Genomic DNA, 72,089 nt, shown 5'->3' with positions numbered 1-72,089 from the left:
CGACGACGCGGCACGCTGCGTCGTCGCCTGCTCCGGCTCGTTCTTGTCTTAGCCTCACAGGGGAAGGGGGGGTCCCGACCCCCCTCCCCCCTGCTCGGCCTCGCGCCACCGCATTTGTCAATAGGCACAATGCCAATTTCAATGTCTACAAATATTTAAATCCAAAAATAACAAACAAAATTATAAATAAGAAGTTCAAATAGTGAAGATATAGAAGTTTTTGGTTTTGTAAAACCTCAAATTAACATGTTAAAAACGATTATCATACAGAAGTTCAGGATAGTTATTTAGTGAAGACCAACAACTATTATAAGTACAAATACATACTAGAAAAAAAGTAAAAAAAATACGCATATCCGTCGGCCAATTCCATGGCTGCTCATGGGACTAAGTCAAAAAAAATCCAAACCAATGCAAAGAATGAAAAATAACATAAAAAACAAAGAAATACAGAGGACTTGCTGCATTACTTTGCAAAGAAGGAAAAAGCAGAAGTTCACGTATGAACAACATAGAAGTCCAGCTTCTACAATGACCCTTAGATGATCTGGAAAAAGTGCATGCATACTTGGGATAATCCCATGATTGCTCACGAGACAAAAGTATAAAAAGAACATCTGAAGAATTAAAATTACAAAGAAAACCAAACAAAGAAAATATAGAGCACCATGCACCTTTGCCTTGCAAATGTGGAATGCAATCTGGAAAACCAGAAGTTCAACCATTAATAAAAACAATGCAAGAATGAAAAATGACAGAAAAAGGAAAGAAATACAAAGGACTTGTTGCATTACCTTGCAACGAAAGAAAATAAGAAGTTCAGGTATGACAACGCAGAAGTCTAGCACAGAAACCCGGCCAGACCCACAGGATCGACCTGATCCTCCCCCGATCCCGATCCCGAGCCGCCCCAGCCCCGACAAGATCCAACGAAGGAAAAGCAGAAGTTCAGGTATGACAAAGCAGAAGTCCAGCTTGTACAACGACCATTAGATGATATGAAAATAATGAACAAATGAATTCGTCCGAAGCATAAAATCATCTGCACAAGATTACAACACGTCCGCCCCCCTTTGGAAATGATCTGGCAACTCCCTTTCGACAACTAAAATGACCCGAGGGAAAATTTCAAAACCGCAAAAATAACCTGTGCAAAAACCCGCGGGAGTGCCAACATCAAATCGCTAGAAATCAAACCGTAAGGACCCTCCTGATTAAAATTGACGGCTTAGTAAGCCTTGAATTTCACTAAAGTATGCAAATCAGCCAGCAAACTTTAAGGAAAAACGAGAAATCAACAGAGGCGCAGGCTGCATCTCGGGCGGATGAAGAACACGGGCGATTTCAGTTTGTTTGAAATAACAAGAATTTGTGCTCCAATCTCGTACCAAAACCTAATCCCCATCGTGCCAGAGCTTCGACAACATCCACAACATGCATTAAACTTGAAACAGACACAAGTTCATCACGACCCCGAGAGCAAATCCGCCAACGTGCTAGATTCCGAATCAAAACAAGCATTTAGATTCTGAAAAACGTGTCCACTTTACACTTACATCACAGACAACATGAATGATCAGAAAAACTCGCGGTAGAAGGCACGATTGCGAAGATAGCATGAAGGTCGGGTTTGTACAGAGGGAAGTTCAGGAGCGTTACTCAGGCAGTTCAGGTTGTGATCAGAATATTATTCTGATCCAGTGATCAGAATAGTGTTTGGATTAGAATAGGCAGTTCAGGACAACACTATTCTAATCCCAGGATTATAATAGTTATTTGGATCACAGCAGCCCCTCCTGAACTTCCCGGCCCGACCTGAGACGCCCCGACAAGATCCCACCCGAACCCAAGACGCCTCGACAGGATCCACCTGATCCCCTCGATCCCGGGCCGCCCCAGCCCCCTCCTCGCCGCTCCTCCCCTCCTCGCCGCCGATCTTCGTCGGATCCGCCACCTCCCCCACGTCTACAGCTCCTGGCCGACCGGATCCGCCGCCTCCCCTCCGTCTCCAGCTCTTCGCCGACCACCGGCGCGGGCGAGCGAGTGACGGCGGACGCCGGCGCGAGGGAGCCCGCGCCACCTGGACGCAGAGAAGTCGCCATGGACTTCCGGAAGCCTCATCCTTGTTCCATCCTCACCGCCTGACGCCTCGGCAGACTAGATGATGGCCCCAACGCAAGCTATGAAGAACGGCGCGTCCAATGGAGCAACTCCTCGGCGGAGGCGGCATCGGCGGCGCCTTCAAATTCAGTAACAGTACATGAACTTCCTCCCAATTGTTGCCTTCTTCTTCAATCTTGCCTTGTCTGACCTTCTTGCTTCGTGCAGATGAACTTCGCGCCCTCTGCAAGACATGGATTGCCATGGAATTCCTCTCCTACCTCCACGACAAATTGTTCTCAAGGTGGCCTATAAGCTGCTGGAAAAAGGTTGGCCGAACTTCTAGCCAGGGTATGGTTGAACTTCTTCCTTCTGTTTGTTATTTGCTTAAAGCCATGTGAAGTTCTGGTAAGGTGTGAGCCTCAGTCCAGGCTACAAAACAGCATTGCAAAATGTTCCTGCTTATAGCCATGTGAAGTTCAGGTAGTTTGTGAGCCTCAGTCCAGGCCGCAAAGCATTTGTAAAATCTGCCTGCCTACAACCATGTGCAGTTCAGGTAGTTTGTGAGCCTCAGTCCAGGCTGCAAACAGTAGAAAAAATGCCTTTGAAATCTGCCTGCCTTTTCACATTCGCATGTGAAAAGCCATGTGAAGTTCAATTATTAAGTGTATAAGAGTTCATGTTGGTATGTATCTGGTTCTGTGCAAAAAAAATAAAAGGAAAATAGAACATACATGTGATCTCAAATGAAGGCCAGGTTCATATGCACTAGTGGTTCAACCATTCAAACTTATGAAGGTTCGGGTTTTTTTAACTATAGACAGTATTTTCCCTTTGCAAAACAAGAAGTTCAGGTTGTGGAGAGTGCTTAGTTCAGGTACATATAAGTAATCAAATAGTGTACAATTAATAGAATGTGAGGTTCATTCTGTGAAGGGTGCTCAGTTCAGGTACAAAAGTATTGGCAGATGGTCAGCTCAGTGCATAGTGCGATGCCTGTCCTAGGGGGAAAATCTGTACATGAACACCACTTTATATATGAGAAGTTCATGCTATGAATAATTCTAAGTTCAGTTACAAAGGTATAGGCATATGTAACTTCTGTGCTAATAAACATTTTTTCTTTTATGTCAGCAAGACGAGAGACGCATGAAGAAGCTTAGAAGTTTCCAGCAGCAAGTACACAATCCCTAGCATGTATGCGTTGCACCATCCGCTCAATGGGTCACACCTCAAACGCTCCAACATCATTGCCAACCTGCTCCAGACCAAAATTGAATGACACCCGAAATGCATGGATACTTCCAAGATGCTGGGTCACAGCCCTATCCGCACAACTTTGCGCCTCCACCTAATTGGGTGACGTCGGAAATCCCCGGCGGATTCTTTGTATCCACCAGCAGACTCCCAAGCATGCCGATGGAGGAGGGGGTTAGCTCAAGTCATGCATGTAACTCTAGAGGTTATCCTGGTGTGCCTCATCAATGCCAAAGCGAAGCAACTAAACCGGATCCCGGGACAAATCCAACAGGAATACACACATGGAGGAGAGTGCTCTGCACACTACCACTATTGGATCATGCTGCTGCTGCTGCTACAAGTCAGAATTGTGACGGGACATAAGGTACATGGATTGCTTCACAAAACAAGAGAGCAAACCAAGACCAGGATCGCAATGCCTCCGGAACCACCTCAAGCAAAAAGGACGCAAACAAGAGAGAGACCATCTTCAGCCCTCCTTCCTCCTCATGATCCACTCCTGCATCCTGCTATGATTACTCCGCCGTGCCCCATCCCAGAGGGACAACAACAGACTCTGGTGGAGTTGCGATCATACACGCATGTAAGTGAAACAAAAATATTTATATACGCATGTTGTATTACCTGCAAATTTTCTACTCCCTCTAGGATAACAAGTTCATAAACTGCATTTTAACGTGCCGTTTGGATTATTTTCTCTTTTTTTGCAGATGCCGGATCTCCTAGATTATCTAATACCAAGACTAAAGATGCGACTCCAAGATGTAGAGAAAGCAAGGGAATTTTAACGCTGGTTTTGGAATCTGGAAGACGGGGGGGGGGGGGGGAGGGGGATGACAACCACAAGTATTTTGTTTGCGCATTCCAAGGGATACACACATCTTCTGTTTCAGAGGCTAACAGGAAGCGAAACAAAACATCACAGAGGACAGGCTGCAATGCAAGAATGAGGGTGAAGGTGCAGGAGGATAACACATGTGTGGTAGTGGACATTGAGTATAATCATAATCACCAACTCATGCAAACTGATGACATGCTGGTATTCTTGCACTCACACAAGAATTATGACCCCACTATTTTAGAGTATGTAAAGCTCCTGCAGTACCATGATGTCAAGCACACAACAATCATGTCCATGCTATCTGAAAATGAAGATGGAAGCTACTTCCTAAGCATGACTGGACGAGACCTACTAAACTAGTAAGTATTCAAACATCCACATACTGCAATGTAAATAGCATCCTAGGTCACAACCCTTTGCTAGCAAAAATAACAAATGCATGTTTGCATGAAATTTGCAGGAAAGCCATGAATGCAAGGAAAGATGATTTGGATGATGTATTTAAACTTGTTTCATTCTTCAAAGACATGAATGCAATCAATGATGAGTTTTTCTATGACATACAAGTAGACAAGGACAAGTCAGTTAAAAACATTTTTTGGTTCAATGCAAGCTGCCGAGGAGCCTATCAAGCCTTTGGCTATTGCGTAACATTTGACACAACATCCAAGACCAACATATTTCATATGCCTCTGGGAGTGTTTGTTGGAACAAACCATCACTTGCAGTCAATGATATTTGTTGTTGCCCTTATCAGAGATGAAGATGCAAACTCATTCAAGTGGTTGTTCGATACATTTGTACGGTGCATGAACAACAAGTACCCAACTTGCATTCTAACAGGTGAGTTTAAAAAAAACTCCACAAGTTTCATCATCTTTTTAGTCTATGGGTCTATATTGGGTACATTGGTTTTGTCTGAAAATAATGTAAAGCAAGCAGTTCAACCACTATTAGCACAGAAGTCCAACTAAACAGTACAAGCAAGGAAAATTATCTGTCACATGTTTAGGAAAAATTTAGTTATGAATGTGAAGTTCAAATCGAGGACCATAGAAGTTCAAGGACACTAGTGTAAGAAAAAACATATGAAACATGTTGAGGAAAAATATAGTTATGTATGTGAAGTTCAAGCACTGGTACCACAGAAGTTCAACAACACTGCTGTAAGGAAAAATACATGTGTTATTATTAGATAGTCATACTGCTACCTGTGAAGTTCAAGTACTTGTACAACATAAGTTCACCATCAGTGCAAAAAAGAAGCAAGTTTCATTTTTTTTAATTCATGCAGACCAGTGCCCGTCGATGGCGAAAGCTATATCACAATCATTCCCAAACACCATCCACAAGCTATGCCGTTGGCACATCTTGAAGAAGTACAAGGAATACCTCGCGTTGTTGTACAAAAGTATAAAACATTCAAAGAGGAGTTCACGGCTATATTAAACTGGTCGCTGATGCCAATAGAGTTTGAAACTGCCTGGGCTGAACTCGTGCACAAGTACAAACTGGGGAACAACCAGATGATGATCCAGCTGTGGAATGATAGGAAAATGTCAATTTTAGCATACTACACGAACATTTTCGGTGCTAGAATGACTTCCACACAACGAAGCGAGAGCATGAACCACGTGCTCAAGAGAGGGTTTGTCAAGGGGACCCAGAACCTACACAAGTTTGCTAGGCGGGTAAATGCTTGCATACAAACTCGAATGCAAAAGGAGAACGAGCAAACAATGATCAACATGGTATGAAAACAAAAAAACACCCCCATCATATTGTGTTTTCCTTCAACATGTGCACTCTAAATTTTTAAAAAATGAAACCCATGACTCTGCTTTGACTAATATCTTACTTTTTGACATGTGCAAACCAATCCTGTGACAAAAACAACTTACGGCTACGAGGAAGACATGTCTATCAAGTACACGAGAGCCGTGTACACCGAGATGAGGACTAGGATGAGAAAAGCCACGCTATTTCGCGCAAAGCGTACAGCAGAGCCCACTAAGTACCTTGTGTACTACCACAACAAGCCTGGCCATGATGATGAAGAAAGATTTTCCTGGTCAAAGCATGAATTCTAGGTTGTAGCTGACCTAGAGAATGAAATATACGAGTATGAATGCAAGCCTTGGACACACACAGGTGAGCGGAAGAACAAACTCATTAAATAGCTAAACTAGTAGTATCTTATCAAAATATATGAAACTCACTGCTGGCTCACAAACTATATATTCTGCATTCATCACAAAATGCATGCCTGTTCTGCCTTCACATTATGAACATACTGGACTACATGAAGCCTGGCAAATTTCCACACAACTATATCCTCAAACGATACACAAAGAGTGCAAAATCACAACCAACCTTTGATACAAGGGACTACAACACAACTGCATCGGATGGCAGCTCAAGACTATCGAATCAAGACATCTTGCTGCAGCTAAATTTGATGGTTAACAAGAAAGCGATGAGATGTGACCAGCAATATGACAGAGCCTACTATGTTCTCAAGAGGCTCGTGGAAGAGCTTGATGCAATACATTCAGCAAATCAAGCGGATGCTGACGAAAGGATGGCTGAAGAGGACGCTGAAATTGAAGATGACCTTCATTATTATGCAGCTGAAATGCTCAACGCCGCCGCTCAAGCCAACCAATGCAAGTAGGGTGTTGACCAATCAATGGAGCAGCGACAACAAGAGACGATGAAACTGCCGCTCTACTCTGAAACAAAGGGTAGGAATAAAATTTCTACAGTAAAGAAAATTGACAAGAGAGCTAAAATAAAGGCACCACCTACAGGAAGAGTCGTTGTGCTCGATGACAACGGAGTGCCACTTGGACACATGCAATGTAGTGTGTGCAAAAAGGTTACAGGACACAACAAGCTAACCTGTCCAACACTCTTGGAAAGAAATGATGCCAAGGAGGTCAAGCAACCCAAAGTTCAAAAACAGCAGCCCAAAGTTATAGAACAAAAGAAGGGACCACACCCATAGAAAGCAAGCAACAAACTTTGTAGCATATGCAAGGAGTATGAACCACATAATGCAAGAACATGCCCGAAGCACGCAGATGCTGAAAAGACAAGCAAAAAGCCAGAGAAGAAACAGGAAGCAAAACCTAGAGCCAGCAACAAGAAAGTGGTGGAAGATGAAGAGGAAGACAAAGATGAAGACACCGTCAAAGAAGAGGAGGACGAAGAGGAAGAGGACGATGAAGACGAAGAGGAAGAGGATGATGAAGAGGAAGAGGACAATGAAGAGGAATAGAAAGAGGAAGATGAAGAGGAAGAGAAAGAGGAAGATGAAGAGGTACATGTCAAGCAAAAACTAATACAACCAAGGCCTAGGAGGAGCGCAAGGCTGATGAACAGTTAGAATAGGTCAATTAACACAAAGCAAACTTATGCCATGTCAATGTGCAAAATATTATTCCACTATAGAAAATAGTATTTTAGGAGAAATCTTACTTGAACTTTTATTGTTGAAGTTTCAAAGAAATTATACAGTAGAAGTTCAAGTAAGCTTACTGCAGAAGTACTAGTATAGTACAAGAGGAGGTGCTGGTGATGTATTGCATGAAAGAGCAAGCAGTAATAAAAAATGGAAAATATACATTGTGAAGTTCATGTAATATTACTGCAGAAGTCCTGCTATATTATGAGAGGAAATGCTGTGCTGGTGATGTATTCCATGCAAAGTGCAAGCAAGAATAAAAATGAAAAATATAGACTATGAAGTTCAAGTAAGATTACAGTGGAAGTTCTGGTATATTATGGTAAGAGGTGCTGGTGTTGTATTCCATAAAAGAGCAACCAACAAATAATCATACAACTTTGAAGTTCAGGTCATCTTACAGAAGAAGTTCTGGTATATAAAATGGATGTAGGAAAAAATATGCTTAAAAAATAAAGTTTTGCCATATGAACTAAGGTTAGCAAGCCTAAGACAACGCGTTCAAATGTGAAGTTCTGTTTGGATACGTGCAGAAGTTCATGTACAATGCCGACAAAAAGATAAAGAAACGTCAAGGAGTGTATTAGAATATTTTTGCACAAAGTTATAGTTGAAATCCATTCGCACTTGAAAAAACACAAAAAAATAGATAGATTCTATGCAAAAGGCTACATATTGGTTGGGTTAAAAAATACCAATACATTACACAAGACAGAAAATCCTCTGCATATGAAACCACCAGCCCAGCCACATCTCAAAGCAGAAGTTCAAGTCTACGATCATATGTTGGGACCAAAAATTAAACAACAGAAAAAACAAGCAGTTCAACCATAGCCGAGGAGAGAAGTTCAGGTACATTTGTTGGGGCAAAAACATACAACACATGGACACTGAAAACGATGCAGTAAATTGAAATTCACAAGCCAAATAATTCTTCGCACCAAATACATTTGTCCACAATATCATAAGAAATAGTGCTCCAGCTATAGATAAAGAAATCACTAAAACATTCTTACAACCAAATCTTTACGGAATCGTTCCAATCATTATCAAACCTAAAAATCTGTACGAAATCAAATCTACAATGAAACTAATGCTTCGAATTCACGGGCCAAAGGATTGGATCTCTTTAGGGAGCTCTGCATGCATGACTTCATTCTTCTCGCTAAACATTAGAGTGTGCATGAACTCAGCCTTCCAGTCATCTGCAGCAGCCTGCAAACAAAGAAAATGAAATGATGGTTTAGTAACGGATAACTAAAACCACAGCAGGAGCGTCTCAGCAAAAACACACAAGAAAAATGAAAGGATGATGAGACAAGAACAAGGACAAAACATACTTCCACATCACCTAAATCTTCAACAAGCTCATCACCATCATATGAAGGGCAGAACTTCATGGCAAAGAAACCACAATCATTATTCTTCTGCTTTGGAACATCGATAAAAGTCGGCCTCTTTGCAATAGTCACCCAGTTAGGCTGCTTGCTCGCTGTGTACGCAGCCTTGTTGTACACCTCCTCGAGCAACCCAACAAATCTCTTGATCTTCCAGAAATAACAAAATATGATGAAGTCAAAAACATATTAACCAAAATAGTTAAGTTCAGGTACATAAAAAGAAACACTTGCATAAGATCTAGCTAAACAAACAGCAGAAGTTCAACTGTCAAATGATAGTCAGTTCAAGCAGTATTACCACAATAGAGGCAGAAACATATTTTGTCAACAGAAGGCATAATAAACTTCATGTCAAACAAGAGAATATGAAAGGAGGTTCAGGCTAAGAAACACTCATGATATTTTGGCAGTCTCCGTGGTAACTTGTTCGTGACGTTTCCATATTAGCGTAAGGAAGTGAATCAAGGATGTCAATGCTCTCACGATATCTATTCACCACATACACACTATAGTGCACCATTGTGCCAATTGGCTTGAATAGTATCAAAAAAACCTTCCAAGAATGAAAGAAACGATGAACACAAACTATAAAGCATATGTATTGAAGAAATGGGATGAACAAAAACTTCTTGACAAACTCAGCAAAAGGATGTACATAAAATTAAAAAAGCAAGAGTTATGAAAACCTAACCAGCTTTGCATTAAGAAGGTCTTCTTCCTTGCGAACAAACATTGGGAGGAGACCAGCAGATTTTTTTTCATCGAACTTTGGAACTGTTGCACCAAAAAAATCATACTCCAGGCAATATTGTGCATTCCCAAAAACACAATTAAAACACCTCCCAAACGCCACTACACCAAAACTAGAGAAAAAAAGGGAGATATGGGTGCAAAAGAACTAAAACCTGTATGAAGTAGGGACTAAGTACAACCCTGTCAGCAGAAGAGAATATCTCAGAGGTCTCCGGCTTATACTTCCACAAATTTATGAGATAATACATTACATCTCCTTCCATCTGCTGCCCTTCACCGAAAAGGGTATAAAGGACATGTCATGTGAGGTCAATCACATTCCCAAGGATGGTAAACATGAAGTAGCTTGTGCTGTAGATTTAAAAGGATGGGAAAAAATATTAGAAGTTCAGATACAACAACAAATAGAAGTTTAGACACTATAGCTCAAAGGCAAGGAGGGATGAACAGAAGTTTAGATACTATAACAACAGAAGTTCAGACAATATAACAAAAAAAGTTCAGACAATATAACTCCAAGGCAAGGGAGAAATGAACAGAAGTCCACATACTACAACAACAGAAGTTCAGACACAAACTAGCATCTTTGGCAGCAACAAAGTTAAGAAGAAGAAAACTCACTCTGAATACTTATCCAGACCGTCTTCACTAAGCACATACTGTTTCAACTTCCGGGCCTCGGATAGATGAGGGTAACTGATTTTTTTAGGGGAGCGACAACAGAACACCACTTCAAAGGCAATCTTGATGCTCTCTTGGAGGAAGTTATGTTGCCAGATTCAGCATTCTTCCCACCTCTCCCAGCAACAGTACCACCAACAGATTTACCGTTATTTGGGTAAGCAATCTTCTCAAAATCATCATCGAACGAAACCACTTCTGCTTCTGCTGCTTCGACTGCACCAACCTTCCTGGAGCAAGGGGTTTTTGGAGTACCACGAATACCACCAGCCTGCTTCCCCAACTTGGAAGGAATAAGGGTTCGAGGTCTATCATCTTCTATCGGAGCTGTACTAATCGATTCCTCCCTAGGCTCGTATTCCCGTGACCCGAGGAATGAGTAGTGGTAATCGGTCAAGTCCAATGGCTCCACTACAAAAAAAGCAAGAGAAAAAAGACGATTAAATATAACTGAAGTTCAGGTACAGCACAATGTGCAGCCCAACTAATATAGATGACATGGTTACTACCGAAGCTGATCTAAAAAATTTAGTTGCATTTAAATACTAAACGAAGTTCAGGCGCAACCAAAAGGCATAGTTCAAGATAAAACTGATGAACTGGAAAACATTCAACTACAGCTAACAAAAGCTTAGAAAGGCATCATCTCTGAAGTTCTAGTTCTAGTAGAAGAAATGCTCGTGTCAAAGTAGGCAATGGAAGGAAAAAAATACTGAAACAAAACACACAAGCAAAAAAAGATAAAAAAATGAAGTTCATGTACAAGAAATGCTCCTCTCCATCTGAAACCAGCAGCCCAGCCAGATCTCAAAGGAGAAGTTCAAGTTCAAGAAAGAATGAAGTTCATGTAGAATAAAAGATGCAGTATAGGTAAGTAGTCCAAGTTCCAAGACTTACATGTGTAGTAGCCAAAAAAAGCTTGGAAGTCTGTCTCAAACAGGTTGGAAGAAGCGATTGAGTACAGCCACGTCTTCCTGATATCTGTGATATTTTCATGGGAATAATTTGCAAGAACCCCATCATGATACGAATTAACATTCGTAAGCATGAAGAATCCGTAGTCGATACTGCCATCAAACACCAAAAAGAATAGTGTTAGAACAAAAAAGAAAGCCAACGAATAAAAGACGTCGCAGCTTAAGTACAACTACAGTTAAACAGAAGTGATAAAAAGAAAAGTGGAACTCATACTTGTTAGTCTGCTCGGGCACATCAATCCAATCCAAAGGGAAATTATCAATAGAAAGAGGACTGGAGGGTGTCTCCCTATCGTTGTTGGCATCGTTCCAAAGCTTCTTGATGTTATCACTCATCCACCGAAACAGACGTACCGCACAGTCATCGTCTGGTCCATAGTAGGAGTCGAGAAGCTGGAACCTTGAATTCTTCAAGTCAAGAAATATCGAAACCCAATTACCAACTCCACCCATGGAAGCAGGAATTCCAGGCGGGTCAAAAGTAGGGAAAACAACCTGAAGCAACATAAACACACGGATCATTAAAAACTGAGAATTAATATCAAACGATACAAATAAAAATAAAACAATATTAACACAATGGATCACAGTGCAAAACTAATACAAAGGTAAAGAACAAAGATATTGCGTACACAATCATGTGCACCCATGCTATCTGGACCAGTCGCCAAGAAGTACTTCCTCACACGGGAATCCAATTGACCTCTGAAAATCTTATCCTAAAATAATGCAGACAAAACCAACATACGAAAAATAAAAAATGAGACAAACAAGTTTTAACTAAAATGATAAGGAACAATACAGAAAAGAAAGCACTATATGGTTGACTTACACAAACCCAATATGGCAGGATGAGTTTATCCGATCCCTGGTACTTCGCACGTAGACAGTAGAGTGCAACCTCAACCACATTAGATCGAAGCATTCCACGAGGAGCAAAAGATATTGCGACATCCTCAACAGAAGCTTCACACTCATTGTTTTGGAACATAATCGTTGATCTAAAACAAAAGAAATAGAAAGTAAAAGAAGTTCAGCATCAGGAACTCAGGAAGTTCAACTACATCACAACAGGAAGTTCAAAAGGCCAGAAGTTCAGCACCAAATAAGTAAAAAATTAGAAGTTTAACAACACAGAGTAAAGAAGTTCAGGTATGAAACCACAGGCAGTTCACAAGGGGTAGATGGATGTAAAATATTGACCACCTGCACTCACCTCCTGGAACGATCATTCTTAAGTCTAGTTACACTGAAATAAAAGTCATCAACCTTCTTTCGGACGACAACAAGGTCATTATCTGCTCGGCAAAAGAAATAGAAATTAAGAGCAACATTCAAGCACATAGATTCATGACAATTTCAATTAATAGAAACATTCAAACACAAGCACATCTCAGCTGCTGCACCAGAAAACATCACAACACATGCATTAGAAACCTTCCCCCGCATAGAAACATGTTCACTTAACTTTATTTACAACCCACACGACAAAGCATTAAACCAGAAATTCAACTTGCACCACACAGGCAGTTCACAGGGATATCATGGACAAAAACAAACAATAAAAGGTACGGGGATCGGGAAAGAAGAGAGAAGCATGCTCCTCTCTTTATGGATTCTTGCCTAGACCAGTGGCAGCACTGGAATGATCAACCTCCTCTCCATAGTTATCGCTTTCAGTCTCTTCATCGTCATCTCCAGTAGACATTGCAACGTCGTCGGGAAGGTCACCGGAAGCATCTGGGGCAGCTAGAGAATCTGAAACAACAAAAATGGTTGGATGTGTTTGAACAGCATCAACATCAACTGATGGCTTGCTGCAGGAGACTTCTCCGGGCTTGCAGCAGCACTACCACCAGTCTCAATAGCAGCCTCGACGGGATCTTTCTCCAAAATGATATCTCCAGCTGTCTTACCCTTCTCAGCATCATTAACCTCAGCTGTCTTGCCCTACTCAGCACCAGAAACCTCAGCGCGAATGGACGACTGAGGTTCAATCGGGTCAACCCCGTCGGAGCAGCCGATGCCTGACACGGACTTGTCTGCAACATTTTCTGGAGGACACTAGCATCATCATTCTGCGGCAAGAACAGGAAGTCATTACAAAGGGCCACATAGTGATAAAATGCACAAACAAGTAAAATAAAAAATGAGACAAATGGACAAGAAAAATGGTACCTTATTTTCACTGCCATGAACCTCATCAACTAATACATCACTAGCGGGAGCAGGTGGATGCATAGTGGCAGCTTCATGCACAGGTAAAATATCCTCCTCCACCCTAGCACCATCATCAACAGCCTACAAAAAAATCATGTAGAAAACAAATACCTAATCAGCAGAAGTTCACATTACATAATCAGAGAAGGTCAGCTATGACAACTGACACATAATGGAAGTCCAAGTACAGTAAACATAGCAGGTTAGATATCAAACTACTCTAAATACAAAAGGGAACAAAAAGGGCCTGTCATTTAAGTCATAGAAGTTCAGGTGCTGTAGCCCATGAAGTTCAGGTGCTATAAATAGAGAAGGTCAACTAGGAAACACTAGTACTAAAAATTAAAAGTTTACGACACATGAAATCAATAAGGGTCACCTATGACCAAAAATAGTAATAACTGAAAGCTAACAATGAACAGAATCAGTTTACCTCTTTGGTATGCTCCACGTGGCCTCCTTCACGACCCAAACAAACAGAATCCTGCCTCTGAATCTGTCTCACAACAACACTTGCATCATCTTCAAAAGGCTTGCAATGAGCATCCTGCATTTCCTTGAACAGCACAAAGCTAGTCCGTAGGTGGGAAGTGCTCTGACGAAGCTCTTCAAGAAATTTAGCTTCAATTGACAAGACCTCCTTCAAAGAGTCAGCATCAAATCCATGTCCGGGAGGAAGAATCCCATCAACGCGACTAAGACACTCAACAATTGAACGAACATGGGCCAACTCCCCACAAACGGTTTCAAGAAGACCGTCAATCCTAACCAGGGAAACATTGGCAGCTTCAAACAAATTCTTGGAAAAAACACCACCTGCAGCACTTACACGGGCAGAAGAACCTCCTGGATCTACAGGGGGCACCAGTATTGACATCCCGGGAGAATTCAAATCTCGGAGAAGTTCCACTACCTAGGCCGGCGGCACGAGGCATAGTAAGAACAGGACGTTCGATACAACTAAAGAACACAACCTTAGCCTGTGTCTTCCACTGCATACAAAAACAAAAGTCAACGCGTTAGAAAACAAATGAAGGAACATGGGATCAAAATATAGAAGACAGTACCAGAAGTTAAAGTTAAACTACACAGGAAAGAATGATGCATATAAACACTCACAGGCAGTCTCCCAAACACCCAGTTAGCTGATTCATCATCACCCTTCTTGACCAAGTCGGCCGCAGCAAGCTCAAGAAGCTTGACCTGATCCATGAAATTGATGCGAGGGGTCCTCAAGTCAATATTAGGTGTCTTGCCGATGATAAGGAAGTCTAGATACATAAGAAGTGGCGCGATGGCACAACCTGTGATAGTTTTTCCTCTGCTAGTACCTTGCTGATACCTAACAACAACACTTCGAATATCATCAACAACCAACTGGAAGTAGTCCATATCTGCCATATCCTCAAACACAAGATTCTCAGCCATTGCTGCCTCCCTAGACACTCATGTAGACGTTCCAGGGATAACCACCTTCATGAAAACAATCAGGTAAAACACCTGCAGAGCAAGATCATCCTTCGTCTCATCCTTCACAAGTTTTGCGAGGATATTCCGCAGATCCTTTGTCTTGATGTCGCCACTCCTAGCGTACCCAAGCTTGCCCTTCAACCTCATAACAGCATCATCATACCCATCATTCAAGGGCCGAGGAGGTATACGACTACCTTGAGGGAATCCAAACAGAAGGTGAATAGCATCACTTGTAATACGCAGAACCTTGTTCGCCTCACCCATGTCCAGAATCATGGTTGTAGGGTCAATCCTTGTGTAGATGTTGCCCATCAAAGGACGAGAAATGTTGGAATCAACCTTCAAGTCAAACACACAACCAAAACCAGCCTTGATAACCCTCGTCTTGTGCCTAGCCTGTAGCATTTTCGCACACGTCTTGACCTCCCCTAGTGAGCAGTGAACCGTCTTGTTAAAATGCTTCGCCTCACCTCCTCCTTGGCCACCTTCTTTGGGAGCTTTACCTCCTCTCTTCCTCCTCTCAAGTCGCTCCACAAGCTGATACTGAAAAAATGCAATGACAAGGAAGAAAGGTAGAACAATGAGATACACAAGCTTCACCAAAATTCCACTAATGCCTACATACGCAGTACATTTCAGAAGTCCAACTTTGTCTACATAGGCAGTATAACCATGTATGACCAGAAGTAAAGATGCTTTCAAAATGTTGGAAATTTACAAAGCAGATGTTCAACCATGTACACCAAGGCAGTAATCAAACATGTATACCAACAAGTTAAGCTAATTTCTTCATGTATATATCCAGAAGTCCAACTATGTACACAAAGGCAGTAATATCATAAAAGCAAAGCAGAACGGCTAATTTATTCGTCTATATGAAGCAGAAGGTGAGCTATGTACGCAAATGCAGTGCTAAAAACAAAAAAACTACAACAATAGCGACAAATCCTCTAAAAAGAGGTAAACATTATACATTCATACCTGATTAGCGGCAGCAGCATCATCGTCATCGTCCTCATCATCAGCGTTGAAATCAGCATCATCCTTGTCCTCTGGATTAACACGAGAACGCTTCTTGTCACCCTTGTTGACCTTTGCAGGTGCAACCTTGCGCTTGACGCCACATTTCTTCCCCTTACCAGATGCACCAGCACCAAGCGGAGAAGGGGTAGGCGCGGCAGTGGCAAGCACACGAGGACTACAGCGTGGCGTACCACCGAGGCCTAGCCCTTCATCTTCAGCAAGTTCTGCAGGCCTTGAAATACGTGGGCTCCTCCGAGGAGTAACTCCACCAACTACATGCTTCCTCGCAGCGGTCTTCTTGATTTTCTTCTTAACAGGGACAACCGTGCCATCATTGCCACACGACACGTCTTCCCCAACCATGAGCTCAACCGCATGAATAGATCCAGGAACATCAGAACCTTTCTGAAGGCAGGGCGCCCTCTGCTTGTCAAATATTCTTACTTCTTCCTCTTACGTTGGTCCTCCACAAGAATCTGAAGAGGCACATCCTCAGGTTGCGTGATAGGTTCAGTGCCATCAACAGACTGTGCGTGCGTCTCTGACATCTGAAGAGAGCACAAAGGATGTGGAACGGAATCACATCCTTTGACTGACGGAGCCCCCTGCTTAGCAGCAGCGGGGTTTTCTGACAAATCCAACTCAGATAGAACATCGTTGATGGTGTTCACAGCTTCCTCCTCTGTGGACACATCTGCCAAGAACACAAAAAAAGAAAGCAAAAAATAAAAAAGTCAGGAACAAAAACAAAAAACAACCGACGGGAACAAGTTAAAAAACATGGCTCGAGAATTTAAAATGAAAAGAAAAGGGGTTTCACATACTAGGTGAAGCTAGAGCTGCAGAAGCAAGATCCTCGAGGCTTGAAAAATCCTCAAGGCTCGAAGCAACCTCAGCAACCACAGTCAAAGGAATAATGGGTGATTTAGTCGCATCAGATATTGGAGCATCAGTATTAACTTCTGAAGCTCCATCTTGATCGCAGGCATTTTTTTCCAGAACTATTCAACTCATCACCAACTACAAAAATGCAAGTAAAAAGGCAGCTGAGTTCTAATCCGCAATCCTACACCAAAGGGACTTCTACTTTTACATCAATGTCCAATACCCAGAAGTTCAACAATACCTAACAAAGCAGTAAACACAACAAACAATCTAAAATTTACATAATAAATATAAAAACAATCTAGACCAGAGGGGCTACTACATATAAGATGAATGTCCAGAAGTTCAACAATATATAACAAAGCAGTAAAACAAAATGTGCATAACAGAAGTTCAACCAAATTTCATTATAAACAAACATTAATTAAAACCAGAAGTTCAACCATGTGGCCCAAGCAAGTAGCACATAAAAAAGATGTATCATGACCACAAATAGTATTTCACAGGCAAACTAAATATCAACACCATGAACATGATAACAAAAAAAACAAAGATATACACTATGAATATGGAACATTTGGGAAGTACAACAAACACTTGGTGACATAGTTTCACCTGCAAATCATCAACTAAAAAGTAAGAAGCACTCTACTAATGCAAACTATGGGTAAAATGCATACACATAACCTTTGTTAGAAGTTCACACTATTAAGAATGGCAGTCCAACAAGAAAACTAAGTGAAGATATGGGCAGACATATATAAGAATACTGCTATTTAAAATACAAGATCCAACTACATTAAGATACATGGAGAAGGTTTTGAAGCCATGACAACACAACCGCCTTGATGAATGCAACTCCAAACACTAGAACAACTTACTAAATACAAGGGATTGATTGCATGTAGTTAGCAAGTAGAAAATCATACAACAAAATACAAAAAGAAACTGAATCAAACCCTAGGATGAAACAACTAGAACATACCAACAAGTATGAAAAGATGAACAGTTGTACATATAGGCAAGCACAACAAAAAATGTATCCATAAACTAACTAGAATGTCACAGACATAATCTAGACTTCGAAATCCACATCACTAATGCAATTAGATACATCAGATACAGCATCAACCATCACACCACACCTTGTCTTACATGCATCTGACTGCTAAAATCAACAAAGGGGAAATGAAATCCACACAAGTCTGAAGGGAGAAAATAGCACACACAAGCATCTCACCATAGGGGAATGCAATCCAACCACCACACGCACAAGAACCCTTCCTAATCTCCCACCAAACCATCAGAAGAAGCGGGTAGGAGGCAGACGCGAGAGCACATAGAAGAAACATGCAGGCCTCGATAGATGTAGTGAAACTAAAAGCAAGCATTAGGGGAGGGCAGCATTTGTACCTCTCCAAACGACCCCCGCACGCACGAATCCATGGCGGTTCTTCCACTCCCCACGATGCCACGCACACCTTGGAACCACGCAGGCAGTTGCCGCGCTCGCTTCAGAGCAGAACAGAGCGGGTTGGGCGAGGGAGAGTGGGGCGTGGGGGAGAAATAGGAGCAGGGGCGTGCGCCGGTTAGTCCACTCACGAGGGCAGGGGACAGTGGCGGAGAAATCGGGGTGAGTTGGAGGGGACGAAGGCAGCGGAGCAACGGAGAGGGGGGAGAGAGCGATCTACAGGGGAGAGGGGTTTTTTGATAGGTGGTGGCGAGGGAGATGGGCACTTAATGCCTCTCTGTCGTGGGTGTTGCGGCACCGGTAAAATTACAGTTTTACCCCCACAATAGCTAAAAAAGTAAATACATGTATAGATAAATGAATGCACCATTTGAATGCATCTATTATAATGAGATAAGATCACACAACAACACTGCTGATATCCTTAAAACCAAAAATTGATGGCAAATACACTACCAAGGGAAGAAAAAAATACATACACAAATATGCACCTAAAAAAACAAGAGAAAGAACAGAAGTCCAAGTACTCTAATCAAAGAAGTAAAGGCATATGAATAAATAAACACTAAGAAACAAAAAGAAGAAGTTCAAGTACCAAAACAAATGAAGTTCATATCTAAGTAAAATACACAACATAAAAACAATATAGATAGTGGGGTCACGGATGTGACGGACTTGCCTCCGCATGCGACGACGCAGCATGCCGTGTCGTCGCCTGCTCCGGCTCGTTCCTGTCTCAGCCTCACGAGGGGAGGGGAGGGGGGTCCCTCCCCCTCCCCCCTGCTCGGCCTCGCGCTACCGCATTGCTGCGCGCTAGGTTTTGATAGGACGCAATGCGGTTATTCCATTCCCACCCCCACCGCACGCACCCCAGAGCCACACCCTAAGATAAATAGTGGGGTCATGGATGTGAGGACTCGCCTCCGCATGCGACGATGCGGCACGCCACGTCGTCGCCTGCTCTGGCTCGTTCCTGTCTCAGCCTCGCAGGGGGAGGGGAGGGGGTCCCGACCCTCCACCCCCCTGCTCGGCCTCGTGGTACCGCATTGCTGCGCGCTAGGTTTTGACAGGACGCAATGCGGTTATTCTGTTTCCACCCCCACCGCACGCACCCCAGAGCCACACCCATAATATAGATAGTGGGGTCACGGATGTGACAGGCTCGCCTCCGCATGCGATGACGCGGCACGCCGTGTCGTCGCCTGCTCCGGCTCATTCTTGTCTCAGCCTCGCAAGGGGAGGGGAAGGGGGTCGGGACCCCCCTGCTCGGCCTCGTGCTACCGCATTGCTGCGCGCTAGGTTTTGATAGGACGCAATGCGGTTATTCTGTTTCCACCCCCACCGCACGCACCCCTGAGCCACACCCCTAAGATAGATAGTGGGGTCACGGATGTGACGGACTCACCTCCGCATGCGATGACGTGGCATGCCGCGTTGTCGCCTGCTCCGGCTCGTTCCTGTCTCGGCCTCACAGGGGGAGAGGAGGGGGGGGGGGTCCCGACCCCCTCCCCCCTGCTCGGCCTCGCACTACCGCATTTGTCTATAGGTGCAATGCTGATTTCAATGTCTACAATATTTAAATCCAAAAATAACAAACAAAATTATAAATAAGAAGTTCAAATTGTGAAGATATAGAAGTTCATGGTTTTGTAAAACCTCAAATTAACATGTTAAAAACGATTATCATACAGAAGTTTAGGATAGTTATTCAGTGAAGACCAACAACTATTATAAGTACAAAAACATACTAGGAAAAATAAAAAATATACGCATATCCATCGGCCAATTCCATGGTTGCTCATGGGACTAAGTCAAAAAAAATCCAAACCAATGCGAAGAATAAAAAAACATAAAAAAGAAAGAAATACAGAGGACTTGCTGCATTACCTTGCAAAGAAGGAAAAGCAGAAGTTCACGTATGAACAACATAGAAGTCCAGCTTGTACAACGGCCCTTAGATGATCTAGAAAAAGTGCACGCATACTTGGGCTAATTCCATGATTGCTCACGAGACAAAAGTCTAAAAAGAACGTTTGAAGAATTAAAATTAAAAAAAAACCAAGCAAAGAAAATATAGAGCACCATGCACCCTCACCTTGTAAATGTGGAATGCAATGTGGAAAACCAGAAGTTCAACCATTAATAAAAAAGAAGTCCAGCTTCTATTGAAGATAGTGGATGATCAAAAAAGTATCCCAAAAACATAGATTAAAGGAAAAAAAGAGGATGCATGTGCTTGTGGTCCAGCTCCATAGTTACACACATGACGACAGTCAACAACATAAAAACATACTTGATTTTTATACAACAATAGCAACAGACTAGATCGTATTGCCTCATCTCCTAAAAGCATGCGTAAAGAGCACAGAAGTTCAACTACAAATGTTATAGCAGCCCAGCTTGTACAACAGAACGTAAAATGTTTGAAAAAACAACCCCAATCAAATTTGGTTCCCAGATATAATCGTTTGGGTCAATTCCAACACGTCAACAACCCATTTCGAACGTCTTCATACTCCAGATAAAACATCAAAAAATGATCCGCCATCAAGCTATCGGCTCGAACAACGAACCATGGCGGGAGGCAAAAGGTCCAATCCATTTTTTTGGAATGAATGAGCCAGCCAAATCAAATCAACAACGCGGGAAGGATTCAACCGCCAGTTCAAACGTCATCATGCTCCAGATAAACAAGAAAATGATACTCATCATATTGTCCCATGAACAGAAAACCACGATAGGAGGCAGAAGATCCAATCGCCGGATTTCGATTTGTATGAGCCCGATTAATCGAATTAACAACATGGGCAGGATTCAGTCTCATTAATGCACGCAAATCCGCCGCCAATTTCAACAAAAAACTACAAATCTACAACAACGGCCTAAACCACTCTCATGGACGAAGAACAGAGGCGGTGGAACACCAAATCGAATTCGTTCAAAAATAACAACAAAACATACAGTAAACTCATACCTAACCCAATTCTCATCCTGTTAGAGATTCTAGAACATCCAGTACATGCAACAAACTTGTAATAGACCCATGTTCATCACCGCCCGAGAGCAAATCCGCCAACGAGCTAGATTCCGAATCAAAACAAGCATTTAGATTCTAAAAAATGTGTCCACATTACACTTACATCACAAACAACACGAATGATCAGAAAAAATCACAGTAGAAGGCACGGTTGCGAAGATAGCCCGAAGGTCGGGTTCATACAAAGGGAAGTTCAAGCGCGTTACTCAGGAAGTTCAGGTTGTGATCAGAATATTATTCTGATCCCATGATCAGAATAGTGTTTATGTGTGTGTGTGTGTGTGTGTGTGTGTGTCTCAATTAGGCTTCAAGTGTGTACTTGTTGGTGAAAGTGTTGTCCAATGGGAATTATATTTTGTATTACTCATGTAGCCTACAAAGTCTGTCGCACAGCCTTGTAACTTCTTAACCCATTTCTAAATTTGTACTAGTCCTCTATACCGTATATTGCGCTACTCGTACTACTACCTCCCTCCTAGTTTACTTCCCCCCTTCGTAATTTGTGTCAAATTTTGACCATAAATTTCACTAACTAAATGTTAATGCATGTCACAAAAAATTATATCGTTTTATTCATATTTGAACATAGTTTCCAATGGATTAATTTTCAGTGACATGCATTGACATTTTGTTAGTTAAACCTATGGTTAAAATGTGGCACTAAATACGACTAGTAAGTAAAGTACAATAGCAGTATTAGTATACGTCGGTCAGATTATTCATCATGTCCTCACATTGAATTGACGTGACAACACACTGCGCATGAGGTGACACAAGAATCCTGGCGGCGTGTTTGGGTATTGTGGACTTCATATGTGCAGTACTACCACTTATCTGTCGAAATCTTTCATCATTCACTTAAAACAGTCGATTTGATCATACATTGAGTACCATATAACTGGAATTAACCGATGCACCTCCAAGAAGGATTGGTCGGTGCTGCCGGCTAGCGTCAAGTTCGATCCCACGGATCAGGAGCTGATCGAGCATCTTGAGGCCAAAGTGAGTGCTGACAGTGCGAGATCTCACCCTCTTGTCGATTTGTTCATACCAACCATCGACAGCAAGCACGACATATGCTACACCCATCCGGAGAAACTTCCAGGCAAGACACCGATCGGCCGTCTACATCCACAAACATATTCCTTTGTTTATAGCTCTATTTTTCTTTTTAGACATAGACCTAGTGAAGCAATTACAATTTGACAGTTAATAAAAAGTGAAACAAGTGACTGCAACATGCCAAAGATGTTATGAAAATGCCAACTACGTACACTAAAACCTGTATTCGACAATACTACAGGTATCACACTGAGTGGCCTAAGCAAACATTTCTTCTAGCGCAATTCCAGGGCGTTCGGAAGGGGCACGTGGATGCGTCGCAAGATACAGCCGGAGTGTGGCATGCACGCGATGTGGCACAAGACCGGCAATACCTTGCTGGTGATGGTCAATGGCCGGCAGACGGGCAGCAAAAAGGTTCTGGTGCTGCACACCAACAAGAACTTCGACCATTCCCGCAAAAATAAAAAATAAAAAAGAACTTCGACCAGCAGAGGACCAACTGGGTGATGCACCAGTACCACCTCGGGGACCTGGAGCAAGAGAAGGAGCGGGAGTTGGTCTTCTGCAAAATTTTCTACCACACGAACACTAGGGCCAGGACTAAAAAGATTATAAGTTAGTTTGGTATTGGTACTTGTACTACCTTGTCGTGCGCAAGTTGGTGTTGTTGTTAACGATCTTTTGGTATGAACTTGGCATTTTCTTCCAACCATCATGCCGAGGGTCGACGTGGATATAAAGCTGAATCATTTGTTTTGAAACGAATTTTTAGGCACCTGATTTTTATTTGATGGATAGCATAAGAACATGCCGTTCGAATTCCCAGTTCTCCAATTTTTTTGAAACAAGTGCATGCACTTATTATCACGATGAAAAAACAATATACCCGCTACATCCCAGTTATTAGTCTGTACTTGCAGAATTCTCTCATTTATTGAGCAGGTATATTGTTTTTTCAGGTCGAGCAAGTTTCAACTAGGTTGTAGACTGCGCAAGCTTGGTTTTGTTTTTAATAGGCCTAGCCCATGACGACAACGGGGCACAAAGATCCAGCAGGTATCTACTGTCCCCTGGCTCGCCAGCGTTAGTTATATTTTGTCTTACAACATCCGCTGGCAGTTTTTTTTACTAAATCAAACACACAACCCGGTTCTATTTTCCTCTTGAAACGCCATGTCCTACTTCCGTTTTCTAATCTCTACCTATAGTTTTACTAGTTCATATACACGTATCATTATATTGAAAATACATAAAGTTCCCTTTTTCATATTTACATCCTTATTTTTGTTGTTGTTTTCCCTCCCAGCGCTGATTTTTTACCACTGGTTTTCCCTTAAACCAACTCAATTGTCCCACGTCTTGTTTGCTTAGAAAAACAAAATGATTTTTTGGCAAATCAATAAGTTCTTGAAAAAATGTTTATCATTTCGGGATTTCAACAGTTCGGACTCCACCGAAATATGCAAAATAAGGTTGAACTTTTTGATCGTGGTCCTGGGCAGAAAATGGGCTGTAATAAATTACTTAAGAATTAGCAAATGGGCTGCAAATTATTAAAAAATAGCAAATGGGCTCTATGTTGTCGGCCACAGATTTGGAGGCTGACTTCTGGGCCTACTAAGTTCATGCGTACACAAGGTTTCTCAAAAAAAGAAACTTAGTCAACAATCGACTCTACCAGCGTCAGACCGTTAGATTTCAATCTAACGGCAATCGTGCTTCTCCAGTCTCTGATCTTCCTGCTCCAGCCACCCAAACCAGCGCCGGCGAAACCGCCTGCTCCCGCCTCCTGTGGCCGACTGTGCTGTCGGGCAGGCCTCACGGCCCACCATACTCGCATCCCTGGCCTAGCTATCCCTCTACTCACCCACACCTCATGTTATTTTCTGGCAACGACAACCGAACTAGTCAACCCTCGTACTCCCCACCGCATGGGCAGCCACTGTCGTGTCTTCCCCGGATCCGTGTTGTTCCCTTCGTAGGCCTCGCCGTCGTCCACCGCCCTGGTGCTCTCGGCGCGGTGTGGTCAACGAACGACATCCATTGGAACTGGACTGTACGTGGAGAGGCTGACAGCTGGGTCCATGGCTGCACACAAGGAAATGCCTCCTTATTACGCGCAAAATAATAACTCCTCCACCTGACATCTGGGACCAACCGAAAGGGCCTCTGTATTTCGCAAAAAAGCATTCCAGCCACTGACAGCTTGGACCCACCAGCTATATCTTCGCATGCCAGGAAGTGCTTCCTTATTACGCACAAAAAAATGAATACCCCCTGCTAGCGAGGACACAACATAATGTGAGGCTAACTTGTAGGCCTACTAAGTTGACGGGGACGGAGGGCTTTGTCAACTTAGTCAATATGAACGATTCTAGCTCCAGTGACCGTACGATGTCCATCCAACGGCCGTAGTGCTTCTTCAACCTCTGGTCTTCTTGCTCCAGCCGCCCAAACAAGCGTCGGCCGTGCCGCCTGCTCCTGCCTCCCATGGCCAACTGTGCTGCCACCGTTGGCCATGCCATCCCTCTATACTCACCCACACCTCCTGTTATTCTCCGGCGACGGCAGCCTCACACCGCAGCCGAAGAAGTCAACACACGTACTCCCCTCCGCGTGGGCATCCACTGTCGCGTCTTCCCCGGCTCCGCGTCGTCCCCTTCCTAGGCCTTGCCATCGTATCGCCCTAGTGCTCTCGGCGCAGCGTGGTCAATGTGGTCAACGAACGACTTCCGGAAGAGTACTGTACGTGGAGAGGTTGACAGCTGGGTCCACAGCCGCAGCAAGGAAATGCCTCCTTATTACGCGCAAAATAATGATTCCTCCCCCTGACAGCAGGGACCCACCAGCTACATCTTCGCACGCAAGGAAGTGCGTCCATATTATGGGCAAAAAAATTGATTTGCCCCCCTAACTGCTGGGACCCACCAGCTACATCTTTGCACGCAAAGTAGTGCCTGACAGTCGGGACCCACCTGGTCGAAGCGTACGTAGCGCTGTCATTCTGGTGGTGAACGTGTATGTACATACTAGTCATTCGGTCTGTCTGCAGGCTGCAGCGATGAACCGTGGTCGTGTAAGGAAGGGCACGTGTCGTGGTAGAGGCGTGCACGTGTCGTAGTAGAGGCGCACACGTAGCATGTACACGTACGTACAATGGCCAGGGTGCAAGAAAGAAAATACGGCCAAGTATGTACATACGGGCGGGGTCTCGAACGCCTATTCGTGATATATATACGGACGGCCAGGGCTTGTGTACATGGAGAGGCAACAGATGGTAGCAACGGCGTCTTATTCATCGGGCAGCGAACCGGCTGGGTCGGAACGGAGAAATACTGTCCTGTTCATCGGGAGGCAACCGACTGGGTCGGTATACGTCGTATTCATCGAGAGCCAACCGGCTTGGACGGAATAGCCGATGGAAACGAGGCCTAGCGTACCGCAGAACGGAGGAAACGGCCTTGTGTTTGACCGGCCACGATGGAAACGGGATCCTGTTCATCGGGAGGGGTCTGGCATACCGCAAAATGGAGGGAACTGACCTCCTACGGTTGAAACGGGATCCTGTTGATCGGGAGGGGTGTGGCGTACCACAAAATGGAGGAAACGGACTTGTGTTGGAGTGCTATGGCCGAAACGGGGGTCCTGTTCATCGGGAGGAGTGTGGCGTATCGCAAAACGGGACTCCACAGGATACTGTTCATCTCCACCGTCGACCTCCTCCAGCCTCCACGGACTCCTATTCATCCACCGTCGACCTCCTCCAGCCTCCACCTGCGACTATTCATCCACGGGCTCCTGTTCATCCAGCCTCCACCGCGCACTCCTCCACTAGCTACTGTTCAACCAGCCCTCTCCACGGGGTCCTGTTCAACCACCCCTCCACGGGCTACTATTCATCCAGCCCTCCACCGGCTACTGTTCAACCAGCCCTCCACCGGCTACTGTTCATCCAGCCCTCCACGGGGTCCTGTTCATCCACCCTCCACGGGGTCCTGTTCATCCACCGACTCGATCGATCAGGGTACTGTTCATCCAGCGGCAACGACCTCTACTACCATGGGGTCCTGTTCATCAAGGGAAGGAGGCAGCAATGTTCGATCGGCTTCAGTTAGCAGCAGTAGCGAAGTAATCACTCGGGTTTAGTTAACAGCAAGGATCGATCGATCGCTCGGGTTTAGTAATGCGTAGCCTGCAGTGCAATCGCTCGAGTTCAGTTAGAGCCCAACGCCTCACTCGGGTTCAGTTAGAGCCCAACGCCTCACACACACGCGCGTACGTACGAGAGAAACGTGCATTGCTTGGCCCCCGACCACCCACCGTAACCGGGAACTCCCCGATATTTTCCGCGCCCTCGCTTCTACCATGGTTTTTTTCCGTCATGTACGGCCCAAAGAATGTCATGCAGCTGCGTCTCCGGCCCGCCCAGGATGAGAAGCCCATTTTCTGTCATGATTTTTTGTCATAGAAGTAGGACCCCACCACATCTATGATGATACCGGGTTTTGTCACAATTATCATCATAGAAGTGTCATCAATATGGCAGAAAAAAATTCGTTTGGCCCAAAATGTCACAGATGTGCCTTTTTTTGTAGTGTCCCCACTTCTAAAACAATTTTCGAAAAGATTTGCCTTTTCTTCGCCCCTCTTCCGTTCATCTTCTTTGTTTGCTTTTTGTGAGCTCGTGTGTTGGATTGCTTGTTTGTCACGATGGCTCAAGAGAATACCAAATTGTGTGACTTTTCCAACACCAACAATAATGATTGCACCCACTACTAATGCGGAATCTTGTGAAATTAATGCTGCTTTGCTGAATCTTGTTATGAAAGATCAATTTTCCGGCCATCCAAGTGAAGATGCCGCATCCCATCAAAAAATTTCATTGATTTGTGTGATATGCAAAAGAAAAAAGATGTGGATAATGAGATTGTCCAATTAAAGCTATTTCCGTTCTCGCTTAGGGATCGCGCTAAAACTTGGTTTTCATCTTTGCTTAAAAACAGTATTGATTCATAGAATAACTGTAAAGATGCTTTTATTTCCAAGTATTTTCCTCCAGCTAAGATCATCTCCCTTAGGAATGATATTATGAATTTTAAGCATCTTGATCATGAACATGTGGCACAATCTTGGGAGAGGATGAAATTAATGATTAGAAATTTCCCCACTCATGGTTTGAATTTATGGATGATCATACAAAAATTTTATGCTGGCTTGAATTTTGCTTCTAGAAATCTTTTAGATTCTGCCGCAGGAGGCACTTTTATGGAAATTACTTTAGGAGAGGCTACTAAACTCCTAGATAATATTATGGTTAATTATTCTCAATGGCATACGGAAAGATCTTTCACTAGTAAAAAAGTGCATGCGATTGAAGAGATTAATGTTTTGAGTGGAAAGATGTATGAGCTTATGAAATTATTTGCTAGAAAGAGTGCTCTTATTGATCCTAATGATATGCCTTTTTCTACTTTGATTGAAAACAATAATGAATCTATGGATGTGAATTTTGTTGGTAGGAACAATTTTGGTAATAACGCGTATAGAGGTAATTTTAATCCTAGGCCGTTTCCTAGTAATTCCTCTAATAATTATGGTAATTCCTCAAACAATTCTTATGGACATTATAATAATATGTGAAAGTGCAACTATCCCTAGGTGGTTTTGGTAATTCATAACAACATATAGCTCATTGAGCTAATGCTATTCCAAGATGATTATTTCAGGAAAGCTCAATGATTGGCATGGCATGGATGTGAAAGTGGAACCCTCAAAATGCTAAGGACAAAGGATTGGCTCAAGCTCAAAAGCTCAAGACTCTTCATTTCATATTTTAGTGATCCAAGATCACATTGAGTCTTTAGGAAAAGCCAATACTATCAAGGAGGGATGAGGTGTTGCTTAATGAGCCTCTTGCTTCATGTGCTTAGTGATATGCTCCAAAATCCTCAGCTACTTTCCCATATCCACATTTGACCTAAACCCTAAGCCAAACTCGGTCCTACCGATTCTTCCTATCCGGCGCCACCGAGTTTCACTTGTCATAAGCCACTGCCAAACCCTAGCAATTCGGTTCTACCGATAGGGATCTCGGTCTCACCGAGATGGGATTGCAAACTCTCTATTTCCCTTTCGTAACTTTTCGGTCTCACCAAAAGAGCGAATCGGTCCCACCGAGATTGCAATGTAAATTGAAGTGTTTCCCTCTTGTAACTTTTTGGTCTCACCGAAAGAGCAAATCGGTCCCACCGAGTTTGCCTGACCAACTCTCTGGTTAGCTAATTACCAAATTCGGTCTCACCGAGTTTGTGTGATCGGTCTCATCGAGATTACGTTATGCCCAAACCCTAACCATATCGGTCCTACCGAGTTGCATGTCAGTCCCACCGAAAATCTCTAACGGTCACTAGGTTTACATTTTCGGTCTGACCGAGTTTGTTGATTCGGTCCCACCGAGATTGGAAAACTGTGTGTAATTGTTGGATTTTGTGTGGAGGCTATATATACCCCTCCACCTCCTCTTCATTCGAAGAGAGAGCTATCAGAACACATACACCATTCCAACTCATATGTTCTGAGAGAGAACCACCTACTCATGTGTTGAGACCAAGATATTCCATTCCTACCATATGAATCTTGATCTCTAGCCTTCCCAAGTTGCTTTCCACTCAAATCTTCTTTCCACAAAATCCAAATCCTATGAGAGAGAGTTGAGTGTTGGGGAGACTATCATTTGAAGCACAAGAGCAAGGAGTTCATTACCTACACACCATTTGTTACTTCTTGGAGAGTGGTGTCTCCTAGATTGGCTAGGTGTCACTTGGGAGCCTCCAACAAGATTGTGGAGTTGAACCAAGGAGTTTGTAAGGGCAAGGAGATCGCCTACTTCGTGAAGATCTACCGCTAGTGAGGCAAGTCCTGTGTGGGCGATGGCCATGGTGGGATAGACAAGGTTGCTTCTTCGTGGAGCCCTTTGTGGACTCGCGCAGCCGTTACCCTTTATGGGTGGAGCCCTCCGTGGACTCGCGCAACCGTTACCCTTTGTGGGTTGAAGTCTCCATCAACGTGGATGTAGGATAGCACCACCTATCCGAACCACGGGAAAAACATCCGTGTCTCCAATTGCGTTTGATTTCTCCAAACCCTTCCCTTTACATTCTTGCAAGTTGCATGCTTTACTTTCCGCTGCCAATATACTCTTTGCATGCTTGCTTGAATTGTGTGATGATTGCTTGACTTGTCCTATAATAGCTAAAATCTGCCAAGAACTAAAATTGGGAAAAGGTTAAGTTTTTATTTGGTCAAGTAGTCTAATCACCCCCCCCTCTAGACATACTTTCGATCCTACAAGTGGTATCAGAGATTTGGTCTCCATTTGCTTTGATCTTCATAGCTTTTGGTGGTCACAGCCTTGGTTTCACAACCTAGGAGAGTATGGCGTCTAGCGAGGGAAATTATCACCGTAGAGGTCCTTACTTTGATGGTACTAATTTTGCTTGTTGGAAGCATAAAATGAAAATGCATATTCTTGGACATAACCCCGCCGTTTGGGCTATTGTGTGTGTTGGTTTGCAAGGTGACTTCTTTGATGGGAAAGAACCAAACCGTGAAGCTACCGCGGAAGAGTTGAAGATGTTGCAATACAATGCTCAAGCTTGTGATATTCTCTTCAACGGATTGTGCCCCGGAGAATTCAACAAAATCAGCCGTCTTGAGAATGCAAAGGAAATTTGGGACACTTTGATTGATATGCACGAAGGTACCGACTCCGTCAAGGAATCCAAGTTGGATGTGCTTCAAAGTCAACTTGACAATTTCAAAATGAAGGATGGTGAAGGTGTCGCTGAAATGTACTCTAGGCTTGCTCTCATCACAAATCAGATTGCCGGCTTAGGAAGTGAAGAGATGACCAATAAATTCATCATCAAGAAGATTCTAAGAGCCTTGGATGGAAAATATGATACCGTGTGCACATTGATCCAAATGATGCCCAATTACAAAGATCTCAAGCCAACAGAGGTGATTGGAAGAATTGTTGCTCATGAGATGTCACTTAAGGATAAAGAGGAACTTCACAACAAGTCAAGTGGTGCCTATAAAGCCTCATGTGAAGCCCCGACATCATCAAGTGAGAAACAAGACTTCAATGAAGAATTGAGCTTAATGGTGAAGAACTTCAACAAGTTCTACAAGAGTAGAAGCAAAGATAGAAGCTTCAAGTCAAGGTCCTAAAATGACAAAAGATCTTCTAGTCGAGAGCGAAACTGCTACAGTTGTGGAAGACCCGGACACTATTCCAATGAGTGTATGGCTCCCTACAAGAGAAGAGAAGATTCTCCAAAAAGAAGAAGCAAAGAATCACCACCAAGAGAGAGAAGGAGTATAGATGATCGTTATGAACGAAGATACTCACGGAGAAGCAAGGATTCGGAAAGGAAGGAAAAATCATCAAGGAGCTACACAAGACGAAGACATCAAGCTCATGTTGGTGAATGGGTATCCGACTCCGACTCCGACAGCCACTCCGAGAGAAGTTATCACTCCGACTCTGAAGATACTCAAGATGAAGGTGTTGCCGGTCTAGCACTTGTGTCAACCAACTCCTACGACATATTTGACTCACCAAATGAAGGAATTGGAAGATGCTTCATGGCCAAAGGTCCTCAGGTAACACACCCCGAGTATGTTGATTTCAATAGTAATGAAGATGACTTGTTAGGTGATGATTTGCTTGTTGACAACTCTAGTGATGAATACTATGATGAAACGTCAATTAATCATGCTAATAAAGATAAAACAAATGACAATGATAAGGAGAAGATTGAGGCTCTAACTAAAGATCTAAACACTCTTAAGTTAGCTCATGAAACTATCTTCGAAGATCATCGAGAACTTTTAAGAGCTCATGAGAAATTACGCTTTGAAAAGCTCAATCTTGAGCAAGAGCATGAGTTCTTAAAAGCAATCAATGATGATCTCCGCAAGAAAAGTTCTTCTTACATTGCCAAGCGTTTACTCTTATCCACTTACATGCCTCAAGTCAAGTCTAGTAACAAGAACAAGAAAGATTCTTTCTCTAGCAGTAACAATGATCATGCTAAATCCAATATTGTTGCTTCTAGTAGTTCTCTTGATTCCACTAATGATTCTCTTAGCCAAGTTACACTTGAGCAAGAAAATAGCTTATTGAAGGGAATTATAGAGAAAGGAGTGTACAAAAGCCTTGCCGGGAGCAAGCAATTCGAGGAAATTGTGCGCAAGCAAGGAATGCACCGGAAGAATCAAGGTGTTGGTTTTGAACGAAAGTTCAATGCCAATGGAGTTGAGTGGGAAGAATATCAATACCCCAAGACAAAGTTTGTTCCTCAACAAGAGAAGTATGATACTTCTTTCAAGGGGACACAAGCTCAAGATGATCTTCCACCACAAGACTACAAGCAAAAAGGCAAGGACAAGCTTCAAGAGGAAATTGATGCATTTGAAGAAGCTCCAAAGACCTTAGTCAAGTGGATTCCCAAGACTACTTCAAGTTCCACTTCATCAAGTACGACTACAACTCCAAGGATTCCCATCAAGATGATGTGGATCCAAAAGAAGAAGAACTAGAGAGTTCTTGAGGGTGACTCCGCCAACATACTTCACTCTTATCATTTTGGCAAGAACAAGTGCAATCAACTTCCACATCTTGCACTAGTTCAAGGAGTCACAAACCCTCTTGTTGGTAAGACAAGGGACAAGGTAACCTAAAAGTTTTCATGGACATCATCTTGTGTGTGCATCACTCTATGTCTATGGATATCCTTGTTTGTTCCTTGTGGGACTAACCCATGTAGGTATTGAAAGTGCAATTCACTCAAATGGATAGCTCCAAGTGATCTACATCAACATTGAGCATTCACATCTTCAACATCTACATGAAGTCATCATCGACAAAACCCGAGGTTAGTTCATCCCTCTAAGGGGGGATATCACATCTAGGGGGAGCTTTACTCTAAGACTTGAGCTAAAGCAACTCTAAAGATGTGAACACAGCAATGCTTTATGTAAAAGTGGTAACCCCACTTGAGCTTAAACGATGAGTATGACCTATGATCAAGTGTTCTCACTTGACTCCTAAGTCAATATACTCATATATAGATGACCTTGTCATTGCAAATTGCTTGATAGATGCTAGAATTGGTTGTGCATGCCTTGTCACATATTTCATTTGCCATCTTATTGTGTGAGCATGCTGGTTGCATATTTTACTCATTCGAGGACATCCACTTGTTGTTTTGATTGTTTGGTTTTATTTCCTTTTGCCAAGTGGATGGACAAGAATGCCTAAGAACCTCCTCTAGCTATCTATGATTTTCTTGTCTCAAACTCTATTCATGCTACATCACAAAATTTGATCAAGTCAGATTCGAACCACTCTGTGTGAGGAGCGCTCGGAGTCCCCGATTCGTCATAGACTTAAACTTCCAAAACCTCTTTATATTCTCGGTCTGACCGATACCCCACTTTCGGTCCTACCGAGATCATTAAGTTGATCTAGGTTTTCGATCTTGGTGCAACCGATTTGATCCTTTTGGTCACACCGAGTTTCAGTAACTGCTTGCAGTTATGAATCTCGGTGCCACCGAGTTGTTCCACTCGGTCACACCGACAGGGTCGGGCTATATATAGTCACGGGTAAAAATTTGGAAATTTCTCCAAACCCCTTCGCCCGCGCGATAGCCTGCTCTGCCAACTTGGTCTCCGGATCGTCTCCTCGCTGCCAGCCGCCTCCAGTCACTGGTCTCCGTCGCCGTCAATGGGAATTCTACCCCGCCGTTGCCGCCGTAACGAGTCTCCGCCGAACTAGGGTATGGACTCGATCTTTGTGCTATTCTCCAATCCGATTCTTAGCACATTGTGATCATCATGATTCTTGCCACGATTGAAACACTCCTATCCAGTCAATGCACTCGTAGATTAGGTTTGATTCGAAAATTTTAGGGTTAGGTTTCCGCCGAAACCATCTCGGACCCACCGAGTTGAAAAACTCGGTCCCACCGATTTGGCTTATGCCATTGCACAAGTGAGACTTGGTCTGACCGAGAATTACTTATCGCTGTGACCTATTTTGGAACTCTGTGAAACCCTAGCAGTCTCGGTGCCACCGAACTGTGACTCGGTCTGACCAAGTTCACTAGTTTAGGTGCCAAAACTGCTTCGGTATCACCGAGTTTAAAAATCGGTAGATCCGAGATGATTTCAGTGGGAAACTAAAACTAAGTTTTTGGATCATTCTTTTGCAAAAATCTCTGCATTTTGTGATGCTCATCTATTCTACCTCATCTATAAACTGTTCACAGGGTCAGCAGTCAACTTGTTCAACATGTCAGATCAGAGTGACAGCCAGAATGTGTCAGAACAGCAAGTGGTGATGAGTGAGGGCACTAGTCCCTCCAGCTCTTCAGATGATGGCAGCAGAAGTACCCCAAGTAATCTGCCAAAAGCTGCCACTAGACAGAGGAAGAAGAGAACTTCTGATTCTGAAGATGAAGATTATGTGGCAGAGGAAGAGGCCACATCAAAGAGAGTTGAGCCAGCTCAAGGCACAAAGCCAGGCTTAAAGATCAAAAGGCCAGCAGGCAGGCAGCCTATGTCAAAGGCTAGAGCTTCAACTAAAAAGCCTGCACCCAAAGAGCCAGTTGCTGCTGAAGGCAAGAAGAGGAAGGAAAGGGTCAAGAAGACCGTAGCCAGAGTGCTTGGAAAGGCTTCCATCATGGAAGAGGAAGAGGAAGAAGAGGTTGCTGCACCAGCACCTAAGGCACCCAAGCTAATGGGTGATGCTATCAAATCAGGGGCTACTGCATCTAAGACCAAGGCTGCATCAAAGGTCAAGACAGCACCAAAGAGAAATACAAGGAGCATACCTGCAACTGAAAAGAACAAGGCCCCAGTTCCTGAAGCTGCTGAAGAAGAGGATGAAGAGCAAGTTCTCAGAAAACTCAAGCCCAAGATCCCAGACCACAATGATGCTCATCCTGTGGCTGAGGATATGAAGCTCAGGAGAGACTCAGGGCTGAGGAAGTGGAGAGAAGCAGATCCGTATGCTTCAAGGAGGAGGACTACTGTGGATTACAGATTTCACACCAAGGAGCAGCAAGATTTCTATGAGACAGTACTGCTTGACAAGAAGCCCATTGTTTGTGACACGAGATGGGTTGACTGGACCTACATGAAGGAAAATGACGAACACTACCTTGGAGTGTATGACAGCTTTAGTACTTGTGGAGTTGCAGACTTTGTTGGGCAGAAGCTCACAAAGTGGAACGAGGAGCTTATCATGCAATTCTACTCCACAGCACACTTCTACCCAGATGGAAGGATCACATGGATGTCTGAAGGTACGAGGTACCAATCAACTTTTGAGGAATGGGCAAAGTTGATCAATGCCCCAGAGGAGCAAGCAGATGACTTGGACATTTATGCCAAGAAGAAGATGGACCACAACTCAATGTCCAACATGTACAAGGAGATTCCCAATGAAGCTCTTGATACTTTCAAGTTTGGGTCTGTGCATTATCTTCTGTCAGGGCTGCCAACTATAAATTGGATATTGAGGCACACTCTCTTGCCCAAGTCAGGTGATCACAAGATGATCAGAGGCCATGCAGTCAATTTGCTTCATGTATTTGATGTGCCACAGAAGTTCAAGGTCATGAGCCTCATAGTAGAGACTATCAAGAGGACTGCAGCAGATCAGAAGAGGAGCTGTGGATATGCCCCTCAAATTCAGGAGCTCATTAACTCCAAGATGGGCACGGGCATATACTTATTGGACAAGGAACACCTGCCCATCCGTCCAGATTTTGAGGACAATCAAGTTGTGATGACTGAAAATGAACCATCATCTGCCCAAGCACAAGCCAAGAAGGAGATGGAAAGGAAGGAGAAAGCTGCCAAGATGCCAACCCAAAAGGAGGCATCTGAGTATTTCTTGAAAACTAAACAAGAGCAGCTTGGTTACCTGATTGCATCCACCCTGCGGATTGGGAAAGGACTAGCCACCCTAACTCAGAACCAGGCAAGCCTAGAGAGAATCATGGAACAAAAGTTCTATGACTTGGATGTCAAGGTGACAGAGATTCAGACTGCAGTGGAGCAGCTCTAGGATGACATGCAGGAGAGGAGAGGCAGGACTACAACTGATGCCTTTGCCAGAGTGCCACGAGGTCCGAGGTCGTCTGCCATGCCAGCTGCTGACACCAGAGCCACCACTTCTGCACCAGCTACAGCCTCAGTTCCACCAGCTCCAGCATCTACTTTAGCTCCAACTCCAGCGTCTACTTCAGCGTCTACAGAAGCCTTCGTCCTTGGAGTGATCCAGACTCCACCACCACCTGAAGATCAAGCCTGAGTGTCGATCTAGCACTATGCATTTTCTAGGAACTTTTTGGTAACTTGTTGCCAAAGGGGGAGAAAAATGTATAGATCATAGGCTTCGAGAGAGATAGTGTTGCCCTTTTCTCTCTTCCTTTATTTGGTGATTTCTCGAACCTTGTTTGCTTTTGAGTGCTTGAGATACTATGTCATTGCTCGTGAGACATTGATGATCATGTGTTTGATCATAAGCTACACTTAATGTTTGCTTAATGTTATTATCTTATCTATCTTATGTGATCATTCACTATTCTTGGTGATGAGTGCATGTATTTCATTCTTATCATTTTAAGCGCTCCACCAAGATGTATGTGACATGGAAGAGTAACCCATGACTCTAACTCCTTGTGCATTTGCAGTCCAAAGAAATTTTTTTAAATATGCACAAATTTAGGGGGAGCTCTTACTTATCACATACTTCTCAAAGCGATGATATATTTCATGCTTATTATCATTTGTCGAAACTTTGATCTATATGTTGTCATCAATTACCAAAAAGGGGGAGATTGAAAGTGCAACTATCCCTAGGTGGTTTTGGTAATTCATAACAACATATAGCTCATTGAGCTAATGCTATTCCAAGATGATTATTTCAGGAAAGCTCAATGATTGGCATGGCATGGATGTGAAAGTGGAACCCTCAAAATGCTAAGGACAAAGGATTGGCTCAAGCTCAAAAGCTCAAGACTCTTCATTTCATATTTTAGTGATCCAAGATCACATTGAGTCTTTAGGAAAAGCCAATACTATCAAGGAGGGATGAGGTGTTGCTTAATGAGCCTCTTGCTTCATGTGCTTAGTGATATGCTCCAAAATCCTCAGCTACTTTCCCATATCCACATTTGACCTAAACCCTAAGCCAAACTCGGTCCTACCGATTCTTCCTATCCGGCGCCACCGAGTTTCACTTGTCATAAGCCACTGCCAAACCCTAGCAATTCGGTTCTACCGATAGGGATCTCGGTCTCACCGAGATGGGATTGCAAACTCTCTATTTCCCTTTCGTAACTTTTCGGTCTCACCAAAAGAGCGAATCGGTCCCACCGAGATTGCAATGTAAATTGAAGTGTTTCCCTCTTGTAACTTTTTGGTCTCACCGAAAGAGCAAATCGGTCCCACCGAGTTTGCCTGACCAACTCTCTGGTTAGCTAATTACCAAATTCGGTCTCACCGAGTTTGTGTGATCGGTCTCATCGAGATTACGTTATGCCCAAACCCTAACCATATCGGTCCTACCGAGTTGCATGTCAGTCCCACCGAAAATCTCTAACGGTCACTAGGTTTACATTTTCGGTCTGACCGAGTTTGTTGATTCGGTCCCACCGAGATTGGAAAACTGTGTGTAATTGTTGGATTTTGTGTGGAGGCTATATATACCCCTCCACCTCCTCTTCATTCGAAGAGAGAGCTATCAGAACACATACACCATTCCAACTCATATGTTCTGAGAGAGAACCACCTACTCATGTGTTGAGACCAAGATATTCCATTCCTACCATATGAATCTTGATCTCTAGCCTTCCCAAGTTGCTTTCCACTCAAATCTTCTTTCCACAAAATCCAAATCCTATGAGAGAGAGTTGAGTGTTGGGGAGACTATCATTTGAAGCACAAGAGCAAGGAGTTCATTACCTACACACCATTTGTTACTTCTTGGAGAGTGGTGTCTCCTAGATTGGCTAGGTGTCACTTGGGAGCCTCCAACAAGATTGTGGAGTTGAACCAAGGAGTTTGTAAGGGCAAGGAGATCGCCTACTTCGTGAAGATCTACCGCTAGTGAGGCAAGTCCTGTGTGGGCGATGGCCATGGTGGGATAGATAAGGTTGCTTCTTCGTGGACCCTTTGTGGGTGGTTGCTTCTTCGTGGACCCTTCGTGGGTGGAGCCCTTTGTGGACTCACGCAGCCGTTACCCTTTGTGGGTGGAGCCCTCCGTGGACTCGCTCAACCGTTACCCTTTGTTGGTTGAAGTCTCCATCAACGTGGATGTAGGATAGCACCACCTATCCGAACAATGGGAAAAACATCCGTGTCTCCAATTGCGTTTGATTTCTCCAAACCCTTCCCTTTACATTCTTGCAAGTTGCATGCTTTACTTTCCGCTGCAAATATAATCTTTGCATGCTTGCTTGAATTGTGTGATGATTGCTTGACTTGTCCTATAATAGCTAAAATCTGCCAAGAACTAAAATTGGGAAAAGGTTAAGTTTTTATTTGGTCAAGTAGTCTAATCACCCCCCTCTAGATATACTTTCGATCCTACAAAGGGTCCTAGTAATTCCTCTAATAATTATGGTAATTCCTCAAACAATTCTTATGGAAATTATAATAATATGCCCTATGATTTTGAGAATAGTGTTAAAGAATTTATAAGTTCACAAAAAATTCATTGCTTTGATTGAAGAAAAATTGGTTAAGATTGATGATTTGGCTAGGAACGTGGATAGAATTTCTCTTGATGATGATTCCTTGAAACATAGATCTATTCCACCTAAGCATGATATCAATGAGTCTCTCAAAGCCATGAGAATTTCCATTGATGAGTGCAAAGAAAGAACCGCTAAGATGCGTGCTAAAAAAGATTGGTTTATAAAAGCGTGTTCTTCTAGTTTCCGTGAGAATAATGATGAAGATCTTAAAGTGATTGATGTGACTCCTATTGAATCTTTGTTTTCCAATATAAATCTTGATAAATATGAGACTGGAGATGAGTTAACTTTAGTTATAAGGAGTCCCAATGATTTGGAGTTTTTAGATCTTGATGCAAAAATTAATAAAAGTGGGATTGGGGAGGTCAAAACTTTAAGTAGCAATGGACCCACTCTTTTGGATTTCAAGGAATTTAATTATGATAATTGTTCTTTAATAGATTGTATTTCCTTGTTGCAATCCATGTTGAATTCTCCTCATGCTACTTACTAAGCATATCGTTGATGCTATGATGCAATCTTTCGAAGAAAAGCTTGAATTGGAAGTTTCTATCGCTAGAAAACTTTACGATGAGTGGGAACCTACTATTAAGATTGATATTAAATATTATGAATGCCATGCTTTGTGTGATTTGGGTACTAGTGTTTCCAAGATTCCAAAAACTCTTTGTGATGTGTTAGGTTTCCGTGAATTTCATAATTGTTCTTTAAATTTGCATCTTGCGGATTCCACTATTAAGAAACCTATGGGAAGAATTAATGATGTTCTTATTTTTGCAAGTACGAATTATGTGCCAGTAGATTTCATTGTTCTTGATATAGATTGCAATCCTACATGTCCTATTATTCTTGGTAGATCTTTCCTTAGAAAGATTGGTGCAATTATTGATATGAAAGAAGAAAACATTAGATTTCAATTTCCATTAAGGAAAGGCATGGAAAAATTTCCAAAAAAGAAAATTAAATTGCCTTATGAATCTATTATGAGAGCCACTTATGGATTGCATGCCAAAGATGAAAACACTTAGATCTATTCGTGTTTTATGCCTAGCTAAGGGCGTTAAACAATAGCGCTTGTTGGGAGGCAACCCAACTTATTTGCGTTTTAGGTTCTGTTTTGCATTAAATAATTCATATAGCCTCTGGTTAGATGTGATTTTGTGTTTTAATTAGTGTTTGTGCCAAGTAAGACCTTTGGGATAGCTTACGGTGATAGCTGATTTGATCTTGCTGAAAAAGAGAAACTTTTGCACCTCGGAAAATAATTCTAATTTTTAACAAGAGTGTGATAAAATATTGATTCTTCTTGCAGAAGATTAATAAACAAATTTTTTGGTCTTCCTAATTTTTCATAATTTTTGGAGTTACATAAGTATTCGAAATATCCACATTACTATGGACTGTTCTGATTTTGTCAGATTCTGTTTTTCGCGTGTTGTTTGCTTATTTTGATGCATCTATGGCTAGTATCGGGGGGTATGAACCATGGAAAAGTTGGAATACATTAGATATTACACCAATATAAATAAATAATGAGTTCACAACAGTACCAAAAGTGGTGATTTATTTTCTTATACTAACGAAGCTTACGAGATTTTCTGTTGAGTTTTGTGTTGTGAAGTTTTCAAGTTTTTGGTAAGGATTTGATGGACTATGGAATAAGGAGTGGCAAGAGCCTAAGATTGGGGATGCCCAAGGCACCCCAAGGTAATATTCAAGGACAACCAAGAGCCTAAGCTTGGGGATGCCACGGAAGGCATGCCCTCTTTCGTCTACGTCTATTGGTAACTTTACTTGAGACTATATTTTTATTCACCATATGATATGTGTTTTGCTTGGAGCATCTTGTATGATTTGAGTATTTTCATTTTAGTTTGCCAGAATAATCCTTGCTGTACACACCTTTTGAGAGAGACACACATGAATCATGATTTATTAAAAATACTCTATGTGCTTCACTTATATCTTTTGAGCTAGGCAAATTTGCTCTAGTGCTTCACTTATGTCGGATTTCGGGTTCCGGCAGACCCTTAAGGTTCGAACACTGGGGTGCAAGCGGAGATTTCGCCTCCTACCTACCTGCACCCCTCCGCCTCGCTAGGATCTAAACTATGGAAAGAACAACTCAAGAGACACAGGGTTTATACTGGTTCGGGCCACCGTTGTGGTGTAATACCCTACTCCAGTGTGTGGTGTGGTGGATTGCCTCTTGGGATGATGATGATGAACAATACAAGGAAGAACAGCCTCGCGAGGGTCTGTTCTTGGCTGGGGGGGATGAACTGCTGGGAGGAGTTCAGTCACCCTTCTCTCTATCTCTCTCTGATCGGAACCCCTCTCTAAAGAGCCTCCTCCTTCTCCGCTGCTCCCTTGATCCTTCGATTCCTCCCTCGATCCTTCGATTCATCCCCCCTTTCACCCTGCGGGTAGCCAGTCCTATTTATAGAGGACCTGGTCCTCTTCCCAAATATCGAGCGGGAAGGGAGCCAACAATGGCGGGCTAATTTGAAGGGGGACAGCTAGTATCAGTTATCCTGACAAAAGTAGTCTTCGCCTGTGCAAAGCTCTGGTGATGACGCCGTCTTGGGCTCCACGATGACCTCCGTCTCGTAGTCCTCTTGGTCTTGGTCTCGTTGCACCGAAATGGCAACCTTTGCCTGATGCCTTGGTACTCCGCGGCTGCGCTTGCCCCCTTTGCACCAAAGAGGAAAGGAGGACACTGCGCGGGCTGGCACCCGCCTGGCTCCCTTGGTCGTCATGGCTTGCGTCACGGGCACCTTGTGAGGTACCCCGCCTTGGTCTCTCCGCCTCCTCGTGAGCTAGCCTGACGAGGCCGTGCCTGAGGAAGCTCCGCGTCGTCCGCCCCGCGAGGCTTGGCCCCTCGCAAGGGTCTTGGGTTTGTGTTGGTGAAGATGGGCCACGCTGGGCCCCCTTTTGAGCCACGCCGCAGGCCGCAGGCAGGCAAGTCTGGGGACCCCCGTTCCCAGAACACCGACAGTAGCCCCCGGGCCCGAGGCGCGCCCGGACTTGGCCGTGCAGGGAGGCGGAAGGGCAACAGCGAAGCGCCGTGGGCCCTAAAAGCATGCGGCCTTGGGTGCCGCGTGTAGGTTGATTGGACGTGGGCGCCTTAGCAACCGTGCGAGTTGATAAAGGAGCGGCATCCACCTAGGCTGTGCTTCTTGCTTTCCCCGGTTGCTGCTCAGATCCCCTTTCTTGCGCCTCTCCTTCCTTCCTCCAAAATTTCCAGATCCACTCCGACCGTGTGACCTAGGAAGCCATGGTGCCTCGTCAGCCCCCGGCCGTAGCTAGGTACTCGTCTGCCCTGGACCCACCGAACGTGTCGGAGGCGAGCCTTGCCCGGTTGCGCCGGATGGTGATGGCGCGGGGCATCAACGGGGCGAAGGTGTTTTAAGCCGGCTCCGCCACCCCTGAGGGTCAAGGGAGCACCTTCTATTCGCTCTTCGTAAGTGCCATTGCTGCTGGCCTGGTGCCTCCCTTCTCCGAGTTCTTCTTCTCTGTCCTCCGCCACTATAAGCTTCAAGCCCTGCATCTCCACCCCAACTTCGTCCTTCTCCTAGCAATCTGCGCCTATTACCACGAGGCTCACGTAGGGGTGCAGCCCTTAGTGGCCTTGCTATGCCACTACTTCTACCTCCAGATCTCTCGTGGTACTGCTTCCGCATGCGCGAGCTTCGTCGCGTACGGTGGCGCCATTGCCATTTCGAACCCCGGGAAAAGGATTGAGGGCTTCAGGAGCAAGTGGGTCTTGGTGGATGCTGGGCGCATCCACCCTCGGCTGATCTTGCCCATGGAGCAGCCCACGAGCTCCCGCGATTGGGGTCGAGCGGAGCTCACAGACCCCCGCGTGAAGCTGATGTTGGAGAAGATGGATGCGGATCTGAGGCCGGCCAATATGGCGGCGGCGAAGCTGACCGGCACGTCGCTGCTGAGGGAATTCCCGGAGCACCAGCTGGCTCCGCTTCGGCAGTACTCACCTCCGATGTGGAGGCCCCGTCCGAGCCCCGTGGCCTTAGCCGACGGAGATCTGGCTGCGGTCCTCCAGTCTCTGGTCGGGGGCGATGTGGCAAGGTTGGCGGGCGCTCCTATGCCCTTGTTCCTCCGCGACGACTGGGAGCAGGTAGTGGAGTCCATGCCCGTCTTCAACGGGGATGGGCCCGTGCCCATGGAAACTCCCACGGAACCGGTGGACGTGCCCTCCGACGACTCCAGCGAAGAGGAGGAAGGAGGGGAGCGGGAAAAAGGGCCTGACTCCGAGGCGACTGACGGAGAGTCAAGGGCTCCCCTCCCCCGGCGCAGGTCCCGCGTTCTCCGCCTCTCTCCGAGCGATGACGACGAGGATGACGACGAAGACGACGATGAGGACAACGACGAGCAGGACGGTGGGAGCTCGCCCCCGATCCCGAAGAAGTACAGGACCGGGCTGATCTCCCGCGGGTCTGCCCCGGCCCCGGGGCAGACCGCAGACGCACCTTCCGCCTCCAAGCTTCCCGAGGTTGACCCTTCCAGCCGGCTTTCAGGCTTCAAATTTGGCCGGAGGCCGCTTGAGCTCACTGGCGACGACCCGTAAGCATTCGATTCTTGTCTTTATTTCTTGCTCTGCTTCTGAGGCTTGACGTCCGCATCTCTTGGATAGGCCGGCGCCCGCAGCAAAGAAGCCGAAGGGAGCTCCCGAGGTTCCATCCGTGGCAGCGCCCCTGCCCGCAAAGGAGGGTGACCGCGACACACAGGCTTCTCCTGCCCGATCGTCCTCGCGAGGCCTGGCTGGGCCGGCTGGGGCGAGCTCAGCCCCCACGGCCCAAGTGACTCCCGAGGTGCTCTTGCCTGCCGCCGCCACTACAGCTGTTGGGGCGCGGCAGGCTCCGCCTCAGGATGCTGTGGCCGCGCTGTCGCCTTCTCCTCCTACTCCACCGGCTATTGTCTCTCCGACTCCTTCTGCCATTCTGGATTGTGTTGTTGCTGAGCTGGACCGACTGCGGCAGGATCTTCTTGGCGTCGACCCCCGCTTGGTGGCCGGGCGCTTGGAGCTGGCTTCAGGATGGGTTTGCTCCGACGCTTCGATTCGGGCGGCGCTGGTCCAGGCCTCGACAGCATGCGACGAGGAGAAGCGGGCCGTCCTTGAGGCGAAGACTGCTCGTGACGCAGCCCTGGGGGAGGTGGTCGACGTCCGTGGACATTGCAAGGTGCTGGAGGGTGAACTGCAAGATTTGCGGGACCAGCTCGCGAACGAGGTCCACCTTCGCCAAGAGCAGGAAGAAGTCGTGAAGGCTCGCGAGGCGGCTGTCAAGGAGAGGGAGGTCAAGCTCAGGAAACGCCGCGACCGCCTAGGCACGCTGGAGCAGGAGTTGGGGGCGAGGAAGGCCAAGCTGGACGACGAGGCCCTGGTTCTCGCCGAGGACCGCATGGCCTTCACGGAGATGGAGGCGAGGGCTCGCTCCTCACTGAGGACGCTTTACGACAGCGGCCTGGAGAGCCCACTAGCTGGCGCCGAGGACGGCCCCGCCAAGCTGCTTCCCTTCCTGGTTCGCGCTCTTGAAGATGTCGCCCTTGGCCTTGGCCCCACGGCCGAGGCCGAGGCGCGTGTCCTGTCTTTTGCAGCACTGACGCGGGTCCTCACCCACATCTACCTTCGCGATCCCGGTGTCAACCTCGACAGCCTACTGGAGCCAGTGAGCAGCGAGCGTGCCGCTGCCGCTGCCGAGGCTGTGAAGGGTCGCGCAGAGGCCCTGCTGGGGAAGTTCCGAGCCTTCAGCACCAAGCCAAAGCAAGGCGCTGCCGACCCCACCGCTCCATGAGGCGTACCCAATCCGCGTTTCTCCACCGTCGACAAGTGACTCCGTCGCGACTCTTGCCCTACCTTTAATTCCTGCACATTTATCATGCCTCGGGGAAGCGTTTAAACCTGCGTTTGGCATTGAAATAACAGTGTGGACTGTAATATTTGCTTTTGAATTCCTTGAAATTTGTGCTTTTCCTTCCTACTTGCTTATGTTCTACGCCGGTAGAGCCCGGCCCCGCGCATGCCTCACCCAGCGTTGGTCTCGACCAGAAACCAGGATGGGGCCAAGGAGTGAGGGGCCACGTGACAAGTTAGGCTCCTGAGTCGCGATGCTCAGGAGTCCCCCTTGGCGCACGAACAACAAGTAGGGAGGTGTGATGCGGGTGGATCTACCGTTCTACGTCTACAGAGCCCGGCCGCGCGCGTGCCTCACCCAGCGTTGGTCCCGACCGGAAACCAGGACGGGGCCACGGAGTGAGAGGCTACGTGACCAGTTAGGCTCCTGAGTCGCGATGCACAGGAGTCCCCCTTGATGCTCAAACAACCTTCGTACCTTGGCTCCGCTCGGGGAGAGACGCGCGACGAACCAGGCCCGGGGGGACCTGGCTGGGCGGCGTGCGTCTGGGTGTGACCCAGGGGCAGCCCCCGTGCCCAGCCCCCTCACGCGGCACTCCCGAGGGGAGGCGTTACGATGAGGCTAGACACTGAGCTCTGGGCTCCCTGAGGTTGATGCGGCCCGGGGGCCACCCTCAGTTGTTTATCACCAGTGCGGAGCATAGCGCTTCCGTATGTGTACGGGCATAGCCGCTCCTCGGCAGTGTCGTCAGCCAGCGCGGAGCATGGTGCTTCCACTGGTATGTGGGAGGGGCCCCCCTCCGGGAGGAGCCCCCGGGGCGTGTACAGCCCCGCCCTGACACGTGGCTGGCATGGTAGGGCCTGGCGAGGTGTATCTGGGCACCCGTGAGCCAGCGCGGGACTCACGGGGCCCTACCTCTAGGCGGGTTGCGCCTGGCACTGGGCCTTATCTTGTGATGTGTCCCTGCAAATTTGGTTAGATGTCGGCACTCTACATCCTCGGGTCCCGGCCCTCGAGCTGGTCTCAGCCGTCGCTGGTATGCCAGGTCACGATGCCATGGACAAGGCCAAAGGGTGAGGGCTGGAGAGCCAGTAAGAGCCCTGAGTCGCGATGCTCAGGTACCCCCCCTTTAACGTGCAAGTGGTCGGCATGGAGAAGAAGAGGTGCCGTGGACCGGCATCAAATAATCAAGCATGGTGGGTCTAACGCATAATCGGAAATAAACGCAAATGGGATAGATGCCGCCGGGCCTGGCCCGAGCGGCTTGGGGATCATGCAGCCCGAGGGGCGCCCCCAACAAGGTAAGCTAACAACATGAAATAAAAAAAGGATACACGCCGCAGGGACGGACCCACGCGGCCTGGGAATAATGCAGCCCTGGGGGGGCGTTCCCAGCTGGAAATGAAACTCGAAAGATGTCACCTGATGATGTTGAGGACAAAGGAGCGTCGGTGTAGCAGGCTCGGTGGGTTGCGGGAGCCGATCCTCACGAGCCCCCAGGCCCAGGGGCCTCGGGAGGCTCCGGAGGCACTGGAGGCTCCTCGCGGGCCATCTCCATCCCTTCCAGGGCTGTGGAACACCTGGCCTCTCATGCCTCCGTGATGCCCCTCATGAGGCGCTGGTAAGTGTCAGCCGCGTTCGGCAAGCCGTAAGGCATGCGAACGTAGCTGTGGGGTGGGCCTCCGCAGCGCCCCACCCGCGAGGGCCAGAGGCGCTCCAGAGAGGCGACTCGGTTGAGCCCTGGTATGTCGATGCAGACGCACATCCCACCATCCTCGCCTGGATGGGGAGCCACTGCTGGTAGGCGGCGGCCGCCTTTCATGACTCTTGACTCTTGTAGCTCCTGAATGGCCTGGACGAACTCCTGAGGGTCTGGATATCTTTGCCTTGCTCCTTCTTGAGGGAAACGTGCTTCGAAACACGCCTCCATGTGGTGCCCAAGCGCCTCCCTCGTGACCCTAGCTAGGTCGGTGGCCCTCCAGGGGAGAGCCCCCGAGCCCTGCCTGAGGAGGGCGCCGGGCGCGCTTTCCTATGTGATGGAAGGAGGTTCCCCCTGGGTAGGCGCGGGCCCAGAGGGGTCTGCCTCCTGAGTGGTCGGGCCGGACAATGTCTTCTTCTTCTTAGGGGCGGTCTCGGGAGGCCTCTTGCTTCCGTGATTCGGGTCTTCCAGTGACGCGGCCTGAAAGGCTCGTTCCAGGGAACACACTGCGTCCTTCTCTTCACAGGGCACCGTGATGACTCTGCCGCTTCCTGGCATCTTGAGGATGTTGTAGCCGTGGTGAGTTACGGCCGTGGGTGTGGAGGTCGTGGTACACACAGTACCGTCTGCCCTTGGAAGGTTCAGGCTGATCTCTACCCCGCTTGGTGTCTGGTTCTGCCGCGAGCACGGCAGCCCCCTTGCGCTTCACATCCTTGGCCTTGGGCTTCTTCTCTTCTGGGTCTGCGGCAGGCCGCTCGAGGAGGGAGAGACGCCCTTCCTCGGCCCTGGCGCACTTGGTTGCCAGGTTGAACAGCTCCAAGGAAGTGCACAGGTCTTCATGCATCGCCAGCTCCTCCTTCATCTTGACGTCGCGCATGCCGTCGGAGAAGGCCGAGATGATGGCCTCCTCAGTCACCATGGGAATCTTGAGGCGTGCGTTGTTGAAGTGCTGGATGTACTTCTGCAGGGTCTCCCCGGGCTGTTGCTTGATGCGGCGCATGTCGCTCACGGTGGGTGGCCGGTCGCGAGTGCCTTGGAAGTTGGCGATGAAGCGGGTGCGCATCTCGTCCCAGGAGGAGATTGTGCCTGGAGCCAGGTTCAGGAGCCAGGTGCGGGCCCCATCCTTGAGCGCCATGGGGAACAAGTTCGCCATGACCTTCTCGTCTCCGTTGGCAGCTTCGATGCCCAGCTCGTAGAGCTGGAGGAACTCCGCAGGGTCAGCCGTGCCGTCGTAGCGAGGAGGCAAGTCTGGCTTGAACTTGCCGGGCCACGCGACGCTGCGTAGCTCGGCGATGAAGGCGCGGCAGCCTGCTGTGGCCACGGGAGGCTTTGGATGACGGGGAGCATGGTCTTGCATGTCCCCACGCGCTGCAGCTGGGAGCAGCGCGGGGTATTGACGCGCGGGAGCAGGAGCATGGTCGCGACGTGCTGGAGCAGGGAGCGCCCGGGCAGCTTCTTGCGGGCGAGGGACTTCTTGACAGCTCTGCTCTTGCTGCGTTGGCACCTGACGGAGCGGGTTCCGCCCAGGGGCCACGCGCCTTCCTGAGGAGGAGGTGGCTGGGGCGCCGCCGGAGCTTCATCGCCCGCGCGGGGCGGGGTGCGGTGCAGCGGAACGGACGGTGCAGGAGAGCCCCCTGCGGCGTGGACGAGCTCAGCGACGTGGTCGAGCCATTCTTCGTAGGCGTCGTCGATGGGACGGTAGCGCAGGAGCTCATTTGCCGCAATGAGTGCGGCCCGAGCCTCCATGGGCACGCGGAGCGCGCGGGATGAAGAACCAGCTGGGGTGAGCGAGGGAGTTGCGGTGCGGCCGTCTTGCCGCATGGACGGATGCTGGGACGATGCTTGCTGCTCGTCCCCCGCCGGGCTGGTGGTGGTGTTGACGGCAGGTGACAGGGAACGGCGAGGACGCCCGCCGACAAGGGCCGTCTGGGCGACGCGGGAAGCGAGTGCGGCCCGGTGCTCGGCGCGGGCCCGACGAGCGTCAGACATGGGCGTGATGGTCGGAGGAGAACGGGGTGGTGGAAGACGAATCCTGGCGCACCCCTACCTGGCGCACCAAATGTCGGATTTCGGGTTCCGGCAGACCCTTAAGGTTCGAACACTGGGGTGCGCGCGGAGATTTCGCCTCCTACCTACCTACACCCCTCCGCCTCGCTAGGATCTAAACTATGGAAAGAACAACACAAGAGACACAGGGTTTATACTTGTTCGGGCCACCGTTGTGGTGTAATACCCTACTCCAGTGTGTGGTTTGGTGGATTGCCTCTTGGGCTGATGATGATGAACAATACAAGGAAGGACAGCCTCGCGAGGGTCTGTTCTTGGCTGGGGGGGATGAACTGCTGGGAGGAGTTCAGTCACCCTTCTCTCTCTCTCTCTCTAACCGGAACCCCTCTCTAAAGAGCCTCCTCCTTCTCCGCTGCTCCCTTGATCCTTCGATTCCTCCCTCGATCCTTCGATGCATCCCCCCTTTCACCCTGCGGGTGGCCGGTCCTATTTATAGAGGCCCTGGTCCTCTTCCCAAATATCGAGCGGGAAGGGAGCCAACAATGGCGGGCTAATTTGAAGGGGGACAGCTAGTATCAGTTATCCTGACAAAAGTAGTCTTCGCCTGTGCAAAGCTCTGGTGATGACGCCGTCTTGGGCTCCACGATGACCTCCATCTCGTAGTCCTCCTGGTCTTGGTCTCGTTGCACTGAAATGGCAACCTTTTCCTGATGCCTCGGTACTCCGCGGCTGCGCTTGCCCCCTTTGCACCAAAGAGGAAAGGAGGACATTGCGCGGGCTTGCACCCGCCTGGCGCCCTTGGTCGTCATGGCTTGCGTCACGGGCACCTCGTGAGGTACCCCGCCTTGGTCTCTCCGCCTCCTTGTGAGCCAGCCTGACGAGGCCGTGCCTGAGGAAGCTCCGCGTTGTCCGCCCCGCGAGGCTTGGCCCCTCGCGAGGGTCTTGGGTTTGTGTTGGTGAAGATGGGCCGCGCTGGGCCCCCTTTTGAGCCACGCCGCAGGCCGTAGGCAGGCAAGTCTGGGGACCCCCGTTCCCAGAATGCTGGCAAATTATATCTTTTTAGAGCACGGAGGTGGTTTTATTTTATATAAATTGATGAACTCTTGCACTTCACTTATATTATTTTGAGAGTCGTTAAAACAGCATGGTAATTTTCTTTGGTTATAAATTTAGTCTTAATATGATAGGCATCCAGGAGGGATGTAATAAAAACTATGAGAAGTTTGATTCCTTATGATTGTTTTGAGATATGAATATGGTGATATTAAAGTCATGCTAGTGAGTAGTTGTGAATTTGAGAAATACTTGTGTTAAAGTTTGTGAGTCCCGTAGCATGAATGTATAGTGAACCGTTATGTGATGAGGTCGGAGCATGATTTATTTCTTGATTGTCTTCCTTATGAGTGGCGGTCGGGGATGAGCGATGGTCTTTTCCTACCAATCTATCCCCCTAGGATCATGCACGTAGTACTTTGTTTCGATGATTAATAGATTTTTGCTATAAGTATGTGAGTTCTTTATGACTAATGTTGAGTCCATGGATTATACGCACTCTCGCCTTTCCGCCATTGCTAGCCTCTCTAGTACCGCGCAACTTTCGCCGGTACCATAAACCCACCATATACCTTCCAAAACAGCAACCATACCTACCTATTATGGAATTTCCATAGCCATTCCGAGATATATTTCCATGCAACTTTCCACCGTTCCATTTATATGACACGCTCCATTATCGTCATATTGCTTTGCATGATCATGTAGTTGACATAATATTTGTGGCAAAGCCACCATTCATAATTGTCACTCTTGATTCATTGCACATCCCGGTACACCTCCGAAGGCATTCATATAGAGTCATATTTTGTTCTAAGTATCGAGTTGTAATTCTTGAGTTGTAAGTAAATAAAAGTGTGATGATCTTCATTATTAGAGCATTGTCCCATGTGAGGAAAGGATGATGGAGACTATGATTCCCTCACAAGTCGGGATGAGACTCTAGACGAAAAAAGAGGCAAAAATGAGAGAAGGCCCCAATAAAAAATGAGAGAAAAGAGAGAAGGGGCAATGTTACTATCGTTTTACCACACTTGTGCTTCAAAGTAGCACCATGATCTTCATGATAGAGAGTCTCCTATGATATCACTTTCATATACTAGTGGGAATTTTAATTATAGAACTTGGCTTGTATATTACAATGATGGGCTTTCTCAAATTGCCCTAGGTCTTCGTGAGCAAGCGAGTTGGGTGCACACCCACTTAGTTTTCATTTTGAGGTTTCATAAACTTATAGCTCTAGTGCCTCTATTGCATGGCAATCCCTACTCACTTACATTGATATCTATTGATGGGCACCTCCATAGCCCGTTGATACGCCTAGTTGATGTGAGACTATCTCCTTCTTTTTGTCTTCTCCACAACAACCATCTATACCACCTACAGTGCTATGTCCATCGCTCACGCCCATGTATTGCGTGAAATTTGAAAAAGTTTGAGAACATTAGAAGTATGAAACAATTGCTTGGCTTGTCATTGAGGTTGTCTATGATTTAAATATTTTGTGTGATGAAGATGGAGCATAGCCAGACTATATGATTTTGTAGGGATAAGCTTTCTTTGGCCATGATATTTTGAGAAGACATAATTATTTTGTTAGTATGCTTGAAGTATTATTGTTTTTATGTCAATATTAAACTTTTGTTTTGAATCATACGGTTCTGAACATTCATGCCACAATAAATGGAATTACATGGATAAATATGTTAGGTAGCATTCCACATCAAAAATTCTTTTTTTATCATTTACCTACTCAAGGACGAGCAGGAATTAAGCTTGGGATGCTTGATACGTCTCCAACGTATCTATAATTTTTGATTGTTCCATGCTATTATATTATCTATTTTGGATGTTTTATATGCATTAATATGCTATTTTATGTGATTTTTGGGACTAACCTATTATCCTAGAGCCCAGTGCTAGTTCCTGTTTTTTCCTTGTTTTAGAGTTTCACATAAAAGGAATACCAAACGGAGTCCAAACGGAATAAAACTTTCTCGATGATTTTTCTTGGACCATAAGACATCCAGAGGGCTTGGAGTGCATATTAGGAAAGCCACGAGGCGGCCACAAGGTCGGGAGGCGCGCCCAGGGGGTAGGGCGCGCCCCCCACCCTTGTGGGCCCCTCGTGACACCACCGACCTATTTCTTCCGCCTATATATTCTCAAATATCCCAAAACCTTGCAGGGGAGCCACGAAACCACTTTTCCACTGCCGCAACCTTCTGTACCTGTGAGATTCCATCTAGGGGACTTTTCCGGTGTTCTGCAGGAGGGGGATTCGATCACGGAGGGCTTCTACATCAAACCCATTGCCTCTCCGATGAAGCATGAGTAGTTTACCACAGATCTATGGGTCCATAGGTAGTAGCTAGATGGCCTTTTCTCTCTCTTTGATTCTCAATACAAAGTTCTCCTCGATGTTCTTGGAGATCTATTCGATGTAATACTTTTTTGCGGTGTGTTTGCCGACATTCGATGAATTGTGGATTTATGATCAGCTTATCTATGAATATTATTTGAATCTCCTATGAATTCTTATATGCATGATTTGATATCTTTGCAAGTCTCTTCCAATTATCGATATGGTTTGTCCAACTAGATTGGTTTTTCTTGCAATGGAAGAAGTGCTTAGCTTTGGGTTCAATCTTGCGGTGCTCGATCCTAGTGACCGAAGGGGAACTGACACGTATTGTATTGTTGCCATCGAGGATAACAAGATGGGGTTTTCATCATATTGCTTGAGTTAATTCATCTACATCTGTTCGCACATGAACACGTCACCATGTACCTCCAACGCCGAGGGTGATGCACCGTAGCTCATGTCGAAGGAGACCCGTCCGGAAGCGCGGTACGCAAACAATCCGGCGGGTGCTTTCCAGGACCCGAAACCCCACGCGCCCGGGAGGGCCCCGTCTGGACGTGCGGTGGCTATGGGCTGCCCTAGGTCGGTTCACCCGGCCCTAGAGCCTCGAGGATCGCTGCCCTTCAACGAAGAACGAACGAAGAACGAGAGAGAAAGAACAAGGGAGAGATGTAAAACTAGGGTAAAAAGATGATTGATTGTTCGATTGTGTGTTGTTCAATCGGCCTTCACCCCTTACATATATATGATGCGGATGGACTTCCCGTACAAGAAAATGACTCAAATCACGTCCAAATCATCAAAAGTTACACGAGGGCCGGAACTTCGGGGCTGAAATTATATCAAGTATCCCTCTTGCACAGAATCTGCAGGCCGCATACTACTTCGGATGACGATGGTCCGAAAATCAAAGTTGTAGACCTTGCAATGGAGAAAAACACTTTAGTTTATCACTTTTTCATCCGAGGTCATCTTGATGTCGAAATCAGCCCCGCAAATCTGCAAACAATGTTAAAATTCCAGTTTTCGGGGCGCACCGCATGCAAACTTTCGGTTTAGCCCGGAACCTCCCCGGAAGTTTTGCCCGGAACTTCCAGGGCAAACTTATGCAGCACACTATTTTGGCTCTAACTTTTGCATACGAATTCCAATTTAGACGTTTTTATATCAAAATCGATCTTCTCGACGAGACGAAGACAATCCGTGTAGAAACATTTCTCATATGAAGCCATCTTGGGGGCGTAATCAGCTGAATAGTGTTCTGAATATAAAATCTGAGTACTTCAAACACAACTTAGGCCTTAGAGATGAGACCGTATGGTTATGGCCCAAATATGAAAGTTTCTCCTTTTGACGATACAGAACTTTCTCACTTTGAGCACTTCTCCATTTAAGGCCATCTTAGTTAAGTTCTTGGCCGTGTCAAAATCTGGTGTCAACACATGCCCCCCTGTTTTTCGGCAAACTTGTGTGCCGAAAAATAACTTGCACGATGTTTTTTCTAAGGACGATGTCAACACTCCATCGGCCATTTTGCATGTTCTTAGGACGATAAGTATATATCGGCCATTGCTTGTTTGAACCTCTTGAGGCAAACTTGGGTGAAAACTTCTCAGCTTCTATAACAATCCGGTGATAAGGTTCCATAGACCAAAACCATCCTCCAAACCATATTGTTCTCCCTTTCGCTAGGATTTTGCAGATAATCAAGAATGAACTTCCTTCAATCCTTACTTAGTCTACATAAAATTTTCATTAGTGGCCGAGATGGTGAGCTCCAATTCGGCCTTACCTATGTTGGCAAGAATAAGCATCGGCTATTGATCGATGTGCCATACACCATGACCAACATGGTAGCCGAATGCTTGCTATGCCAACTCTCTCCAATTTTCATGTCTAGATATATGAACAATTTTAAAGCAACCCAAGGTAAATCTTGCATCTAGACATACCAAAAAATAAACTATAAGTGATTCGTCAAAACGTTGATAACCCCTGGATACTTGTTGCACTACTAATAACGAATCATTGAAAGCATCAATATGTATATCACCTATAGCAAGGAAAAGATCCAATCCGAATAACAATGCATATTCGGCTTTGATCATTTGTGCATAAATATTTTAAGCGGCATGAGGCTTCACAAAATAACACCATAAGGAGATATATAAACAATACCAACACCTTGGCCATTGCTACAATTTTAACCATAAAAATAACCCCCATGGTACTAGAAAGACTAGGACAATATCAATGAACATCTACTTTGTTTTGGTCTCCAATTGAACTAAGGACGATGTTAGGATACTACATCGGCCATGCTTTGACATATTCTAAGGGCGATAGATAAATATCGGCCATTACCATGAGGTCCATGTAAAATTCACCGACCAAAGTATGTATAGCCGAAATAAACAAATTAAATAGTAATAAAATATTTCGGCCCCTTTATATGAGCAACAAAAATGAAACTAACCAAATGTATAGTGATTTGGTAATACCCTCTCATGATATAGAAAATTATGTTGCATCCATGGATCAAAATGAATCCATGGAGGGTAATTGATCATACCTAGGGATGAATTCCATGGAAAAGGCATCAATGGCATGGTTGAAGAAAATGGATGATGTGCTAACTGAAGATTTTGATGTTGTGATCCACACCTTCGACTTAATTGTTTGTTGCTTCCATCCTTCTCTTTCTTTATTTTTATTGTACTTGTTGGAATAGAAGCATGCAAAACATTTTTGTCATGATTGGTCTTCTTGGGAACCCATGCCATGTTCTTCTTTCTCAGCTCTTGTGCACTAAGATTTTGTAATTCCTTCTTTTGCGAATACGACAAGCCGAGTGGGCATGTCGGTTGTGATTTTGTTTCAACCAATGGAAACTCATTTTGGACCTTGTGCACCCTCAACCTCTTTTCTTCAGATTTGGCACTGATTTTTATCAATTGATTGCTTCACTTCTTTGCCTTTTGTAGCCAATGTCAACACTTTAATTGGCTCTTTATCCTTTAAGATCAAATCTGAATTGGCACTCTTGCGACCATCTTTTTTAACTCGATATACTTGTTTGATCACCTTTTCTTCTTTCTTGAGCTCTGGACCGATTCCTTATGATTGAAACGGTCTTTAACATGTGATTGTTCAAATGTTGATCTTCTCGGAACTGCATAATATTGGTGAGATGGTTTAAAATAACATGGAGAATGTGCCCTTGTATCATACCTGTCCCATGATGGATATGAATCTACATGAGCACAGGGAGGCATCCACGACATTGGCATTGGCGGCCCAAAATAAGGATATGAATATGTTGCATGAAAATTTTCACTTTTCCAATACCGATCCTCATATTTGCGCCTTGGGGGTGATCTTGATGCTTTTGCATTAGTTGGCCGATAAGAACTTTTCTCTTCACTCTTCTTTTGATATTTATATAATAATTGTGCAAAAGTGACCTTGGATTTCTTGCACTTGTGCTTATTGCGGCCTTTGTTTCCTTTGGTTGTGTTTGCATCGATCTCTGAATTTGCTTGCTGCCCCCAGTCCTTGGCGTCTCCATTGTAGCTTCGATGGAATTTTCTCCCTCAAGATTATGTTCATTATGCTCTTCAACAACTTCTTTACTTGAAAGCTTGATCCCATCACCTGCAGTTTTTACCTTCTCTTTAAATGGATCGGCTTGAAGTAGCCGATGCAAAAACTTTCTTCCATCGGGACCAATCGGAATAGACTGGTCATCTCTTGGTGTCTCAACAAATTTCAATCGTCCTTTATCAATGGCCAATTTAACTATTTGACGAAACATGTTGCAATCCTCAAAATTATGCTTGGACGAATCATGCAACTTACAATACATTCGTCCCTGGACAGATGGCTCAACATGGTGATCAAGAATTCTAATATAATTATTTCTCAACAACAAATTAAATATTTGATCACACATGCTTGAATTGAAGGTAAACTTTTTATTCTCTAGCCGATCTTGTTGTGAGAACGGCTTTGGAGTTAAGCAAACGAATGGTTTAGATTTTGCATCACCCCATTCGGCTATGCATTGTGTTTTGCACTCTATCTCCGATGTCTTTGGATAAGAAACTATACTGGCATCGGTTTGCTCAGAGGATTTTAACCTTGGCTTTAAATTTCTGAAATCAAAGTAGTTAGAACATACACGTCTCAATTGAGACCATGCATAAGCCAAGCATGAAGCAAGAAAAGCTACCCAATTAGATATGAACTTTAAATAAAGCAATGGGAAAAGCTTTGGCTGCAGTAATAAGTCACTATCGGTCTCTTTGAATGGTACAATATATTGACCGATATGCTTAGTAACAATTTTATTGCTAACAAGTAAATTGCCCTTCTTCATTGGTCTTTGAAAATTACTTACTAGAATTTTTCTAATAGATGCATCAACAATAAAGTTGTGACCAAATCTGAAAATAGGTAAATTACTTGCTAGACATACCTCTTCAAATATGTTGGGAGAGCATGATGATTGCATCTGATGAATAATATTGTGCTTTGCTTCTGGATGACTTCCCAACACCATGTCACAATTTTCTTCTTGATTTCGTCCATCATAAATTTGAAGATCTTTGTCAATCGAACTTTGTTCGGCTACTTGTTTTTTGTCCTTGAAGCTTGTCAATTTCTATGGCACAAAACTCATAGGGCAGGAAGTAGGTTCCATTAACTTCAGAAAAATCAAGCATGCTTGTTTTGCTATGCTTGCCATGCCCTTTGTCAATAATACTTGCCTCTTTGGATTTCATGGATTCGGAATATATACTACTTGATTCGGCTTTTTCAACCGAAGCACTTTCAAGTTCCGAATCATCCTTCTTTTCATTGATACTACCCATTGGCAATGCTTCTTTTACCTGAGACAATTCTTTTTCTATTTGTTTCTGGTGGCGAGCGGCAAAGTTGGCTTTAAGCCTTTTCTCAATTTTAGCCCACTCCGGATACGATTGCCCCCCAATGTTTTTAGATTCTTTCGGCAATGACACACGGGTGTTGCCGAAATTTTGCAGTAGTGTAGGGGGTGTATAATATGATGTAGTACTAGGTGACGGCATATGCATTGTTGTAAAACCATATTTTTGCTCGCCAATTTTATCAATTGGCAAAGATTCATCTTCTTGCGAAACTCTAGTTTTTATTGCGGCACAATCAGGAAATAGCCCTTTTTCATGTTGTTCAAGGCAAATAGCACTAATCCTCTTATTCTGGGCTAAACTCTTCAATGCAGCCACCACTACCTCATCTTCTACAATATTTGGCACAACCGCTCCTGTAAAATTTATATTTATTCGGCTATGACCTGAAAGGTGTGAAGCCGAATTTTGAGCATCTACAGTTGTGTATGGTGCCGAAAAATTACTAACATGAGGTGTAGCATATGACGGTTGAGAGTAACTGGCCGAATAGCTAGCAGTAGCATGGCCAATTCTCCCATCCATTGGCAAGGTTGGATTCACATATTGAAAATTAGTTGTCGATGAATAAAAAGGTGAAACACTTTCTTGTATGCTATTGGAAATTTTAACATGAGGTGTTTCAAATTGATTAACCAAACCCATCATGTTGTTCATCGGCATATGGATTTGTGGGGTTGCCGATGCATGAGAGTTTGGATACATATGTTGTAAGTTGCTAAAATCATAAGAATTTGAAGCATGAAGATTGCTTTGCATGGGCCCATGAGCATAATTAGATGCATGATTGATAAAACTAGGGCTAGCCGATACATTATGCTCATTAGGTGATCCAGCAACAACATATGGATTATTTGCATCTACAAAGGGGAATTGGGTATTCATATTACCTTTGTAGATTGCAGCAACTTGATGACGATCTCTTTGTAGCAATAACGGGCTGGAGACTGTTCAAAGCTTCGTCCCCAGCGGAGTCGCCAAAAAGTGTGTTCGCACACGAACACGTCACCGTGTACCTCCAACGCCGAGGGTGATGCACCGCAGCTCACGTCGAAGGAGACCCATCCGGAAGCGCGGTATGCAAACAATTCGGCGGGTGCTTTTCAGGACCCGAAACCCCACGCGCCCGGGAGGGACCCCGTCTGGATGCGCGGCGGCTATGGGCTGCCCTAGGTCGGTTCGCCCGCCCCTAGAGCCTCGAGAATCGCTGCCCTTCAACGAAGAACGAACGAAGAACGAGAGAGAAAGAACAAGGGAGAGATGTAAAACTAGGGTAAAAAGATGATTGATTGTTCGATTGTGTGTTGTTCAATCGGCCTTCACCCATTACATATATATGAGGCGGATGGACTTCCCGTACAAGAAAAGGACTCAAATCATGTCCAAATCATCAAAAGTTACCCTAACTCGGACTACGAGGGCCGGAACTTCCGGTCTGGCCCGGAACTTCCAGGCTGAAATTATATCAAGTAGCCCTCTTGCACTGAATCTGCAGGCCGCATACTACTTCGGTTGACAATGGTCCCAACAGCAAAGTTGTAGATCTTGCAATGGAGAAAAACTCTTCAGTTGATCACTTTTTCATATGAGGTCATCTTGACGTTGAAATCGGCCCCACAAATCTGCAAACAATGTTAAAATTCCAGTTTTCGGGGCGCACCGCATGCAAACTTTCGGTTTAGCCCGGAACCTCCCCGGAAGTTTTGTCCGGAACTTCCGGGGCAAACTTATGCAGCACACTGTTTTGGCTCTAACTTTTTCATACGAACTCCGATTTAGATGTTTTTTATATCAAAATCGATCGCCTCGACGAGACGAAGACAATTCATGTAGAAACATTTCTGATATGAGTCCACCTTGGGGGCGTAATCATCTGAATAGTGTTCAGAATATAAAATTTGAGTACTTCAAACACAGCTTGGCCTTAGAGATGAGACCGGATGGCTATGGCCCAAATATGAAAGTTTCTCCTTTTGACGATACGGAACTTTCTCACTTTGAGCACTTCTCCGTTTGAGGCCATCTTAATTAAGTTCTTTGCCGTGTCAAAATCTGGTGTCAACAACATCATGCCATCTTTCTTAATGCCTTACTCCGTTCTTTATGAACTTGATACTCTAGATGCATGCTGGATAGCGGTCGATGTGTGGAGTAATAGTAGTAGATGCAGAATCATTTCGTTCTACTTGACACGGACGTGATGCCTATATTCATGATCATTGCCTTAGATATCGTCATAACTTTGCACTTCTCTATCAATTGCTCGGCAGTAATTTGTTCACCCACCGTAATATTTTCTATCTTGAGAGAAGCCTCTAGTGAAATCTATGGCCCCCGGGTCTATTTTCCATCATATAATCTTCTACTTTCCATCATATAAGTTTCTGATCTACAATTTTAGTTTCCTATTTACTTTCTTTGCAATATTTTACTTTCTGTTCCATAAACCGAAAATACCAAAAATATTACATTACCTTTTATCCATCTATATCAGATCTCATTTTGCAAATAACCATGAAGGGATTGACAACCCCTTTATCGTGTTGGGTGCAAGTTGGTGTTTGTTTGTGCAGGTATTCAGTGGCTTGTGCGTTGTCTCCTATTAGATAGATACCTTGGTTCTCAACACTGAGGGAAATACTTACTCTACTTTGCTGCATCACCCTTTCCTCTTCAAGGAAAAAACCAACGCAAGTTCAAGAGGTAGCACGGTTTCGCATGATCCATCGATACAAACCCGATTAAACAGGCAAGGGCGGGACTTTTCCCGCGCGGTAGATGATATGTAGCGACCCGACCTCAGATGGTCAAGTCTCTGTGCTTCAGTGTCATCCCTGGATCGGTAATGCTGACACACACAGTACTCGAAGGATTTATAACAGAGTAGAAATCACACACTATTACATCGAATGTCTCCAAAGAGAACTTATTACAATAATATGGCTTAAGGCCATCTAATGCGATAACAGCGGAAGGCTTGGACGATAAAGTGAGTCCATCAACTCCAACGGCATAGCTGAGCTGCACGGCAACGCCTAATGAACCTTACTCCTCGTCTGAAAAGTCTGCAAATAATACGTTGCAGCCTGAAAACGGGTCAGCACATGGAATATGCTGGCCATATAACACAGTAGAGCAGAAACAGAATAATGCTATCACTACATGCATATATGGCTGGTGGAAAGCTGTATGGTTGTAGTTTTGCGAAAAGCCAATTTTTCCCTACAACAACGGAATAGATTTTAATTTTACTATCATGGTGGTTGAAACATCATTGAGAAGGTATCCCCAACTCAATCCCAATTAAAGTGAATTAACATCCCAACAGTATTAATTAAGCATGGTGAGATACATGTGATAACCCAAGTACTAGATACTCAAGAATTGTCCATAACCGGGGACACGGCTAACCATGATTAGATTGTACACTCTGCAGAGGTTTGCACACTTTTCCCCACAAGACTCAATCGCCTCCGTTGGATTTCTCGCACGACATGGTGTTTGAGAAACGGATGACCGAGACACAGTCTTTCAGAAACGTTAACTCTCTACTCCGGGTAGACCATACCAAACCTACAAAACCCACTACCTACTGATCTACCTCTTCAAGAGCTTCACGTAACTTACTCAACTATGCTAGAGCCCATAATATCTTGTGGTTGCACACGGAAGTTTCTAGCATGAATCATCTCAGTTCCCATTGAGCCTGGGTGGTGGTCCATAGGAAGATCACACGGGTACCCCGGTATTTCCAAAAAAACAGACAACACTGGGTTCCCCAGGTGCCTCAATCCACCCAGTTGTTTGATTAAGTTGCCACCTTAAGTTGAACCATTAATTAACAATCTCACATCTGACATGAATTTCACTGAAACCCAAACCACGTCTACGAGCATAGCATAGCAATATAAGCAATACATAGAAGTAACTCCCAAGGGTTTGAATATAACAGGGCAATAGGTTCTACCTCAGCAACTACTTCCCAACCCACAAGTTAATGACATCCTAATCATGCAATGTTTGAGGATTGGAACTAATGCATAAAAACTGGGTAATAGTGGGATATGATCAAAGTGTTACTTGCCTTGCTGACGACCCGCGAATCCTAGAGACTCGTAGTAACACGCTTCGCACTCCGGGAATTCTATCGCAAGCAAACAATAACATACATAAGTAACAAGCAACGATGCACAAGCAAAACTCAAATAAGAGAGGTTGACCAGAAAGTTCAAATTAAGAACTCCGGTTCACAAAAAGAATCAAAACAAATGGAGCAACGAAACTCAAACGGCGAAAGAAAGAAGCTTCGTTTACTAATCTGAAACTAGGTCAAATTTTACAGTAGCAAAACTTGTTTGAGTTGGTTAAACGGAAAGAGGGTTTCGAGACGAAACTCCAGGCGCTTGAATCGCCTGATTCCGTTAAACGAGTGAAACGATAAACAAAAAATAAGATCGGATCAGAAATCACGATCAGAAAAATCGCGGAATAAATCCGATAAAAGAAAACTCACGAACAGACTAACGAACAAGTGTTCGTTAGTTGTTTCTAACGGGCGAGGAACCGTTTGTTAAAACGAACGTACGGACGAACGTCCGCTAACTGGAAGAACCGAGAAAAACCGACGAATCCAAATAAAACGGATCTAGGGTTTCTGAAAAAAACCAAACGGTTTATAAAAAAACCGACGATGGGGCGCGGTGGCTACCTCCGGCGAGAGGGCTCCGGCGAGGCGGGGCAGCGTCTCGCGAGGGCGATGGGGCTTGGCGGCGGCGGCGGCGCTAGGCGGCGAGCGCGGGCGGCAGTGGTGGTGGTGTTGGGGCGGGGGTGGCGACGTATATAAAGGGCGCGGGGGCGGCGACTTGGAGGCGGGGGCAAGGCACGGCGCAGGCGGAGTCCAACTCGGAGTTCGGTCCGAGTGGCGGTGGCGGCGGCAGCGCGCGCGCAGGAGGCGGCGGCGGCCTGGCGCGGCTGGGCCTTAGGCCCAGTCGGCGCGGAACCTCTTTTTTTTAAACTTCGCCGACCGAAATAAAATCCTAGAAAAATAAATAAATAAAAACCTAAAAATGCCAAAACAATTTTTCACCGTCTAAATAAAATATTTAGAACAAGATGAACATTTTCTTGGCCCTAAATGCAATTTTGGAAAACATGCAATTTTTCTAATGCAAATAAAATCCGAATAAAATCAAATAAAAATCAATTTAATGATTTTAATATTTTTCCTCCAATATTTCATTTATTTTGGAGAAGTCATATTATCTCCTCTCTTTAATTTTTAATGTGAAATATTTTTCGAAGAGAAATAATTAAAATCAAATCCTCTTTTCATTATTTGATAAAAGAATCAAATATGAAGACCGGGAAATCCCCAACTCTCTCCGAGGGTCCTTGAGCTGCTTAGGATTTCGAGGATTACGGAACGGAAAATCAATAAAACATGATATGCATGGATGATCTATGTATAACATTCCAAATTGAAAATTTGGGATGTTACATGATACTAGCCATACATTTCAAAGGCAATTTTAATGTATGCAAACTGAATAATTAAGTAACAATATGAGATCTAGTAAAACTAAAAACACATATGATTTATTATGTTAGAGTGTAGTAGTAGTGTTGTATTGCATAGTTGTTAGATGTAACGTGCGAGAACATGTAGAGATGTACTTTTGGAGGGCCTACAAAGAGAAATTGGGCATAAAGTGGATTCAAATATTTGTATTCATTTTCATAGCATTTGTAACTCATATCTACAGTTTGTATAGCAGACGTGAATGCTTGTTCGCTCTTACAAAACCAGTACATCAATAATGGGGTGGCTTGCGCCAATTTAGGCACTGGCACATTGGCCTACTCGGCTCCACAGAGAGAGCGAGAGAAGATATAAATGCATGGGCAGTTAGTGTATTTCAATCGAAAAGCGTAATACGGTCATCGGACTTCAGAATACACTCATTACGGTCACTATATACGTTTTGTGGTGATTATACGGTCACTTGCTCACCATTCAGCATCGGATTGCACTCTGTTGACCAGCCAAATAGTCTGCATGGCACTACGTTGACTAGTTAAATTGATCATGTTCCTTGTGGGTCCCACCTGTCAGTTCGCATAAGAAAAAGGTCAGATAAACACAAATTTACACAGGCGTGACAAAACTCCAACCCATGCGCGGGAACCACCTGGTTGTGTATGTGTGTGTCAGGGCCTGATGTGTGCGCATGCACATGTAGGTTGAGCACTTGAGCGCGAGTGTGTGTGTTGGTCCTGTGGTGTGTGCATGTGAGTGTTGCGTGTGTGCGTGGTTGTGTGTGTACATGTGAGTGTTGCGTGCGTGCGTCACGGCCTGGTACCATTGGGACCCTGATACGTCTCCAACGTATCTATAATTTTTGATTGTTCCATGCTACTATATTATCAACCTTGGATGTTTTATATGCATTTATATGCTATTTTATATGATTTTTGGGACTAACCTATTAACCTAGAGCCCAGTGCCAGTTTCTGTTTTTCCTTGTTTTTGAGTTTTAAAGAAAAGGAATACCAACCGGGGGTCCACCGATGTACTTCTTCCTCCCATATATACCTATATACCCTAAAAACTTCGGGGAGCAGAATAGATCAGGAGTTCCGCCGCCAGAAGCCTCCGTAGCTACCGAAAACCAATCTAGACCCATTCTGGCACCCTGCCGGAGGGAGAAATCCCTCTCCGGTGGCCATCTTCATCATCCCGGTGCTCTCCATGACGAGGAGGGGGTAGTTCTCCCACGGGGCTGAGGGTATGTACTAGTAGCTATGTCTTTGATCTCTCTCTCTCTCTCGTGTTCTTGAGGTGATACAATCTTGATGTATCGCGAGCTTTGCTATTATAGTTGGATCTTATGATGTTTTCTCCCCCTGCTACGTCTTGAGCTTGCGTTGGTTTTCCCCCAAGAGGAAGGGATGATGAAGCAAAGTAGCGTAAGTATTTCCCCTAAGTTTTTGAGAACCAAGGTATCAATCCAGTAGGAGGCCACGCTCAAGTCCCTCGTACCTGCACAAAACGATAGCTACTTGCAACCAACGCGATTAGGGGTTGTCAATCCCTTCACGGTCACTTACGAGAGTGAGATCTGATAGATATAATATTTTTGGTATTTTTGGTATAGAGATGCAAAGTGAAACATAAAAGGCAAAGTAAAAAGCAAAGCAAGACTAAAGTGATGGAGATTGATATGATGAGAATAGACCCGGGGGCCATAGGTTTCACTAGTGGCTTCTCTCAAGAGCATAAGTATTCTACGGTGGGTGAACAAATTAATGTTGAGCAATTGACAGAATTGAGCATAGTTATGAGAATATCTAGGCATGATCATGTATATAGGCATCACGTCCGTGACAAGTAGACCGAAACGATTCTGCATCTACTACTATTACTCCACTCATCGACCGCTATCCAGCATGCATCTAGAGTATTAAGTTAAAAACAGAGTAACGCCTTAAGCAAGATGACATGATGTAGAGAGATAAATTCATGCAATATGAAATAAACCCCATCTTGTTATCCTCGATGGCAATGATGCAATACGTGCCTTGCTGCCCCTTCTGTCACTGGGAAAGGACACCGCAAGATCGAACCCAAAGCTAAGCACTTCTCCCATGGAAAGAACTACCAATCTAGTTGGCCAAACCAAATGGATAATTCAAAGAGACTTGCAAAGATAACCAATCATACATAAAAGAATTCAGAGAAGATTCAAATATTATTCATAGATAGACTTGATCATAAACCCACAATTCATCGGTCTCAACAAACACACCGCAAAAAGAAGATTACATCGAATAGATCTCCACAAGAGAGGGGGAGAACTTTGTATTGAGATACAAAAAGAGAGAAGAAGCCATCTAGCTACTAACTTGTGACGCCCCGAGACCGATGTGCCAGGTGTCCTCCAGTTATTCGTTGTTGTGGCCTTGTCATTTGCTTGCGTGTTGCATCTTGCCATGTCATCATGTGCATTGCATCATCTTGTTTTTCAAAACTTGCATTAGTCTGGGTCTCCCAGTTCCGTCCGTTGTCCGTTCTGAGCCCAGACACACTTGCACGCGCCCGCGGCATGTCCGAAATAGTATTTTATAAGTGGATGGAGAATGTTCTCGGAATGGGATGAAAGTTGGCATGCGGGGTTGTTATGTTGTTAGTAATTCGCCCACAAAGTTTCATCGCATTCGGAGTTCGTTTGATGCCCCAATGGATAACTATAGCGGCAATATAGCCGGTCAAACGTCGGACGTGTTCGGTCTCCGGAAACAGTTGCCGGGCTGCCTTCTCTTCTCTCCTCTCAGCTCATTGCACTCTGCCCAGCCCACGTGCAGTCCATCTAGTTCCCCTCTGTCCGGAGCCGCATGATCGTGATCCGAGGGTCCGAGAACGGCCTCAAAACCTCTAACCCTAGCCCCCATACCTTATAAATACCCCCACATGCCATTTTTGGCGTCCTCCACCCCCCACCTTGTTTTCAGAGCGCCAATCATCAGCCGCCGCCGCCCTCATCGCATTCCGTGCTGGCCGAACCCATCTCCGCCACTTGGCACCGCCGCCAGCGCCCCCGCAGCCAACCACGTCGCGCCACCTCACCTCTCAGCCGCCTTCCAGCCAACCCCAGCGCGCCACGCGTTCCCCCTGCTCCCCACTTCACCGAGGCCCGCGGAGACCGCCGCTGGCCCGCGTCGGGCCAGATCTGGGCCTGTATGAACCCGTCCCCGAACCTGCGCGCCGCCGCCTTCGTTTCAGATCGGGAGAGCCCCGATCTCCTCTCCCTTATGCCCCGTCGTTCGCCGCCGGCGACCAAGACCGCCGAGCACGCCGACCTCGTCGCTGACCCCAGGTCCTCCCTCGCCGACCCCGACCCCGTCCTCCCCCTCCTTTGTTTTTTTTCGCCGCCTCTCTCAGACCTCGCTCTCTCCCTCGCGCAGGAGAGATCCCCGTCGCTGGAGTCGCCCATTCCACCGTCGCCGAGGTCGTTGCCGACCTCCTCGCCCTGAACTGTCACCGGATCTGGAAACCCCGCCCTCGGATCCATCCATCCTCGTCGGCCCTGGCCTCCCCTGCTCGCCTACGCCGCTGCCTCGCCATGGACCCCCGTTGGCGTCCCTGCTATGACCTCTCTCCAGCGAGCTCCTCGAACCGTTGACCTCAAGCGCCCGCTCCAGCGCCATCGTGGGCCGGTGCCTCCCAAGGCCCAGCGCCCTCCTCTACCTCGACTTCGCATGGGCCACCAGATCCGCGAGGCCCATGTCTGGTTTTCCTCTCCACCGCCTTGGGCCAAAGCCCATGGGTGAGTTTCCCCACAGCCCCCTCTGTAGGCCCAGCGTGTGTAGATTCAGCCCATCACTACTAGGGAAAAGCCTAGCAGCAGCGCGGGTTTTGGGCCTATTAGCAGCGCGGGGGCCGGCGCTACTAATAAGGCGCTACAGCTAACGTATAGCAGCAGCGCGGGTGCCACCCGCGCTACTACTACGTCCGTTAGTAGTAGCGTGGGTAAAAACCGGTGCTACTACTAACCCGCGGAATTTTTTTTCGAATTTTTTGCGCGAATTTTCAAATTTCTGAATTATTTTAACCTCTAATCTCTAATCACCCTCATCGCTGCTCAATTTAATCTCTAATCACCCCTCATCATTCCAAATCATCTAACTTCACGGACGGTCACCCATCCTCTCACTACTCCAGCCTGAGCACACTTAACTTCCGGGTTCTATTCTCCCTCGATTCCAAGTCTGCACTTGTTGTTTTCCTGATAATAGTAAGATGTCAATCCTATTAACCCTTGGGAGTTTAGTTTGAGCATGAAGTCACACATTTCGCTGTTTGAGTTTAAAACTATTATTCTAAAAAACAATAATTATTTAGTAACACTAATATTTCTTGAATAAGGAGTTTGACCACATTTTGACCAAAGTTTGACCAGATTTGACCAAAATTCCAAAAAACTGAAATAATTATTTAGTAACACTAATATTCTTGAATAATTATTTAGTAACACTAATACTTCTTGAATAAGTAGTTTGACCACAGTTTGACCAGATTTGACCAAAATTAAAAAAACTGAAATTTGAGCATAACTTTTTTTTTCCTTTTAGAATTTGAGGATTCTAAAAATTTGCAAATAGGCCGTAGGTGGTCTCCATCGTATGTGGATTTTCATGCTGAACATTTTGATATATTATACGTTTTTTCTGACATCATATGCAAAAGTTATAGCCGTTTTACATTTTCCCTACACTTTTTGCAAAACATGTCCAAATTTAAGTTTTTAAATTTTCCTAACTAGTAGATGTAGTAACATAACTACATCTCGAAGGATTTTAATTTTTGAAGTTTTTATCATTTTCTTTTGCTTTTTACAAAACCGAAAAGGCGATCCACGGGGGGGGGGGGGGGGTAGAGTTTCAAAATGGGACCTTTAGTAGTAGCGAGGGATTTTACCCCTCGCTACTACTATGGCATGTCCCGAAGGGGCATGGTTGAGACCTCTTAGTAGTAGCGAGGGGTAAAAACTTAGTAGTAGCGCGGGTTTATAGCCCTCACTACTACTATGGCATGGCCCAGGGGCACGGTAGAGACCGCTTAGTAGTAGCGAGGGGTAAAAACCAGCGCTGCTGCTATCAACTTAGTAGTAGCGAGGGTTAAAAACCCGCGCTACTACTATGGCATGTCCCGGGGGGCACGGTAGAGACCTCTTAGTAGTAGCGAGGGTAAAAAACCAGCGCTACTGCTATCAACTTAGTAGTAGCGAGGGTTAAAAACCCGCGCTACCGCTACTTAGCAGCAGTGCCTGATTTTAAAGCGTGCTGCTGGTAAGATTCTGTGTATAGGCTTTTCCCTAGTAGTGCATAGTCATTTTTTTCCTTTCTGCGAATTTGTCTTTTTTCCAGTAAAAAATAGATTTGCAGTAAAGCCCTCCAACTTCATGCATATAATAACTTTCAAACCGTGCATCGGATTAAAATAATTTATATATGAAAGTTGCTTAGAATCTTGTCTAGTTTCATAATATGCAACTTTCACCCATGTTTAAAATGCTCAAATCATGTTTATTTAAATTTGCTTAAATAATGTGTTAAAATGAATTCTTTCATAACTAAATAACCGTAGCTCCGAATTAAATAATCTTTATATGTAAATGGGGTAGAAAAATGCCTAGATTTACTTGGTGCACTCATCTTGCATGTTTAACAACTCTAAAATAATGTTTAGGGCAGAACAGTACCAAATCTATAATATGCTCATCAGGAGTTTCCAGAATTGTTGTTGTTGTTTCCGGCCTCATTTAAACTTGCTTAATATGTAGTTTTCTTTTGCTTCACCCTCTTGCCATGTTTAACAACATTTAATATTGATGGGTACATAAACAAGATCGAACTAAATAACTTGTTGTGGTGTTTCGTCAACATGCAACTCGTTGCATATTGAGCTCCACTTAATTTGTAGGGTTGTTTGTGCACTTTGCCATGCCATGCTTCTTTAAACCGGACATGCATCATATTTGATTGTGCATCATGCCATGCTTATGTGGTGGTTGTTTACTATGTTGTTTGCTCCTTTCCGGTGTTGCTTCTTCGGGTTGGTTCCGATAACGTCGCGTTTGTGAGGACCCGTTCGACTACGTCCGTTTGTCTTCTTCTTGGACTCGTTCTTCTTCCTTGCGGGATTTCAGGCAAGATGACCATACCCTCGAAATCACTTCTATCTTTGTTTGTTAGATGCTCGCTCTTTTGCTATGCCTATGCTACGATACCTACCACTTGCTTATCATGCCTCCCATATTGTTGATCCAAGCCTCTAACCCACCTTGTTCTAGCAAACCGTTGTTTGGCTATGTTACCGCTTTGCTCAGCCCCTCTTATAGCGTTGTTAGTTGCAGGTGAAGATTGGAGCTTGTTCCATGTTTGGAACATGGATATTTGTTGGGATATCACAATATCTCTTATTTAATTAATGCATCTATATACTTGGTAAAGGGTGGAAGGCTCGGCCTTATGCCTGGTGTTTTGTTCCACTCTTGCCGCCCTAGTTTCCGTCATATCGGTGTTATGTTCCCGGATTTTACGTTCCTTACGCGGTTGGGTTATAATGGGAACCCCTTGACAGTTCGCCTTGAATAAAACTCCTCCAGCAAGGCCCAACCTTGGTTTTACCATTCGCCACCTAGCCTTTTTCCCTTGGGAGTCACGCATCCCAAGGGTCATCTTTATTTTAACCCCCCCAGGCTAGTGCTTGTCTAAGTGTTGGTCCGAACTAGAGTCCTTTGCAGCGCCACCTTGGGGAAACTTGAGGGCTGGTTTTAGTTGTACGGAGTGCTCATCCGGTGTTGCCCTGAGAACGAGATATGTGCAGCTCCTATCAGGATGTCGGCGCATCGAGCGGTCTTGCCGGTCTTGTTTTACCTGTCGAAATGTCCTGTAACCGGGATTCCAAGCCTGATCGGGTCTTCCCGCTAGAAGGAATATCCTTCGTTGACCGTGAGAGCTTGTGATGGGCTAACTTGGGACACCCCTGCAGGGATTTGAACTTTCGAAAGCCGTGCCCGCGATTATGGGCAGATGGGAATTTGTTAATGTCCGGTTGTAGAAAACCTGAAGTTGACCTTAATTAAAATGCATCAACCGCGTGTGTAACTGTGATGGTCTCTTTCCGGCGGAGTCCGGGAAATGAACACGGTGTTGGAGTTATGTTTGACATAGGTTGTTCTAGGATCACTTCTTGATCATAGTTTCTCGATCGTGCTTTTGCCTTCTCTTCTCGCTCTCTTTTGCGAATATGTTAGCCACCAAATATGCTAGTCGCTTGCTGCAGCTCCACCTCATACCTTTTACCCTTCCTATAAGCTTAAATAGTCTTGATCGCGAGGGTGTGAGATTGCTGAGTCCCCGTGACTCACAGATACTTCCAAAACCAACTTGCAGGTACCGATGAGACCGTGCAGATGACGCAACCAAGCTCAAGGAGGAGCTCGATGAAGATCTTGTCCTTTGTGTTGTTTCGTTCTAGTTGATCAGTAGTGGAGCATAGGCGGGACGATCGGGGATCTGTGTAGCATTTGGGGTAGTCTTCTTTTATTTTGGTTCCGTAGTCGGACCTTGTGTGTATTTGGATGATGTAATGCTTTATTCATGTATTTGTGTGAAGTGGAGATTGTAAGCCAACTATGTATCTCTTTCCCTTATGTACTACATGGGTTGTGTGAAGATTACCTCACTTGCGACATTGCTTTCAATGCGGCTATGCCTCTAAGTCGTTCTTCGACACGTGGGAGATATAGCCGCATCGAGGGCGTTACATAACTATGGACCTGAAGGTCTGAGGTAAACTACTCACACTTCATCGGAGAGGCTATGATGATGTAGAAGCCCTCCGTGATGACGGCCCTCTCCGGCGGAGCTCCGGAACAGGCCCCAAGATGGGATCTCGTGGATATAGAAAGTTGCGGCGGTGGAATTAGGATTTTGGCTCCTGTTCTGATCGTTTGGGGGTACGTAGGTGAAGGAAATATGCCCTAGAGGCAATAATAATGTTATTATTTTATTTCCTTATATCATGATAAATGTTTATTATTCATGCTAGAATTGTATTATCCGGAAACATAATACTTGTGTGAATACATAGACAAACCAAATGTCACTAGTATGCCTCTACTTGACTAGCTCGTTAATCGAAGATGGTTATGTTTCCTAACCATAGACATGTGTTGTCATTTGATTAATGGGATCACATCATTAGGAGAATGATGTGATTGACATGACCCATTCCATTAGCTTAGCACCCGATCATTTAGTATGTTGCTATTGCTTTCTTCATGACTTATACATGTTCCTATGACTATGAGATTATGCAACTCCCGTTTACCAGAGGAACACTTTGTGTGCTAACAAACATCACAACGTAACTGGGTGATTATAAAGGAGCTCTACAGGTGTCTCCAAAGGTGAATGTTGGGTTGGCGTATTTCGAGATTAGGATTTGTCACTCCGATCGTTAGAGAGGTATCTCTGGACCCTCTCGGTAATGCACATCACATAAGCCCTGCAAGCATTACAAATAATGAGTTAGTTGCGAGATGATGTATTACGAAACGAGTAAAGAGACTTGCCGGTAACGAGATTGAACTAGGTATTGAGATACCGACGATCGAATCTCGGGCAAGTAACATACCGATGACAAAGGGAACAACGTATAGTTGTTATGCGGTCTGACCGATAAAGATCTTCGTAGAATATGTAGGAGCCAATATGAGCATCCAGGTTCCGCTATTGGTTATTGACCGGAGACGTGTCTCGGTCATGTCTACATTGTTCTCGAACCCGTGGGGTCCGCACGCTTAAGGTTTCGATGATAGTTATATTATGAGTTTAAGAGTTTTGATGAACCGAAGTTAGTTCGGAGTCTCGGATGTGATTACGGACATAACGAGGAGTCTCGAAATGGACGAGATATAAAGATTGATATATTGGACGGCTATATTCGGACACCGGAAGTGTTCCGGGTGATTTCGGAGAAAACCGGACAGCCGGAGGGTTATCGGAACCCCCCCGGGAGAAGTAATGGGCCATATGGGCCTTAGTGGAGAGAGAGAGAGGGGCAGCCAAAGGTGGGTCGTGCGCCTCCTCCCCCCTGGTCCGAATTGGACTAGGAGAGGGGGGGCGGCGCCCCCCTTTCCTTCTCCCTCCCCACTTCTTTCCCCCTCCTAGTAGGAGCCCTACTCCTACTAGGAGGAGGACTCCTCCTTGGCGCGCCATAGGGGCCGGCCGGCCTCCTCCCCTTGCTCCTTTATATACGGGGGCAGGGGGCACCCCTAGACACACAAGTTGATCCACGTGATCATATTCTTAGCCATGTGCGGTGCCCCCTTCCACCATAATCCTCGATAATATTGTAGCGGTGCTTAGGCGAAGCCCTGTGATGGTAGTACATCAAGATCGTCACCACGCCGTCGTGCTGATGGAACTCTTCCCTGACACTTTGCTGGATTGGAGTCCGGGGATCGTCATCGAGCTGAACGTGTGCTAAAACTCGGAGGTGCCGTAGTTTCGGTGCTTGATCGATCGGGCCGTGAAGACGTACGACTACATCAACCGCGTTGTGCTAACGCTTCCGCTGTCGGTCTACAAGGGTACGTAGATCACACTCTCCCCTCTCGTTGCTATGCATCACCATGATCTTGCGTGTGCGTAGGAATTTTTTTGAAATTACTACGTTCCCCAACAGTGGCATCCGAGCCTAGGTTTTATGTGTTGATGTTATATGCACGAGTAGAACACAAGTGAGTTGTGGGCGATATAAGTCATACTGCTTACCAACATGTCATACTTTGGTTCGGCGGTATTGTTGGATGAAGTGGCCCGGACCGACATTACGCGTACGCTAACACGAGACCGGTTCTCCCGACGTGCTTTGCACAAAGGTGGCTAGCGGGTGACAATTTCTCCAACTTTAGTTGAACCGAGTGTGGCTACGCACGTTCCTTGCGAAGGTTAAAACAACACCAACTTGACAAACTATCATTGTGGTTTTGATGCGTAGGTAAGATTGGTTCTTGCTTAAGCCCGTAGCAGCCACGTAAAACTTGCAACAACAAAGTAGAGGACGCCTAACTTGTTTTTGCAG

This window comes from Triticum urartu, chromosome 2A (assembly GCF_056163025.1).
Source record: "Triticum urartu cultivar PI428250 chromosome 2A, HENAU_Tu73, whole genome shotgun sequence".
Lineage (NCBI taxonomy): Eukaryota > Viridiplantae > Streptophyta > Magnoliopsida > Poales > Poaceae > Triticum > Triticum urartu.
The sequence above is the reverse complement of the archived record's forward strand: the minus strand, read 5'-3'. Positions refer to the sequence as shown.